This window comes from Camellia sinensis, chromosome 1 (assembly GCF_055761805.1).
Source record: "Camellia sinensis isolate YWXY chromosome 1, ASM5576180v1, whole genome shotgun sequence".
Classification (NCBI taxonomy): domain Eukaryota; kingdom Viridiplantae; phylum Streptophyta; class Magnoliopsida; order Ericales; family Theaceae; genus Camellia; species Camellia sinensis.
In genome coordinates, this window is record NC_138961.1 from 127768311 (window position 1) to 127840399 (window position 72089).

Here is a 72089-nt window from a genome sequence, read left to right on the forward strand (position 1 = left end):
AAACTGAACAATGCTAGAAATGGTGTTTTATTGTGTTAATTGTCTCTAAGTATTTCAAAGCATGCCTAATGTTATTTCCTTTCCTTACCATACTTATGTATGACTATTATGGGCTATATTTCCTCTCTTATGTTTGTCTCATGCTCTTTTATATTACCGAATTACCGAATGTGACTAACTTGTTTAGCAAAAGATCTAATAAACGAGAAATGGAAAGGGGTTAGTAATGGTTGACGTTCACCCTTGTGTTTCAAAATGATTTATGTAATATACATGTGAATGGGATGAATTGTGGTGGGATTAATACCAAATAAGCTAAGCCTTGCGCAAACGGTCTAAGCGAGCCCCTAGCCCCCCTCTCCTTGTGACCACCTGTTGACACCCTATTTTTGTCCGCCCTTAAGACTTGGGCGCTTTACTCCAAGCATCCGATGATGAAAGTTACACTGCGTAATCTTTTGAATTCTCAACAAAGAAATTTGGATTCAAGCTCTAATCCCAAACCTTACACCCCATTTCGGCCAAACTATTTTAGACCTTAAAACCCTCCTTTCACAATATTTTTTTCCAAATGTTTCTACGATGTTCCTCGGCTCGCATTTCATTTAAAATATTGCACTTTTCGGTACATCGAGTAAGGACAAAGTAGAAACAAATGGAAGGGAGGTGAACCCTTTGAAAAACCTTTAAAAACATCTTAGTTATTGGTTTGGAGTTGAGGGAAATAGGAGGGGATGGAAGAAAACTAGTTGGGAAGGAGTTGAGCATCAAACCGTTTAGAAAGAATGAGCAACCTTCAATAAAATAGGCATATCTCTTTGCACAATTACAAATTAAATGTGAGTCTACCGCCATTGGAAAGTAGACTTCCGAGGCTTCAATTTAGACTCAAGAATCACTTAAAACCAAGTCTGGATGAGGGAGATATGCTCGTTTGAAGTCGGGCTTGAAATGCAGACTTTTAGACTCGGCTAGGTCCATTTAGAACCGACTGTGCCTCATTGAGGCCCGGCCAGGCCTCAATGAAAACTTTTCATGGGTTCCTTTTTAGGCCCGGCCGTGTGTTTTAAGGCCCGGCAGGGGCTCAGTGGTGCCAAACAGACAGCTGCTGGGAATTGAACAAATATCTTTGTTTGAAGATATTTTGGACCAAATTGCCTCAAATTCTATAAACAGAGCCTCTTCCTTTAGAATTCAAGGTCCAAAAGCTTTGAAGAGCTAAAAAGACCTCCTTCCATCATCCTTGCTTCCTTTAACCTTCAAACCTTTTTTTAACTATACATACACCATTGGAGCTTGTTCTTGAAACTTTTTGGTAGAATTTCAAACCATATTTCGTTAAACTTAAGGGTGCTTTGGAATCAAGTTTGTTTAACCAATGCTTTCTCTCTTCAAGAGAGGTATAAGCTTTTCACCTTTTTCCTTGCTTTCATTCCCATCTTTTTCTATCTTTTTCTTGTGTTTATACACTGTTTTGGATCCATTCAAAGTGCTGAAACTTGGGGTTAAAGGGTTACCAAAGGTAGAGAGGTTTAACAACCTTTCTTCCACCTTATCCCATAGCTCATACCCGTTGTTTTCCCACTCTTTTCTTTGGTTTACATGCTGTTTTTCAGAGTTTAAAAAGCCTGAAAACCATGGTTTAAAGATCTCAAAAGTGGAGGGGTTAGCCACCTCTCCTTGATTTTGCTTACTAGCTTTATATCTCTTGCTTTTGTCTATCTTTTTATGCTCTTTAAACACACTTTTAGCCACTGTTTTTGGGTTGTTTTGGGACTGTTCTTGGACTGTTTTGGGGGCTGAAACATGTGATTTAAAATTGCAAAAAGTGGAGGGGTTAGCCACCCCTCCTTAGGCTTTGTTCCATAGCTTTTCCTCTACTCTTTTTACTTACTTTCTCTTGCTTTTAGCTACTTTTTTTCAATATTAGGGGTTGTTTTAAGGCTATTTTAATTTATTTAAATAGCTTATGCTTTGATTAGTTTGCTTGTTGTCTCATATGTTCATATACATAACTCATTGCATGTTTGTTCTAGCATTTCTTTAAGTAATTTCCTTCTTTAAGAGCCTCATTTTAATAATTAGCTCGCCACTCCTTTCTTTCATTTGAGAGTTGTTTCAAATAGTTGATGGTTATTCAACACATGAACTAGAGTTTCGCGCTTAATGGCTTAATCTCTACGGAGATTCATTGTCAACGGGGTAATCTCTCTTTCACGTTGAGAATTACTTCCCTTTTGACGTTTTTCTTCTTTTAAAGGACTTAATCATCACTTCGGACAAATGGACTAAAGAATGGAAATGACTAAAAGAATTGGTTTAAAGCAACCAACACACTTAAAGAAAACCAGTCAAATTGCTTGGGCTTGGTTGGACGTTATGCCGAGTCCATCGTGTCAAGGGTTGTCATATGTCAATTCATAATGTTTTGATGAACCTTGAAGCGTCTCTATCTCCCTCTTTGAGCTTACCGCATGATAGGAGGGAGGGGTGGTTATTGATTCATTGCATTCATTAATTTTGTCCACAATCATGCCCTAACACATCAAGGAATCAATTTGCTTATTAATGATTTCGGAAATGACTTTACCCTTCTCTTGAGGCTTTCCATGACAGAGAAGGGTAAGAGGGACAAACAGAGTCCAAAACACTCTATCTGCACTGTTTTCACTTCAGAGCACAAAATAGAATTTTGCGTTTGGTCAGTAGTATGTTTTTGCAGAAGCAGAGGGCAGTGGCTGAAGGTGAAACAGAATGGTTTGGGGAGACAGAGTAGTTTCTGGACGCTACGCATGCAAGCATTGTGCATCCTTGTTTGTTTGATAATTAATTATCAATTATTATTGTTGTAATTAATTATTGATTGTCGTAATTATTAGATGGTTAGTTTATTTTGTTGTAATAAATTAGCTAGTTGGTTAATTATAGCTTAGCAGTTAGTTACTTATTCATTCATTCGAATTTGTAATAATTACCTTAATTCGGACTTTCAGACATTGATTCACACCCTCTTGCACAAGGGCACATATGTAATAAATTGTATGTCTTCCAACACCACGTCTTTCTCCCTTTTACTTATTTGCTTACAATGGTTAGTATAGAACATCATTTTTCAACTTAGCATTCTTATGCTTTACATTCATTGTCTTGCATGCACCCAAGGTTCAGCTCATCATACTAACCGAATGTTTAAATTCATTGCTTGAATACGTGATTCATCACATGTCTTGAATGGAATCATATGCCATGTTCATAGCCGAGCCTATTAAAATTATATAAACATGTGCGTTGCATTTAGTCATATTGCATTGTTTAGGAACATGCATATTTTCTAATTATTTTGCTTTGATTGGCTTGCCTTGGAGTACTAGGTGAGCGTTTATTGTTTTAGCATCTTACATCGAATGTTTATGTTACCATGTCAAAGCATACTTCCATGAGGCTAATTGCTTAAATGATATAATTGTTTGAATGCTCGTGGATGAAGGCTAGTTGCTTGAATTGGGATAGTTTGATTAATGTCCGTTTTAAAGCCCACTTTTTCAAGTGATAAATTCATAAACTCTTTTCAAAATCAAACATGAAATCAAATGTTCCAATTCTTGCAAATTAGTCTATACTTGTGTGCATCACATAGTAATAATAGCTAATAAATCAAAACAAGAGCATATAACGTAAATAAAAATCACATCATGATTAGTAAAGGCCGATCTTTGATCGGGCGAGTGGGGTGCTCAATTCATGACCTTCCCCTTTCGTACCTAAGTTCCTGAGCCGAGACACTTTGGTGATGACGGACTAATGGCCTTTGGAAAAAGTCTCGGGTTTCCTAAATCTTCCAAAAATATTTAGGTGGCGACTCTGTAATCTGGCAAAGCAGTCCATTTTTGGCATTTGATTCAAACATTGATTTTTCAAAAAGATTTGCCGGATTTTGACTCTTTTTGTGTTTTCATTATTTCACATTGCACTTGTGAAATCAGATTCAGAACCACAAGTGGAGTCCGAACTGTAGGGCTATTCACCTTCCAAAAGGAGCGCGAAAAGTCGAGCTACACCACCCTTCACCATCGTCTCCCCCTTTCAACTGCCACGACCAAACACCACGACTTATCTGACTTTGCGAACCAGCCACAGTCCTCACCACTTGTAATCATCGCAACCTTCAATTCACGTCTTCGACTAACATTTGAATCTCTTTTACTGCTCTACCCGAACTTCGCCATGACCTATCTCTTCTACTGTGACCACCGTGAACCACTCCTCTCCGTCGTGCGACCTTCCATCGCAACCTAATCGCCTCTACTACATGACCCAACTACATCCACCATGAACTAGAGAAATATAGAAAGAGAGAGAAGATAAAGAAAAGAATATAAGGATGAGGAGTGGGAGTTTGGGTGGGATAGAAAGGGGGTTGGAAACGGTGCCAATGACAATGGATAGTGTCGCTAGCGAGAGAGGTAGTAGTGGTGGCTTGTTGACATGGGGGTGAATGAGGGGTGGATTAAGAAATTAGGGTTAGGGTGTTGAGGATGTATTGGTCATTTTGGATAAGGATAAGATAAGATTGTAATAAAAAATAAAAAATAAATAAATAAATAAAGAAGAAGAAGAAGATTGTAAGGAGATAAAATGGTATTGCAAGTAGACTTACCCAATTATGTAAAGCACCATCGAAGTTAATCTTAACACAACCCAGCCCAGGAGGTCGCCATCTAGAAATCACATATCATGTGCACTCTACTATAACATGAATAACATAACATTCCATAACAAATACTATAAGTCATAAAAAAAAATTCACCAAAATGATTTGGAACATTTCTCAATACAAATGATTCGTAATAGTTGGATTATCATTCATAATATAACCACAACATATATAACAAAACCACAATAATTTGTAATTTTCAATTTATTTGTGCACACCATAAATTATCATTCAAAACTTTTAAAGGAAATATCATTTTGTCCCCAAAACTATAACTCAAAAATCAATTTAACTCCCATTCTTTTAATAATATCAATTTTATACCTGAACTATTTGATTTTGGATCAATTTTACCACACCGTTTGTTGTCGTTTATAATCAAAAGGAACTTACTAACGTGGCACTGAAATTTTGTTTGAAACTTCATTTTACCACTCACCATCTAAAAAATATCAATTAAACCCTATTTAGGAGTCTAATTGATATTTTGGGTATAGTTTGAGGGTAAAATGAAATTTCAAATAAAATTTGGGTGCCACATCAGCAATTTATATTTGATTATAAGCTACAAAATTGATGCAAAATCGAATAGTTGAAGTATAAAATTCATATTATTAAAAAAACAAAGGTGAAATTGATTTTCGAATGACAATTCAGAGAGTACAATGATATTTTGTGTAACTTTTACCTCAAAGTGACATAACATACCACAAACATTAGTAACTTTAACAATAAAAAAACATAATTTTCCACGATGTGCCCCTTTCAGCAGTGCACATTATAGATTTCTCCAAATATGTAACACATCATTAAAATTAAAAATCAACAATTTATAATTATTGTGTTAATTTGAACTTTAACATATCCTTTTAACTGTTTTTGAATTTGCGATTCTTTTACAATCATTCATCACCAAATGCATATCTCCATTTCATCCATTTAACTAAAGAGGATTTGAATCCTATTTTATTTAGCACATTGTTTCAACCCAAAACGTTTTGGTATGTTTGGTTGTGATCTTTGAATTAATGTGTTGGTTATTGAATCAGTGGTGGTGTGTGGTAGTGCCTATGATGGTAGTGATGGTGGTGGTGGTGGTGATAATGATAGTAGTAATTTTGTGATATTAATAAGATTTTAGTACATAAAAACATTTTTTATTTGAAAGGTAGAAAATATTTTTTGCTCAAATTGATTTATTTTTTGTTGATTACAAATTTTTTTTATTATTATTGATTTTCCTTTTCAATCAAATCAATCACAAAAAATATAAAAAAAACATACAATTTTTACCAAAAAGAACGTAAGTTTTCGATTTCATGGATATGACATTTAAATTCAATATTTCTTCAAGCTAGAACTTTAATATCATATTTTTATTTTTTATTTTTTATGAACAAAAGGAATCTTTATTGATGAAATAGAAACTCGTGCAATACAAGAGTTAAACATCAATAAAGGCGGGTGAAAAAAAGTCATAGCCAAACTCCATGAACCCAACTAGGTTGGCACCGCAAAATCAACACAATCATATGTTAACACACCACTGAGTTTGTGAGAAACCAATCAAAGCAACAAAAGAAAAGAAAACACCAAAAGGGCACTTACACAAACACAACCTTAAGATAGCAGTCACACCTACATCATCCCTTCAAGCAGAGTCTGACTTGTTTTAAATTGTAGACAAAGTCGTGCACTGAGTACTGTAGCTTTCATAGACTACCCTTGGAAGAAAAAACCTCTCTTTTTTTTATAACACATATTATATTAATAAATAACATTATATAAACAACTGAAATGTTTTAGACCTCTAAACCAAGAGCTCTAATAGCTCTAATGTACGTGTGGGTCTCACATGATGAGATGTTTGGCCTTCTGTTTTTATTATTATTATTATTATTATTATTATTATTATTATTATTATTATTATTATTATTATTATTATTATTATTATTATTATTATTATTTATTTATTTATTTATTTATTTTCCAGCTCATTAGGGCTAGTTTAGTGCTCCAAATTTAAAGCTACCAATCACTGTTGTAAGAGCAATGATACAACCCTCTAATTTTGGAGCTCTAATTGAGTTCTAATGATGCGGTACGGAATAAAAAATAAAACCAAGGCTAGAACATTACATCACAATGGAATCCACTCCCATTAGAGCTCATTTGTTAGAGCTCCCAATCATTTTTCTAAAAAGCAACTCTTGATTTCACAATTTTCCCTGAATCAACAAAGTCAGGTTGACCACCAATAAATATAGTATCATTTCTCAACCTCCATATGGAGCACATCAACACAAGAGGTACAATCTTCCAAACACAAAGCTCATTTTTAAGGTTTACCTTGCCCACCACAGCAGAAGCCCCTCCACAGACCCAGGGATTGCCCAACTCAACTCCCACCACTGTAAGATCCCAAACCAAACCCTCCAAATCATTGGACAATGTAATAGAACATGATTGACGGGCTACAACTCCAATCTGTAGAATACAACAGGGTACCAACGTTATGTCTTAAGTCAACCTCTCCAAGCTAGCCACCCAAAAAAATTAAAATTGAGAGGAGCCACATTCTTAGAAAGTAGTTGCAGAGGTTGGAGTTGCCACGGCTCCCCTTCCCTTGTCAAATGACAAAGGCAGCACCATAATAAAAATGGCGGCGCTGAGGTATCTTCTTCCTCAGGAACTGGACCTTGGCAAGTAGCACCTTAACAAGTTTCTTTGGACTTCGCTCATGGCACATCTAGTCCAAGCGGGTTGGATCTGGTTTGATCCTTTGATTGGCCCATTTCTCTTGGGTTTTGACCCTTATCCGTTTAATGATACTTATTCGCCTAATAAAGTTGCCCCCTATGATTAGGGTAACCATTTAAATTCTATCGCTCTACATTTGCCCATGCGCACGTGGAAAGACTGTCCTTTTTCTGCACGTGTATGACATCACCTTGTAGGTCTGGGGTCGCGTCGCTTTGACAAAAAAGTTGCGCCGACTTTTGTAAATAAGACTCGTGATAGTGGTTGGCTCCTTATAAATTGGACTCTTGGGACCCATTTGATCCCCACTTTTCATCCAACTCCTTTTCTCCCTAAGTTTTTCTCTTTCATATCCCCTTTTTTTTTCAGCAAAGCATCCTTTTCTTTTTCAACTACATCCATTGCTAACAGGCCTCTATCCAACAGACTTGTCCCACCCCAGACTGAATTGAGGAGGGCCCCTTGTAAATGCGGAAGCCTTTGTTCCTGTTACACCTATTCTTGAGAAGCCTTTGCTCCCGTTCTCTAAGGTTCCTCTAGAGGAGGAAAACATGGTGAACCTCGCCTCAGTACTATGCTTTCGTGTCGAGCGTGGAGATTTCTCTCATTCTTACATCTATTACTATAATGGTCTCATTGGGTCGATGATATCATCATCAACCCTACTTTTAAATAGTGTTTAATGGCAGTGCAGCTCTTCAATCCTATCATTGTCTCTCGTGACCTCTCTATACGCAAACTTTAGACCAACACTAATGTAATAGTGTCATGCTGGAGTCCTGAGACCCATACCTTTACATACTTAGCATTTACAAGACCAGTTCTGAATCCGTCGTTGACCCTCACCAACTTGTAGTTTCCACTACTATTTGTCTCAGATACTTCATAAGGTCCTTCTCACTTTGGTGCAAACTTAGGAATTGATTTCCCCGTCATGACTGCATTCACTGTGTTCCAGACCAAGTCCCTTTCCTTAAATTCTCTGCTTTGAACTGCCTGGTTGTAGCCATGGACTATAAACTGGTGGTACTTTTCCATAACCCGTAAGGCTTTGTCCCTTCTTTCTTCGGCTGCCTATAGGCCAATTTCTCTTGCATCTGGAACCAAATGTGCTCACATAGCCATTCTTGCTGAGGGCACTACTAGTTCAACTGGTAGTACTACTTCTGATCCATACATGAAAGAGAATGGAGTTGTTTGCATCAGCTTCCTCTTCGACATTTTGTATGCTAGAGTGCTATAGGAATCTGTTCAAACTAAGTTCCCCAACTTTCCCTAGCTTGATCCATTAACTTACTTAGGATTCGTATCAGGGTGTTATTGGTTGCTTCGGTCTACCCATTCCCTTGGGGATAGTAAGGAGTGGACTTATGATGCTTGATATGGTAAGTACCAGTAGCCTTCCCATATTCCAATTCACAAAGGGAGTTCCAATATTAGAAAATATTACTCTTTGTATGCCAAATCTGCATATGATATTTTTTTCAAATGAAATTGATGACTCCCGCTCCATCTACTCTTCTCATTGGTATGATCTCTACCCACTTACTACTGATTTCAGTGGCCGCTAATATCCATCGATAACCCTTGGACTATTATGCAATTGGTCTGATTAGGTCAAACCCCTAAGTATGAAATGGATACAACGTCTTAACATTGTGCAACTCAACTACAGATGCATGCACCAGTTTCCAAATTTCTGGCCAGACTGGCATTTTTTGACATAGATTTTTGAATCTTCTTCCACCGTCGACCAGTAGTAGTTGAGGTGAAGAAAGTGTTCGTACAATCGTTGGTCTCCCTGATGGTCCACTTTATGAGCTTCCCTTAGGGGTGAGCAACGGATATACCGATCCACCCAAACCGACCAAACCGAACCAATCTGCCGCATTTTGGACGGATGCATGATGACGAGCGGACGGTTATGGATTGATTGTTTCCAATCCGCCTAGTTTTGGACGGATGGCAGATTTGGGGATCATTTGGCCACAACCAAACCTCCAAACCGCGAGCACCCCTAGTAATTTGTAAGACTTTGTGTTTTCAATTTGTTTGAATATTCTGTTTGTGTTTTCAATTGAAAAGGAGTTTAAATATTCTGTTGAATATATTCTGTTGAAAAAGAGTTTTCAAGTTGAATATATTTTTTGAAATGAAAAAAATAAATGTATTATTTATTTATATTTTTTTTGTTTTTAAATCTAACACTAAAAATAATAAATAAAAAAGATGATATATGCTGGTTGATTTTTGTTTTCAAAAATAGATATAGATGTAACAATACAGAGGCATACAATCTCTACTATTGCTTTGTTCATGGTTTTGGTGGTTTGAATTGTTTTTATATTTTAAAAATCACATATTGTAATACTTTATGTGGATGAGGCATGCTATGATTGTAATATGTAGATGAGGCATGTAGTGATTGTAATATTCTAAAGTATCAAACTTTCTTTCTTTGGATGATGCAAGCAGTGATTGTAATACTTTTTTAAGTTATTGATTGTAATACTTTTTTTTTTCTTTCAAGAAGTGAACAAGTTGAATTATGTTGAAAATTTATAAAATTTTAAACCGCCAAATCAATTCGCATCCATCCATCAATCCGCTCAATCCACATCCGCCGGATCGGCATACTAATGCGGATTGATTTTCTCTAATCTTACAATCCTTCCGTGGCTACAACCGATCCGCACCCACCCCTAGCTTCCCTTAATACTTTGTTTGCTTCGTCTTTGGACAAACATGTCAGTGGTGCCCCATTTAAACTTCTTCGGTACAACTTCCCTTGGTCAAGGAAGAAGCGGAGCACCTACCTCTTGACTTTGATAACATCCAGGGAGTGTTTAGGGAGTACACTCTTCTCTAGCCAATCAATGTATGGTTGTCTCCATTACTGCTCAGGAAATAGGCTTCTTCTTCCTTTGGATAAGCTTGACAGTTCACACATTGCTTCTGTAAATCGACGCACTCTTTTTCTATTTCTTGCCAGTAATAGCCTTACCTCTGTATGTGTCAGTACAAGATGATATCTCTATTTCCATATGCTTTAGCATAGATCTACTTAATTCTATAAATAACCTCTTACCTACCGACACATCTTGCCAGTAAGTTGTTCAGCCCTCGAAAATACAACCTCCTTTGAAGAGTAGGAAAAGTGTTAGTTCTGCTGGGCTTTTGCCTCTTTTGCATATTCTCAACTACTGCATTATGTCTTCTTCCCACCTTTTAGAATTTCACTCTGTATATCCCTCCGCCATTACTGCAGGTGTTGTTCTTTTCTCGATAACAATGGTTATTCTATCCTTAGGAATATCGACCTTTGCCCCCAATGCAGCTAGGGCATCGGCAAAATTGTTCTGCATTCGAGGTTGTGTTGAATTTGAACATCATCAAATTGAGTCAGCAACTTTTGGACTATGCTTTGGTACGGTGCTAAGAACGGCGCTTTCAGAGCAAAGTCACCAAATGCTTGTTTGATGACTAATTTGGAGTTTTCCCAAGTCTTCAGTTTTCAGAGGCCTTGTTTCTGTATGGCAATTAGCCCTAACATTAGCGCCTCACACTCAACCTCGTTATTTGAACATTCAAAATCAAGTTTGTAGGACAAGTGTATCTCCTTCCCACCTTGGCAAGTTAGCATGATTCTCACACCACCTTTGCCAGCCCCAGATGCCCCGTCAAACTTTAAGTCCCAGTAAGCTTCAGTTTCTGCTACCAAGGCATAAACCTTGCCAGGTAAAACTACCTTAGCGAGTTCATGTTCGCCAGATGGGAACTATACTAGTAGGTCTAGGAGTGCCTAGCTCTTGATGGCTTTTAGGGTGATGCATACAATGTCATATTCTGCTAATGCGAACAGCCATCTTGCCATTCTCCCTGTTACTGCTAGCTTGCTCAGCAAGTACTAGACGGGGTCACTCATGGTCACAACCTGGATCAGGTGTGCCAAAAAATAATGTCGTAGCCTTTGTGCTATGAAAATCAAAGCCAATCAGTGTCTTTCAATTGGAGTGTAGCGTAATTCTACGTCGTTTATTATTCTATTGATGTAGTAGATGGGCTTTTCAGCACCATCAATATTTTGGACAAGTAGGGCGCTAATGAACCTAGGTGGGGAGGTGGGATGCAATAGAAGGAGCTTCCCAGGTTGTGGCACGATCATGGTGTGCGGAGAAGTAAGTGCTTTCTTTATTGCCTCAAAAGCTTGATTGTGTTTTGGGAACCACTCGAACTTATGATTTCCTTTCAACAACACTCTGAAGGGAAAAACGATTTTGGCAAGAGTCGAGATGAACCACCTTAAATAAGACACTTTGCCTGGGAATTTCTTCAGGGCCTTTTGGAAGTAAAGCGGAGGCATTTCCATGATTGACCTTATTTTATCTCTATCTGCCTCCCTCGCTAATGAACCAAGAAATCGCAGAATTTTCCTGCAGAAACTCTGAATGCACACTTGAGAGGATTCATCTTCAAAAATAACTTTTGGCAGTGCTAAAAGACTTTTTCTAAGTCAATGAGGTGTCTATTGGCCTTGCTAGACTTCACCACTAAGCCATCTACATAAACCTCTACTTCGCGATGCAACATGTCATGAAACACTACAATCATTGCTCACTGGTAGGTTGCCCCTGCGTTCTTCAAACTGAAGAACGTCCCTGTATAGAAAAAAAATTCCAAGGGGTGTCCTAAAAGCTGTCTTCTCAGCATCTTCTTTGGCCATCTTGATTTGATTGTGACCGCTAAACACATCCATAAAAGAAAACATTTGGTGTAACCCTGTAGAGTCAACAATGGTTTCTACATAAGGCAAAGGAAACTCATCCTTTGGGTATGCTATATTCAGGTCACAAAACTCGACGTAAATTCTTATCTAGCCATTCTTTTTCTTTACATGCACGATGTTCGCTAGCCATGTCTGGTACAATATGGCTTAATGAACTTGGCATTCTGCAATTTCTCTACTTCTTTGATTTTTTTTCCTTCAAGATCAGAGTGATACTTCCTAGCATGCAACTTTATTGGCTCAAAGTTAGGAAATGTGCCGAGGTGATGCATGACAAGGAATGGGTCAAGTGCTGGCATCTCATCATACGTCCAAGCGAAGACATCACTATAACATTTTAAGAGAGATATCAGTCCCACTTTAGCCGCAAGAACCATCATGCCACTGATGAACACAAGTCTACTCTATTTTAGCGAGTCACTAAGGTTAACCTCACTGAGTATTTCTTGCTGTGGCTTAGGCCCATCTTGTATGTATTAGGCACCTTAACCATCCATTCATCTGTAGCGTCGCCACACTTACTACCCTCGAGGCCATCCTCCATCAGAAATAATAGACTATCTTGCCGCCCTCACAAACTTAAACGATTTTAGCTGAAGGGCTAGAAGACTTGGTGCTCCTTTTGTGTTTGCTACTTGTGGATTCTGCCTCCTCGTCTCGAATGCCCTTCCACCTCGGAAACTTTATCCCAACAACTTTACCAGTCTTAGGGGCTTCTTTAGTCGACAGTTCAATGAAAAATATTGCATCAAAGTACTGTGCCTCCTCTACTCCAAACGGCTTTTCTGAGGCATTTATAGTCACAGTTTTCTTACCAAGCATTGTTTTTACACATTGATGGTAACTTAATGGAACAATCGCATACTAATGTATCCAAGCCTTACCCAATGTCATATGGTAGTTTGTCTCTACCTCAGTTACATGGAACTTTGTTGCGATGCGGCTTTCTCTCATTGCCAAATCTACCATGACGTGCCCTTTAGTAACTTTCTTCTTCCCACCAAAATCTATAACAGTGATAGGCTGACAGACCATCTGAGGTTCTGGAATTCCTGTCTTTGCGAAGGTGTAGGTGGTCATAATGTTGATTGATGCACCTCCATCAAGGAAGGTGCGCTTAAACTCTACATCATTCACATAAGTTGTGACGAACAAAGGGTGATTATGTGGGTATGGATACGCACAGTTGGCCTATGAGAATGTGATAGAGCTATGGTCTTCTTGAACCAGTCAAGGTGCACACTCTTTGGCCTCAATGCTCTAGGTGTGGTATACTTCAGAGATATTCATGAGAGCTTTAGTTCCTTACAACCTAGCTCAATCCCAGTGGCCAAAGAAGTTACGGAGTTTAACAAAGTTTTGTAAGGAGTGTGCATAGTATCCTCTGTGGCCATTATTGCTACAAGTTCTACCTCAAGAAGTTGCCCCACCGCTATCTCGTCTAGCTCATCATAATAAGACGCCATGTGCACTTGATTGCACATAGGCACAAGGTATCCGATCATGCTTACATTATTCCATTTTTTGCTTATGATCAGGATAAAGGTCCTATCTTACATACGATTGCCCTCATCCTTAAATTTCAACTCGTTCGCCGCGACTTGCCTTTTAGAGATATTTTTCAAAGTCCAACAATCCCCCATCTGGTGTGTGATGGCCCGATGGTAAACACAGTAGTCTCGGCTCTCCCTCTCTTTTTTGCTTGGCAAGGTATCAATTAGTGATAAAACAAGTTCTCCATCAACTACCCATTCCTTGACCAAAGATTTAACGTTCTCAATACTGCAAGGGTAAGAAATTTTTTCTTCATAACTCTTCCTTTTTTGAGACGTAGATGTCTCTCCTCGCGAGCGACTCCCTCCCAGCGAGGTTACCGTCGAAACTCTGCTACTGCAGGAGTACCGATGACCTTCACAAGGCCTGGGTAGTGGGCCTGTGCCACTGAGATTTCTGGCCGCCTCAATTAGAGCTAAGAAGGTAGGTAGTCCATGGTTTACTAGGAACAACTTATAGTCGCATAAGGCTTCTTACACACAGATGCTGACTTAGTGGACCTTGTCCTCTAGCTCATGGCAGTCGATTGCCTTGTCCTGGAATCGTTTGACATAATCCAAAATGTCTTCACCCTCTTTCTTAGTATCTTGGCAAAGTGTGAGTGTGGTAACCTTCTCTTAGACTTGGAAGAAGTTGGTGTGGAACTTGTTCATCATCTCTTCCTAATTCTTGATCGAGTTAGGCACTAGGTTCACATACCAACTGTAAGCCCTTTCAGTGAGTGACTTGGAAAACACTCGCAGGCGTAAAGAATGGTTGGTGCCATGGATACCAAGGGTTTCGACGAACCGTACCACAAGCTCCCTCATATTGCCTTGCTTTCTATCAAACTTCACAAATTTAGGTGTTGTATATCTGACCAAATAGGGCATAACCAGAATCTCATGCGGGTATAGAGGCTTAACATCTAGGTCTAGTGACAACGGTAATTGCTTCTTGCTACGCTCTTGTTCGAACATAGCTTAGACATCGGCTATGGTAACAACGTAATTGGGCTGATAAGGGCCAGTTTGTCCTTGAGTAGCTAAACTAGTGGCATCGCCAGAGAGTTTGGCGCCTGGATCAAAGCCTGGTTCTCAGGGCATAACCAGAATCTCATGCGGGTATAGAGGCATAACCAGAAACTCAAGGGCATAACCAGAATCTCATGCGGGTATAGAGGCTTAACATCTAGGTCTAGTGACAACGGTAATTGCTTCTTGCTACACTCTTGTTCGAGCATAGCTTAGACATCGGCTATGGTAACAAAGTAATTGGGCTGATAAGGGCCAGTTTGTCCTTGAGTAACTAAACTAGTGGCATCGCCAGAGAGTTTGGCGCCTGGATCAAAGCCTGGTTCTCAAGGCACTGGTTTACCGCTGGGTTAGGAAATGCTACAGACGGAGGGACTTGCACTAGAGGAGCTTGCACTAGTTTGGCCACCATGCCCAAAATGGCCTCAATGAGGGTCTGTAAGGCGACTAGAATCTCTCTCTATGTGTCTTGCAGAGACTAGACTACTTCAATGACGATGCTGTGGCCATGGTCTTCGACATGTCCTGCTCTTCCATTGGAAGACCCTTGCTACTGAAGCTATTGATGAACCTCATTTTCTGACATTCTTTTCGGTGTTGTATATAAACCACTACGACTATTAACCATCGACAAAGCTGCCTCCCCAGTGGAGTCACTAGAATGTAGGGAGTCCAAAATGAACAGTAATAAGAATATCACTTGAAAAGGCAAAACTATGTTAATGAGTCAATAATTTGGGTTAGTCGGAGAGTGAGTAACCAGGTAAGGGTGGAGCAAATAGTTGAAAAAAAGGAAAATGGCAGTGCAATCAAATGGATAGCGTATCCTCCCAATCCCCAAAATGTCCTCCTTGAACCTTGGGAATTAGGCCCTATTTATAGGCTTTTCCTTGATACCAGAATATACTTGTAGCTTGCTTTGCGTGCTCCTTTTGGATACGATAGCCCTACAGTTCGAACTCCCATGGTTCTGAATCTAATCCCACAAGTGCAATGTGAAATAGATAAACACAAAAGAGTCCAAATCCGGAAAATCTTTTGGAAAATCAATTTTGAATAAAAAATGCCAAAAATAGACTACTTTGCTAGATTACAGAGTCGCCACCTAAATATTTTTGAAAAATTTAGGAAACCCATGACTCGTGCCAAAGGCCACGTGTCCGTCATCACCAAGATTGTCTCGGCTCTGGAACTTAGGTACGAGAGGGGAAGGTCATAAAGTGAGCCTAATCAAAGATCAGCCTCTACTAATCATGATGTGATTTTTATTTACATTATATGCTCTTGTTCCGATTATTAGGTTAATTTACTATGTGATGCACACAAGCATAGACTAATTTTGGAAAAGTTGGAACACTTGATTTCATGTTTGTCTAAAAATTGTTTTTGATACTCGTCACTTGAAAAGGTGAGTTCGTACATTAATCAATTTATCCCAATTTTAGCAATTAGCCTCCATCTACCGGCATTCAAACAGATATCACTTAAGCACTTAGCTTCATGGAATCATGCTTAACATGGCAACAATCACATATATGAAACATGCTAAAGCAATAAAATGCTCATCTACTACTCTAAGGAAAGTCAAACAAAGCAAGCTACAAGTATAGCATGGTGTACAAGTATACAAGTATAGCACCATGGGAGTTCGCAAGGAGCACGAACTGTAGGGCTATCGTATCCATGGGAGTTCGAACTGTAGGGCTATCGTATCCATGGGAGTTCGAACTCCCAAGCAAGCTACAAGAATAGCATGGTGTACAAGTATATTCTGATATCACATTTATGCATTTTTTATAGGCTCAGCTATGAGCATGGTGTATGATCCAATTCAAGACATGTGATATGTCATGTTTTCAAGCAATGAAACTGAAATTGACATTGGTTAGTATGATGAGCCAAACCCAAATGTACATGCAACGAGTGTATGCAAACATGAGAATGTTAAGTAAATATGATGCTCTATGCTACCATCATAAGCAGGTAAATAAAAGGGAAAAAGAAATAGAGGTTGGAAGACATATACCATTATTAGATGTTTTGCCCTCGCACAAGAGGGTCCGAATGAATGTCCGGATGTCCGAATTAAACTAACTATTACAAAACCAAATGAATGAACAAATAACTAGCTAGCTAAGTTATTACAACAAAGGCTAATAATGAGTAATAAACAACTACCTAATGAACCATTACTACAACAACACTAATTACAATGATAACTAATTAATTACACCAATGATTACAATAATGAATTAAATCAATGCATGCACATCAAAGAAGATAGGTTCCAGAAGCCACTTTGTCTGCCTACTTGGGAATCTGCCATGTTTCACCTTCAGCCACTGCCCTCTGTTTCTGTAAAAACACATTGTTTACCAAACATTGGAGCTCGGCCGGCCCTTCATGAGGCCCGACTGGGTCCAAGAACAACTGGACATGCCCTAATTTCATGCAAAACACTATTTTTGTGCTCTAAAGTGAAAACAGTGCAGACAAAGTGTTTCTGAGCTCTGTTTGTCCCTTCTACTCTTCTCTGTCATGGAGAGGTTCAAGAGAAGAACGAAGTTGGTTCCAAAACCATCAATAAGCAGCTTAATCGCTTGATGATTTCGGAGCCAATCAGACAAAATCAATAAATTCTATGAATAACCACTCCTCCCTCCTATCATGAAGTGAACTCAAAGAGGGAGATAGAGACACTTCAAGATTCATTAAAACATCATGAATTAATGTGTGACGAATCTTGACACGATGGATTTGGCATAACATCTGGCCGAACCCAAGCAATCTAACTCATTTTTTTATGTCGGTTTCATTGATTTTAAGTCCGTTTTATTTAGTCCTTTCCATTCTTAATCAATTTGTCCAAGGTGATGGTTAAGTCTACTAAACAAGAAGGAACGTCAAACGAGAAACGATTCTCAGTATGAAAGAGAGCCTATGCCTTGACGATGAATATCCATAGAGATTAAGCCATTGAGCATAGGACTTTTTCCCATGCCTTGAACAACCGCTAATCTTTTGAAATAACTCTCAAACAAAAGAAAAAAAGAAATGAGGGAGGTTGCAGAAATGGTTGCAAGATCAATTATTAGAATGAGACTCTTCAACATGAAAATTAAACCAAAGAAAGCTATCAAAGCATTGGTAACACAACACAACAAGCTAGGCATAAAGACTTACAACACAACAAGCTATATGTTCAAAGCATGCACTAATTAAATAAATTACAACAGCCCTAAAACAACCCCTAATATGCTAAAAACAGTGGCTAAAAACTTATGCTAAGGAGCACAAAAAGGTAGATAATAGCAAAAAGATACTAAACTAGTAAACTAGAATAAGGAGATGTGGCTAAACCCTCCCCCCCACTTTGGGACTTCGAACCATGTTTTTAGCCCTTTTTTGAACTCTGAAAATCAGTTTCAAAGTCAAAGAAAAGAATTGTAAAAAAACAAAGGGTTGAGCTATGAAAGTAGGTACAAGTAAGGGTGTTAATCCTCACCACCTTTAGTAGCTTATTCAAACCCAAGTTTTAACACTTGACATGGATTCAACACATCTCAAGAACGCAAGAAATAGCTAGAGATGAAATGAAATGAAAGCAAGAAACAAAAGTTACAAGCTTATACCTCTTAAATGGAGTAAGCTTTGATTGTTGAGCAAACTCAATCCTAACACACTCTCAAGGTTGAATTATGATTCTCAAGGTTCAACCAAGACCCCAAGGTTAAGGTTTAAGGGTGTGTATGGTGTATAACTAGGACTCAAAGATGGAAAGCTTGCTCAAAGATGGCTTGCACATGAAGAAGGAGCTCTCAAGTGAGTGTATAGGCTCTTCGGAAATTGTTTAGCTCTCAAAACAGAGATATAACCTCGTATTTATAGAATTTGAGCAAAATAGGTCGAAAATATCTTCAAAAATAGATAGCTGGTGGGCTCCTACCCAAAATAGTGTTTATCGCTACCAAGGCACGGCTATGTCCCAATGAGGCACGGTCGGGCCGGGCCCCAAGGTACTCTCCTGTTTCTCTGCTTCTAGCTTAGTTTAGGGTGGCACAATGTTCAAAAAGGGACCTCTGAAGGATAAACAAGGTAAATATGAAGGTGTTGGGACTATTTCAAAGCCCGACCTGGGAGTCCTTTGTTGATCATTCGAATCACACACAATGTAACTTCATCATCAAGCATGCAAGAAAAAGCGCCTGAGTCTTACGGATAGTCAAAAATGGGGTGTCTACAATACTAAGTGGCCAAACAGTGCGGCGACACGTGTTGCAGGATATTCCATCCTAAACCACCAAGCCTTAGTAGACATGTGTTCCTTGACATGTACTATCTTCTTGGCACAAAACCTTAGTTGGTGTCACTATTCTATCCGTTTGGCACGAGCCTCAGCATATACCTTTTTGGTACGAACCTCAGTAGGTGCCCTAGTTGTCGCGACACCTACCTTCTTAGTTCAGTTTCCCAAAACATGTAGTCTCAAGAATTATGACCTGCTATCAGCCATAGTAGTGTTTACCTTAGCGACGACTCCACCTTAGCCACCTAACAACAAACTTCTCAGCTTCACAACGCTCAGGCTACACCTAGGGATATGCCTCGTACAAAGCCCAATGAGGCTTTCTTGGTCCTACCTGTGCAACCAAGGCAAGTCCTTAACCTAGGTATATGGAAAGGGAGTCTTTTACTTTCGAGCTACCCTACTCCCATCTTCATGTGGTCAGTGTGGTATACTGTTATCCTTGATGCGTGCTATCAGCTCTAACTAGTAAGCATTGGAGCTTGCTATCAACACCATGCTATAGGTGCTTTCGGACCTTCTATCAACCCTTAATTATTAGTGCCTTGGTGCTTGCTATCAACGCTAAGTGTCTGTACATTATCTTGTATGGAAGAGGCCTATCGCGAAGGTTGTTGTGCCTTAGAAAGTAGTTGCAGAGGTTAGAGTTGCCACCACTTCGCTTCCCTTGGCAAGTGGCAGCACTAAGGAGGGGTCTGCCTCAGCAACTGGACCTTGGAAAGTAGCACGTCAGCAAGTTTCCTTGGACTTCGCTCATGGCCCATCTAGTCTAAGTGTGTCAAATCTAGTTTGATCCTCTGGTTGACCTATTTCTCTTGGGTTTTGACCCTTTGTCATGACCAAACCCGCCCCTATAGGTTTAGCGTCGTAACCGGCCAGTAATCCTTGGATTACCAAAGACCTCTGTGCAGAATAGCATATAATTAAGGGGCTAGTAGAAGTAGATATATAAAACATACATAGTCCATTGAGCTGTGCAGATATACATGGGACTGATAATTTAAAACTTAATATACACACATGTGACGTCATAATTACATTAGTCGTACGTCACCCTCATATACAGATAAAACAAAAGTAGGACTTAGCCCAGTATACAGGTAACCAGAAACTTGTTCAGATTTAAAAAAACAAAAACAAAAACAAAAACAAATTCTTAAACTTGGTTCACAAAACTCGACCACTTGACTCATTCCAAAACCTCCTCCGGAAGCACAAAGGTTGGCGGCCGACAAAACAGAATCCAAGCAGTCTTCACTGAACCTCCTCTGCATACTTTAATTTAAGTCTCTTATCGTCACACCAAATCCCATCAGCTTTTTGTATTGCGATACTAGCTGCTATTGAACAATTGACTGAACAAACCTGAATCTTGACATTGTTGCTTTCCTTCTTCTCATTGGAATAAAAACATCCTTTATAACTCCGAACTTATTGAATAGAGTGAACAAACCTTTTGGATCCATCTTTTCTGGTATATCATCAACAAAAATGGTAACTAAACCAACACCCATTGATGCACTGTGCTGCTTGCCCACCCATCTTTTTCTTAGCACAGGATTCCACCCTCCATCACCCTCTCTTTTCCTCTCTTTAATATCATATTAGATCACAAATTATTGGAATGTTTAACTAGTTAGGTTCGGAGAGTGTAACCTTATTCATTTATTTCTAAAGACAGACCTCACATCTCATTTATTTTGTAAGCACTGTCTCATTTGCGACTAGGGATGGACATAGGTTTATGATAGATATTTCAACTCAAAAACTGAGTTAGACTAGCATTTTAGGTTTGTTTAATTTTTGAGTTGGACTTGAGATTTAGATTTTTAGCCTACTCTACTAATGAAAAAATTCTGTAATTTTAAATGTATTATTCATGTAAGAGTATTAGAAAATTATTTTTTTATATAAAGTCTTTTAGAGTATTCCAGTCTTCCAAGAATTTTATAGTTTGAAATATTGTTGACTGGCATGACCCAGGAAGCTGAATCAGTTTTATTTGTTGCTATTCTTTAGGATTGCTGAATTAGTTTTATTTCTTAGGATTATGACCATTTTTTCAAGCTATTTTGTAGGCATTTAGTTGTTACGCTCAACATGTTACAGTTTTTTCTGCAATTCGATTTTCATTATGTTGTATAAATAGACAGCTTGTTACTTAATAAAAAAAAATTGCCTTCTGCAGTCTCAAAAATAGCTTCTCTCATTATCCTTAGTTTTTGGTTTCCAAAATATCCATCAAATTGGTATCAGAACAACAATCTTGAGGAACCTGTGAGAGAGCTCAAACATAATTTCTAGGCACTTATCATCTATCACTCCAAAAACCTATCCGGAATGAATTCAAAAAATTCATTCACTGCAATTGTACCTTTAGTGTTTGATGGAACAAATTATCAGATGTGGGCTATCAGAATGGAAGCCTATCTTGATGTTAATGATCTATGGGAAGCTGCTGAAAAAATATATGAAGTTCCACCTCTGCCAGACAATCCAGCTCTTGTATACATCAAAAATCAAAAGGAGAGGAAGCAAAGAAAATCAAAAATAAGAGCAACCTTGTTTGTAGCAGTCTCATCCACCATTTTTACCAGAATAATGACGCTAAAAACAACCAAGGAAATTTGGGATTTTTTGAAGCAAGAATAAGAAGGAAATGAAAGGATAAAAGGGATGCAAGTGTTGAATTTGATCCGAGAATTTGAGATGCAAAAGATAAAAGAATAAAAAACAATCAAGGAATATTCTGACAGACTTTTTGGCATTGTGAACAAGGTAAGACTCCTTGGTACTAATTTTTCTGATTCTAGAATTGTTCAAAAGGTCCTAGTCACAATTCCTGAAAAGTTTGAGGCTACAATTTCATCTTTGGAAAACTCAAAAGATCTGTCAAGCATCACCTTGGCAAAATTGTTGAATGCACTGCAGGCACAAGAACAAAGGAGGCTTATGAGGCAAGAAGGATTTGTGGAGGATGCTTTTCAAGCCAAATCACATAACAACAATGGTGGCAAAAAAAAAAAAAGGCAGAACAAAAACAACAAGCCTGGAGGTTATGCAAGCAACAACAAAAATAGCCAAAACAGCAACACTGAAGTCTTTCCACCTTGCCCTTACTGCAAAAAAACCAATCATTCATAGAATAAGTGTTGGTAGAGGCCAGATGCAAGATGTCACAAGTGTGGTCAGTTAGGGCACATGGAAAGGATATGCAAGACTCAACAACAACAAGGAGAAGCTAAGGCTATTGAGGATCAACCTTAAGAGGAGCAGTTGTTTGTGGTAGCATGCTTGCCACCAACAACTCCACTGAAAGCTGGCTTATAAATAGTGGTTGTACAAACCACTTGACTTATGATCGAGAACTCTTTAGATAGCTTGACAAGACTGCTATTTCTAAAGTTAGAATTGAAAATGAAGCACACATTGCAGTAAAAGGAAAAGGAACAGCAGCAATTGAAGGCCACACAGGTCTAAAATTAATTTATGATGTTTTATATGTTCCTAAAATTAATGAAAACCTTTTGAGTATTATTCAGTTATTGGAAAAAGGCTATAAGTGATGTTTGAAGACAAAAATTGTGTGATTAAAGATACAAAAGGCATAGAGGTGTTTGAAGTTGAAATGAAATGCAAAAGCTTTGCCTTGGATTTGATGAAAGAGGAGCAGGCTGCTGTACATAAAGAAGATAGCAATACAGTTCTTTGGCCGCTCTACTTTTCATAAAGAAGAACAATCTAGTGAAAGGCTTGCCTGAATTAGAGGAGGAGCCTCCTAAATGTACTGCCCGTTAGTATGGGAAGCAAACCAGTCTTCCTTTTCCACAAAACAAGGCTTTGAGGGCTACACAGAGGCTATGATTAATACACACATATGTGGGAGGACCAATGGAAACACCATCATTGAATGGTAGTAAATATTATATTGCTTTCATTGATGATTACTCAAGAATGTGATGGATTTATTTTATGAAGCTTAAATTTGAGGTTGCTGACATATTCGGGAAGTTTAAAGCTTGGGTTGAAACTCAAAGCGGATGCAAAATGCAGGTGATCAGGTCTGATAATGGAATTGAATATAACTTTGAAAAATTTAACAGGTTTTGTGAAGATCCAGGCATCGAACATCAGTTGACAGCCCTTACACTCCTCAACAAAATGGTGTTGTGAAGAGGAAAAATCGAACAATTATGGAGATAACAAGGTGCTTGCTTCATGACAAAGGGCTGCCAAAGAAATGTTGGGCCGAGGCTGTAAATACAACAATTTTTCTGCTAAACAGATTGTCAACAAAAGCTTTGCAGAAAAAGACTCCATTTAAAGCATGGTTTAGCTACAAACCAAAGTTGCTTAATTTGAAGACATTTGGTTGCGTATGTTTCTCTTACATCCCTCAAGTTAAGAGAGACCCTCAAGTTAAGAGAGACAAGTTGGACAAGAAAGCAGAATCTGGAATTTTTGTAGGCTATAGCTCAATTTCAAAGGCCTACATGATCTACTTACCACAAAGCAACAAAGTAATTGTCACCAGGGATGTCCAATTTCTTGAGTTAGATAACTGGAGTTGGGAGAATGGCAAGAAGCTTAAGGTTCAGAAGAAGAATGATGATGTGGATGATGAACCTGTTAGAGGAACCAGATCACTCTCTGACATTTATCAGAGGTGTAATGTTGCTGTAATGGAGCCTGCAAGGTATGAAGAAGCTACAATTGATCAAAAGTGGATATCTGCAATGAAGGAGGAGCTTTAGCAAACATGGGAGTTAGTAAATAGATCTAAACACAAGAAAGCTATAGGAGTCAAGTGGGTTTACAAGACCAAGCTCAATCCTGAAGGTTTTGTAAACAAGTACAAGGCAAGACTTGTTGTCAAGGGATATGCCCAGATGTTTGGGGTAGATTTTTCTGAAACTTTTGCCCCAGTTGCCAGGTTGGATACCATAAGGATGTTGCTAGCTCTTGCTGCACAAAAAGGTTGAGTTATATACCAAATGGATGTCAAGTTAGCTTTTTTGAATGGATACCTGGAGGAAGAAATTTTTGTGGAGCAACCTGAAGGGTTTGTTTTTCAAGGACAAGAGGAGAAGGTATATCGACTGAAAAAATCCCTATATGATTTAAAATAGGCACCAAGGTCCTAGTATAGTAGAATTGATTCACACTTAGTGAACTTAGGCTTTGAAAAAAGTCCAAGTGAATCTACTTTATATATCAAGAAGGTTGATGATGAAATTCTTGTGGTATTTCTGTATGTTGATGATCTACTTGTTACAGGAAGTAGTAAGGAGTTGATTGACAAGTTTAAAGAAGAAATGAAAGATGTCTTTGAAATGACGGACCTTGGGAGGATGACATTCTTCCTTGGTACGTAGGTACATCAAAAGCAAAATGAAATATTTCTATGCCAGCATATATATGCAAAGGAATTCCTCAAGAAATTCAGCATGGAAAAGTGCAAGCCAATTGCGACTCCGATGAATCAAAAAGGGAAGTTTTGCAGAGAAGATGGAGCTAAAAAGGTGGATGAAGGCCTGTACAGGAGCTTAACAATCTATCTAATGTATTTAACTACAACCAGGCCAGATATCATGCATGCAGTGAGTTTGCTATCAATGTATATGCATTTGTGCTAGTGAAATTCATTTTCAAGCAGCAAAAGGAATACTTAGATATGTTAAGGGCACAATTGATTATGGAATAAGGTTCGATCAAGTTAAAAACTTCAGTCTCCATGGTTATTCTAATAGTGATTGGGCTGGATATATATGTTGATGATATGAGAAGCACCTCAGGTTACTGTTTTAGCTTTGGTTCTTGATTTTTTTTCATGGTGTTCTAAGAAGCAAGAAATCATAGCTCAATCCACAGCAAAAGCAGAATATGTGGCTGCTGCTATACTACTGTGAATCAAGCCCTTTGGATTAAGAAACTCATGGCAAATTTGCATATGGGACAACAAGAAGGCACACAAATATTTGTGGACAACCAAGCTGTGATTTCAGTTGCTAATAATCCAGTGTTACACGGCAAAACAAAACACTTCAAGATAAAGTTTTATCTTCTAAAAGAGATACATAGGGAAGGAGAAATGTAACTGATCTACTACAAAACAGAAAATCGAAGTGCTGGTATCCTAACAAACGCACTTCCAAAGATTAGCTATGAATTCTTGAGGCAAAAACTTGGTGTATGCAACTCCAGAGTCAAGGAGGAGTGTTGACTAGAATGACCCATGAAGCTAAATCAGTTTTATTTGTTGCTATTCTTTAGGATTTCTAAATCAGTTTTATTTGTTAGGATTATGACCATTTCTTCATGCTATTTTTTAGGCATTTAGCTATTATGCTCAACATGTATCAGTTTTTTTCTACAATTCAGTTTTCATTATGCTATATAAATTGACAACTTGTTGCTCAATAAAAAAATTGCCTTCTACAGTCTCAAAATTAACTTCTCTCATTATCCTTAGGGGGTGTTTGGGAAGCAACTTTTTTTATTTTTTTGGCAAAAATAGTACTAAAAGACAAAATAGGCTAAAATAGTCAATAAAACAAAATGTCACATCAAATCTATAATCATTTCACTTTTTATCTCACAAACATCACATCCAATAACAAAAAAATTCAACTATCTTCCCAAACACAAAAATTTTAGCACCCTAAAATAGCCTAAAACTAAAACAACAACTTCTCAAACACCCACTTAGTCTTTGGTTTCCTAAATGTCCATCAAATATTATATTATGTTTAATATTTTACCCAATTTTCAGGAAGTAACTTAAGCTAACTTTGTTTCTCTTTTTTGTTGCCCCTTTCCCTTTGCACGGTGACAGTTATTGCTGTTGTTTTTTTCCTTTTTTCTCATTTCTCTTTCATGCAAATGATATGTTATTTTGTGTTTCTATCCGTAAGGCTTCTGTTGTAGATGGAATCAATTTCCTTGCTTCTTAAAATAAAAATTATTTATTTATAAATATCGCATGTTCATAGGGCTAAGCAAGTAGACTTGGAAATTTTACATTGTCTTTAGGACTAGGCATGGGGGAATCTTCTATTTGTGCACCATTACTTTTCTCAACTAATACCAATTTTTTACGTTCGGATATCAACTGCAAAACAGAAAATCAAAAGGATGCTCCAGCCGCCGAAATCGCCTGAGATATATGCCTAATTGCCGAAAGAGAGAACTCAGCTTTGTTGATTTCATTAATCACTTCCAACGCATCTCCTTCCAGATGAATATCGAGAAGACCCAACTCCGCCGCAAATCTTATTGCTCTATCCGCTGCCATGACTTCAATGTATGTTAGATCAACAATCCCCTGAACCTGTTCAGACAACGCTCCAATTACACTACCCAAATGATCTCGAGCAACAACCCCCATACCTGCTGTCATGTCTGCTTTAAAAATAGCACCATTGACGTTAAGTTTATACACTCCCAAACTAGGCATCCGCCAGCGGCAAACCTCCCGAGCAGCAGGTGGCCCATGAACCTGTGATGCATTTCGTGATTCTCTCGAAGATTAGAACACGCTCAGTTCATCACATCGATAGGATTAGAACGCTCCTGGTTTAAACACAAACCGATTCCTAGCCAACCAAATATGCCAAAAGACCATAAAAAATAAGCCAAGATCAACCTCAACGACATTGGTGGATTGAGGTTGAACCCAACTAAGAAAATCCAAACCACGAACCCCCATGCCAAATTGTCTCTATCCCCGCGTCCCAAATCTCGACCGCAAATGAACAATCTCGACATTGTTCGATAGTTGAAATCCGAACTATTGATTTTGTTTGGTAGATGATATTAAGAAATTTTGTGATGTGCATATAGAAGCTCCGTGCTTGGGCTGACCACATCAGCTCAATACTTGGGCCGCGCTGAAGTTGGTAACACACAAAGTCTCTTAATTGATAGTGCAACCCAACTGGGCTAATGCCCACCCCTATTTCTGACTGGGCTTCTCATCATATACAGCATGTAAGAATTTTAATTAGAGTAATGATACAAATAAATAAAAATATACATAAATTATATAGATTGATGTAGCTACATTGGATTTGCCATTTGGGCATTGATTTAGACCCCTTTAAAACACCCACCCCACAACCCCCTCACACACATGGAGGTTGGTGATTGGGTGAGAAGAAAAAAAAAATGAAAAAAAAAGGAAAAGTTGACCAATCAAAACTAAAAGGGGTCAAGGGGGTGACCCCAAAGGGAGTCTCAACCTTTATTCTTGTCATTTTAAAACAAAATAGTGATGAATACCACTATCACATTATTATGGTAAAAAATTATGAATAAAATGTCTATAAAAATACTACTTTCCTTTTAATTAATACATCAAGAATAGTTTACATACAAACAAAAGAAAATAAAGACATACTCCAACATTTAAACTCAATACCTCTGGGAACAAAGGTATAATACCATTGATTTTCAATTATTCCCCAAATAAAAATGAAATTGATAAAAAAAATAATAAAAAAAAGTGTAATTTAACAATTTATTTCCCAACCGAATGTTTATAGGTTTTTAAAAAATAAAATAAAATAAAATAAAATAACCTAGCATTTGTTGCTGAAGTTATTCATCCACCTTGTTTATGTTTTTAATGTGGGAACAACATTTTCTTAGTTTGACTGTTTTAAATTGTAGATATGCTCCGAGGCTTGTTTCTTCCTGTTGTGGTCATTATTGCAATTACATTGTGTCCTTAGATTGATAATAATAAAGAGAGAGAATCAAGCAAAGACTGAAAGATTTTGGATGACAGAGCTCTCAAGTCTGCAAGATATTCTTATGCCGACATAAAGAACATTACCAAGAAAAATAGAGCAAGGTGCCTATGGAACAATGTACAGGGGAAATCTATCCAATGATGTTCATGTCGCAGTCAAAATCCTCAACAATGTCAAGCGAAATGGGGATGAGTTCACCAATGAAGTGGGAACAATAGGTACAATCCACTACATCAATGTTGTACGTTCGGTCGGATATTATGCGGATGGATTTAAAAGAGCTCTTGTTTACGAATTCTTACCAAACCATTCCCTAGAAAAGTTCATATCATCTAAACAAAAAGAATTCACTAGGTTGGGAGAAGCTGCAAGATATTGCTCTTGGCATGGCTAAAGGAATTGACTATCTTCACCGAAAGGTTGCAATCAATGAATACTTCACTTCAACATTAAACCTCACAACATCTTGTTGGACCAGAATTTTAATCCAAAGATCTCTGATTTTGGCCTAACAAAGTTGTGTTCAAAGGAACAAAGTGTTGTATCCATGACTGCTGCAACGGGGCCACAGTCAGCTATATTGCACCCAAAGTGCTCTCTCGAAATTTCAGAAAGGTGTCATGCAAATCAGTGTTAGGATCAAAGACACCCAGAAAATTATCTCACACACACAGAGAACACAATATTTACGTGGTTCGGCCCAATGCCTACATCCACGGACAGAAATGAGAATTATCACTAAAATGGAGCAAAAATACAATTACAGAGGAGGAGATAAAACTCACTCAACTCACAGCTCTCACACTCAATTTCTGATCTCTCTTGGTTCTCACTCTCTCTCTCTGTCCATTTCAACTCTCCCCTCAACCTCTATTTATACACCAATGAGGGAGAGCCTCATTGGTCACCACCTACCTTCTTCCACTCTCTAATGGGGTTGGTAGAGTGGGAGAGCCACTTCCATTGGGTGGAGAAAGTGGGCTCTCCAATAGGAGCTCACATGGGATGAACCAACAAATCACCCCCTCAACTCATGTGAGGTGATCCAGTCCATACACTGCTGCTAATCTTGTCACGCCCAAAAGACCAACAGAATCTTCATCTCCTCACTGAGACATTGCATCCCCTGAAAGCTAGAGATAATACACCAGAGATACAAGAGGAGGAGGGAATCCTACATCCTCAACTCAACTCACACCACTCTCTGATTTGGAGAGAGCCTCTGCTCCTATCTCCCACAAATCTCTTCCACGCTTCCTGTCTCGGATATCTTCACTTGCTATGCTTGAACTTGCGCAACCAAGATATCTTGACACCCCCTGATTGGATGTCCTGCACCCCCTGCTCGGGATACCCTTGCATTACCGTGCAACTCCTTGCATGATGAACACTGGAGCAACTAGAAAACTTCAGAGTTTGACACATCAACATCCTCAATTTTCCTTGCTCGGAGCTTATTTCTGAACAACCAGCCTTTGCTTTCTGCACTTCAGAACAACTTCCCAGCGATCTCATACGCCCGTTGTCTGTGCTGCAATCCCTGATGTTCGGTTCTGTCTCACTTGTACGTCCGTACTGATGTTTGACAATTAGCCCTTCTGCCAAGACAACTTCCATCGGTCTGTACAAGTTATCACTATGCAACTCCGTGCATAGTGCTCGCACCCCCTTATTGGAGTGCATTGCAACGCTCACTTTGCGACTCGAGATTGCATCCCTCCCTTCCATGCATCTTTTGAGAGGTTGCAAAATGTCTCTAACACGGAAGCAAAAGAAACTCTCTTCTTTACTGGCATAGTCTCTACAGATTTGGTTTCTTTGCTCTGAACTTTCTTCAAGATAGGCTTCACTGGCTCAGATCTGTGCACCTTTGAACTGCCTCCTTGCGTTCCCGTGCACCGTTTTCGCCATTCCTGATGAAAGCCTTGCTCAATCATACGCTTTGGTTGCGTATGTTCTCTCTTTGTACCCTTCGACTGGCATTTGACAACACTCATCTTTGTCAAAACTTCTCCTTCCAGTCTGTACAGTTTGTTGCACAATTTGCCTTGCAACATTTCTCTATCACCTCTGCGTACATGAAGAACCCCGCCACTAGATGAGAAACAATTTCCTTTTAGATCTAGCATACTCAGGGAGATTAGATTCCTCCGTACTCCTGGCACATGTCGGACCTCAGATAAAATTACTTTTCTTCCATCCTTAGTAAGGAATCGCACTGTCCCTATGCCGACAACTCTGTTCACTGTGTTGTTGGCCATCCGGATAATGCTACCGCTGACTCTTCGGTAAGTGGAGAAAAGCTTCCTATCCGCACATATGTGGAACGTACACCCTGAATCCAAAATCCAGCCGGGTGTTTTCAACTCTGACGAGACTGTAAGCATCACCTCTTCATCGTCAGAGGAATGCACTGCAACTGCTGTAGTTGAGGGACCTCCGTGTCCCTTAGCCTTCTCTTTGGCTTGTCTGTCCGCCTTCTTCTCTGGGCAATCTCTTATTACGTGATCCTCTTGATCACAGTAAAAACACCTCCTCGTGTTGTCCTGTCTGGACTGTGAACGCCCTCTACTTTTACTTCTTCCTCTACCTCTGCCCCTTTCTCTATCTCTGCCTCTACTTTCTGTGACAAGGGCATGAGACTGCTCTCCGTCCATCTCTTTCTTCCTTGCCTCCTCGTTGAATAAGGCGTCTGTGACCATCCCCATGGTCAGCTTCCCTTCGGGTGCAGAATTACTGAGAGAAACCACCAACGTCTCCCAGCTGTCTGGTAAGGAACTGAGTAATAATAATGCTTGCATCTCATCCTCCAACTCCATTTTGATAGATGCAAGCTGGTTCACAAGGCTGTGGAATTCACTGGTGTGTTCAGCAACAGACACACCATTCTTCAGCTTCAGGTTTATAAGCCTTCTCATTATCAAGGCTTTGTTCCGTGCGGTCTTGGACTGGTACATGCCCTCCAATTTCATCCATAGGGCATAGGCGTCTGTCTCTTGGGCAACATGGTGGAACACACTGTGGTCAATCCACTGTCTGATTTGACCGACAGTCTTCCGGTTATTTTTTATCCAGTCCACATCCTTGTCTCCATCTGGTTTGACCCCCTTTAGCGCTATAGGATCAAACAAATCTCTACAATAAAGGATGTCCTCCATCCGCGGCTTCCATATCGCATAATTAGAAGCGTTCAACCGAATCATCGGCCCTGAAACTGATGTGGATTCCCCCATCATCCAGAAATTAATCTCTGTTTGAAAAAACAGGCTTTGCTGTGAAGTCCGGACTGCTCAAATTAGCCGGAAAATCACTTCGGATTGCCAAAATAAAAACTGCAAATTTTGGAAAACCTTCTTTGCAAAATCTGACCGTACGGATGTGTCCGAAATATTCCAAATAGTTTGAAAACACTATTGGCTCACCCGAATCGGACCTCAAATGGCTTAGATCAAGCCAAAACAATTTTAACGGTTCAGATCGGCAGAATCTGGTGCGCCTGAGAAGCACCAGATTATTTCTCCGGATCGGCTGGCGTCGGGCTGACGTCAGCGGCTCAGTCAGCGGCTCGGTCAGCGGCTGAAGACTCGGCTCGGCTGAAGACTCGGCTGGCGCGCGCGTGTTGATGGCGCGTGTATGGCACGCGCTTCTCCCTCAGTCGTCTTCCTCCTTGAACCGCGCGTGGTGCGCGTGTCTGCGAGTGGTATCACGCGCCGGGTGCCTGAACGGCGCGTGTGGGCGCGTGATGAGAGTGGGATTAACGCGCCAAATTCCAGGGGCGCGTGGGAGCGCGTGCGGCCTCCGTTTGGTGTCTGTTTTATGTTTCTGGACTCCTCTCGTCGAGTCCTTGCTCCTGGTATGCTCAAAATCGGATTTCGAGCAATACGATTTCTGGGCAGTTTCGAAACAATACTCTGTTTTTCCGAAAAACGTACAACTTGGCTCTGATACCACTTTGTTAGGATCAAAGACACCCAGAAAATTATCTCACACACACAGAGAACACAATATTTACGTGGTTCGGCCCAATGCCTACATCCACGGACAGAAATGAGAATTATCACTAAAATGGAGCAAAAATACAATTACAGAGGAGGAGATAAAACTCACTCAACTCACAGCTCTCACACTCAATTTCTGATCTCTCTTGGTTCTCACTCTCTCTCTCTGTCCATTTCAACTCTCCCCTCAACCTCTATTTATACACCAATGAGGGAGAGCCTCATTGGTCACCACCTACCTTCTTCCACTCTCTAATGGGGTTGGTAGAGTGGGAGAGCCACTTCCATTGGGTGGAGAAAGTGGGCTCTCCAATAGGAGCTCACATGGGATGAACCAACAATCAGATGTCTACAGTTTTAGAATGCTACTGCTAGAAATGGTTGGAGTGAGGAACAATAAGGTAACACAAAACACAAGTGCAGTGTACTTCCCTGAATGGGTTTACAACCGTTTGGATCATGGAGAAGATCTAGAAATCTAGATTGACGAAGATAGAGATGCACTGATTGTTAAAAAAAAAAAAAAAAAAAAAACTAACTATTATCAGACTGTCGTGTGTACATTGGTATCCTGCGGACCAACCATTGATGAAAGTTGTGGTGCAAATGTTGGTAGGAGATGCACGTAGTCTGACCATGCCTTACAATCCATTTGACTCTACAAATCCAATGACGACAAGGGGAAAAATGAGTGGAAGACCATTAAACAGCGAGTTAGAAGTTATTTTTGAATCTGATTTGTTGTCTTTTTGATGCCAGAAGCTGCATAACATCAATGGTCGTTCTGTAGTGAATATTTGCTTTGTTTTGGTAGGTCTACAATAGATATGGAGAACTTTGAATTATTTATAAAAGATGGGTGTAATGTACAATTAATATAAGAAATAAATAAAACTCCAATGTCATGTGTGGAGCTTTGTTTTCTTATAGTTTGTTGAATGCTAATTAATTCAGAAATGCTCTCATGGCCTCTCAATAGCATTAAAAACAACAGCCAGCAATATATGGTTCATCACTTGGCTACTTAAAAATTAGGTATGTGTTCTTTTTTTAATTTTTATGGGAATTAGGCATGTGTCCTTAGGTAGTTAAACATTCCAAATTGTGCTATATCCAAACTTCGTTTAATTTTTTTTCATTGAAATTTTATTTTGAAGGATAGAATATTGGAATCGCAACTATGAACTTACGTCCTTTTACAAGTTGGGGCTTCTTATTTTTGGTTGCCACCATTTGGGGGGAAGTAAAAACCTAAAGTGTTCCCATATTTTTTTCTTTCAATGAGTGGCAAAACTTTCTTGAACAAACGACAGGAATGCTTCATGATCTAAACCCCACAAGTAATAATCTATCCCCAGCAGGCCACACAAGAAAACAAAACGAATTCAGTTAATAGACAAGCTACCCATAAGCCTTATGGCCTTGTTTCATTTTGGGAGATATAAAAGGCTAGATTGGAAATTAAATACTGTGGACTCCACATATTTTGTATTTGTAATTTTTTTTGAAAGAGGATATATAATATACAATTGGATTGTATATTTTCCAAAATGGGTGGATATGCAATACCCACTCCCCCTATTATATCATATCCCATCAGATGGGATAAAAACTAAAAATACAATTTTACCCTTTTACAATGGAAAATCTGATTGTGTATATATGAACTTTACCATGAGAAATTTAATTGTGTATGACCGAAAAAATTATATTTATGAATTTTATTTTTAAATTTTTACAGCTGAATTTTTTATATAAACAATATATATTTATATAAACAAAAACGTTATTTCCGTTTTGAGATTCAAAGTTTTAATTTAATTTTTTTAATTTTAAATATAAAAAATATATTTATAATTATACTAATTTAAAAGGTTTTGAATTTTCAAAGTTCTAATTGAAAAAATATTTACCAATTTAAGAATTAAATAAATAAGTGGGCCAAATAAACTATGATATGTATTTTATTTTATTTTTTAAAATTTGCCAATTAAACTATAATATGTATTTTTTATTTGTAAGAATTTATAATACACAATTAAATTTAGAAAAATAATTTTAAAAATGTTAAAACTTAATTGATTCTAAATTATTTTTCTTAAATATTTTAAACAAATTTATATTATTATTTAATTTTTTTTATTATGTTATTGCTTAATTGATTATTTTTATTTAATATATATTGGTAAATGATTGGATGTAATGGACATACATATATATTGTCTGTTGATAGGAATAGGGACAAAATAGACATTAATATATGTTACTTGCTTATATCCCATAATTCTTTTTGCCAAACAAACATAGATAAAAAAAAAATATCCAGTACTATATCCTGAACTCAACAACCATGAGCATGTGACATATTATCCAATCCATATATCATATTCATTGCGTATAAGGTATATTATATCCTTCATTTTACATTTTGACAATCAAACAAGGCCTATATTCCTATACTTAGGCATACACATTCGAAATGAGACCCATCAAGTTAAGTAATCCAATGCCACTCAAAAGCACACCTGGAACCGTTCAATCAAAGTCACTTGATTTGTTTGGCAGAGTATGTTGATTGAAAACTAGTGAGAGCTAAAACACAGAATTTGATATACGAGCTATATTACATGGATTCGGATATGAGCGTCGGGTGCTGGTATGTATCTAGATGTCGAAGTCACCAAACCATAAATTTAAGGACACACAGACTCAGCAAAAAAATTTGTTATATTTTTATATTTTTAATCAAGTATATGAGATAAAATAGTACTATATGTAACTTATAGTGTCAAAAAGACATTTAAAAAAAATATAAGGAGTATATATATTAATAGTGTTATATGCAATTATATAAGAAGTATCCATTAAAAAATATCTGACCCTTGTCCGAGTGTCGAATGTCCAACATGGGTATTTGATTTATTTTGAACAGTCCGTGTAACATAGTATACGAGAGTGTCAACATTGCCCCTGAATAAATATTGTTTGGTGCAATGTACTTAACGTGCACTTACATCTATTGTTAAGGAATCCATACAAGCGCCTGATAGAATGGGCAATTGTGCAGGGTCTATGTCATTTCCATGATTCTCAGTCGGCATCGCCTGTGAATATATAAAAGGTTTGGGAGGCATCTGAAGGAATTCAATACTTCCTTGGAGGATCTCTACGACTTTGTTCATGGCAGGCCGGTTGCTAGGCTTCATTTGTATGCACCATAAAGCTACTACCATCATCTTCTTTACCATCCCCCTCTCCTCCTCCGTCGTCTCTTCCATTTCTATATGCTTTCCATCTGATAATTGGTCATAAACCCAGGAAGGGAAAAAAATTTGGCTTGAATTAGCTGATGCATTCCAATTCCGTCTCTTGCCTGCTATTTCCATCAACAACATTCCGAAACTATAAATATCAGCTTTATATGAAACACCTCCAATATTTTTGTAAAACAACTCTGGGGCCATGTAACCCATGGTTCCTCTTGCTGTAGTGAGAGGTACAATACTATCATCTGTTGGATACAATTTCGCAAGCCCAAAGTCAGAAACTTTTGGAGTGAAATTCTCATCAAGGAGAATGTTGTGAGGCTTTATATCAAAGTGTAGGATCTGCATATCACAACCTCGATGCAAATAATCAATCCCACGTGCCACTCCAAGAGAGATTTCATACATTTGCTTACAACTTAAGGAAGATTTTTCTTTCCCATAAAAGATGTACTTCTCGAGAGACCCATTAGGCATGAAGTCATAAACAAGAGCACGCTTAGATCTCTCGGCACAAAATCCAATTAGCTGAACCACATTGACATGATGAATCCTTCCTATGGTGGCAACTTCATTGATGAATTCTTGCCCATCAGCTTTAGGCTTACTCAACATCTTAACTGCCACAAGAGTGCCACTTCGAAGCTTTCCTTTATATACAGAACCATAGCCTCCTTCCCCTAACTTGTCCCTAAAACCTTCAGTCATTTTCTTGATATCTGAGTATGAGTACCTAATAGGCAAGAGATTATTTTGACTTCGTAGGAAACCTTCAATGCTATCAAACATTGATAAATGCCTTCTCCTAAACTTATAGATTAAAAATCCAAACACACATGGCCCACATAAAATCCTTGTTGCTAGGATGAATATTGCTCCTGTGTAGGTAGACAAAGAAGAAGTAATAAGATAATGTTCTTTTATCCTTCCATTATTGCAAGAAATTATGTTCAAGTTTTCTTTGATACTGCTGCATTTCATTTTATACTATCTTCTTTTGTATTAAGGGACATTTCCTTTGTATTACAAGATAACGTTTCCAGTGTTCACTAAATAGAACAAATACTAAATCTAACATGTCATAACTACGAATACTAAATATAGCAAGTCGTACCTAAGACAATCAGCCAGGGCAAGAATGAAGCTGCAAGAAAAATGAACAAGAAATTCAGAAATGTGACTAAGGCAGTTAAAAAGAAGAAAAAAAATAAAAAGGTGATAACAAGAGCAAGTAAACATAGCAAAGCATTCAATAAGTTATATCAATCATTCTATCAAGTGATTGAAGGCATCTTTAGATAGCAATGACAAATGCAACTATTTTCCAATCACTTTGAACATCTTATGTCGGAACCACTAGCATGACAATGAGACAAATATAAGAAGTTTTTGTTTTGTCAAACAAATATTTGAATAGAATTTTTGACAAAACATGGGCGAATCACATTCAATGGCAAAGAAAACACATTCCAGGAGGGAGTTATGCCAATATTTAGAGAGTAGAACTTGGCCAGATATGAATTTAAGACCCTTCGTAAAATGTTTTCTCTACCACTTATGGACCTATTTGTACATCTTTTCTAAGTTAAAAGTTGATCCAAAAAACAGAAAATAAAACCATCCATTCTCTTTCTTCCAGGTAATCAGCTTTTTTCGTTTATTTAAATTATTTATACCTCATAAGCTATGAGTAAAAGTGCTAGCACATAAATTTCAACCAAATTTATAATAAATTTCAAATTGAATGGGATGATAAGACTCTAAAATTTAAATACTTTACAAGTAAATGACATGTGGAGTCTACCAAGAAGACGACATGTTCAATCAAATGACCACACATACAGAGCCTACGGTAAAAAAGCTATGGGATACCACATCTAAAAATGACCAGTGTGATCAATGAAATATACGATGATGTCTAGTAACTTCAATATTTGTAACGACCCCAACATGCATATCATTATTGCATTTATATTATTATGTGAAATTTGAGTGTTTAAATGTGTGCGCTATGAGCTTAATTTGTTTATATCTGTCTGAGTTATGGAATATCTATTAGAATACTTGTTTCGAATTAGAAATTGAAGGCCTAAATGAATTCAAAAACCAAAATCGACAAGTTGAATAGGATAATTTGAATATTTAGAGCCTTTTTGGAAGTTTAATTCAAATTTAATTAAAATTAAAATTAATTAGGCAAAATCAATTAGAATTAAGTGGGATTAATTAGTCTTAAGCTTACTTAATCAACATAAGCTAATCTTTGATATATATATATATATATATGTTATAAGAGAATAGAATTTAGTTCATTATAATCAATACAGTGCTCAAATTTTAGAGTGAGAAGAAGAGAGCTAGTTCTAGAGTGAGTGAGGAGGAATTGTGAAGAGAATTGTAGGAGAGCTCAAGATTTGTGTTAGAATTCTTCAAATTCAAGCTCTAGGTATGTATTTAACCTCTAATTCTTGTACTTAACTCAACTAAGAAGTGTATTCATGATAAGAATTAAGATTATAAAAGGAATTTGAAGGAATTAGCTTAAAGATAATGAAAACTGGCTTAGAATGGTCATGCATGCATATTTCCACCGTGTTTTACTATTATGAGCATGAGTTTTGATATTCTTGTTGAGTTTGGGAGTTGAATTTTACATGCATCAAAGAATTACAAGTTTTAAATGTTTAATTTCATGTTTTGAAAGTTTCGGAAAGAGTTTGAAAACAATTCCATACATGCAACAAGTATTTGAGTTCAAATTTGTTAAATTCATGGAGTTTTGAATCTATAGTTTCAAATTGGTTCTATAACCATGTTTTTCAGAGTGTTTTCTTGTGTTTGGACCAGCCATGCAAACCTATGACTTATAGACTTATGTTTTGAAACTCGAAATTCTATTTTGAAAACCCAGAATTCGACCTCATTGCTCGAGCGATGAAGTTACCACTCGAGCACACTTTGTGATTATCCAGTAGTTTTGCAGAATTTTGCAGACCGCTCGAGCAACCAAGAGTCTGCTCGAGTGAACTCAGTTTTCATTACACTTGGCTCAAGTGACCATCGAGCCTAGATTTCAGGCATCCAGAACTTTTGCAGGCTGACCACACTGCTCGGGCCTGTTTTCAGCACCTTTTTTAATACACTTTCATTTGCATATTTTCACTTCCATGTCCTTTTAAGCATTCATAGGCTTTGTTTACGTTTCATTAAAGAAGGAACAAGCTAGAAACCCATTTACGAAATTGAATTAAGATAGAATGCTTGTTTGAATATTGTGCTTCAATGTGTATTTGTTATGTGTTTTGTGTTGGTTGGTCACCCAAAGCCTAATGTTTGTTCAAGTCCATTGTGAGTAATATCTCTATAAAGATATGTTCAAATGTATTTGACTTGTTCAAGAATGAAATTTTGAGATCTTATTTTGTTTATCTATGAATGAATGTCCTTTTGGAAAATGTATTCATGGCATCCTTTAGTGAGGCCCTTGCTTGAGAGACACAATACAAAAAAATAAAATTCCTAACTATCTTCTTATACAACAATCAAATTATCAGAGCTATTAATTGAAATATATTGTTGACATCATTAAAAATTATTATTTGACTTAATGGTTGTTTAAGGGATTATTTGTTGTGCAATTAGAAATTTTAAGATGCATGATGTAATTTCTAAAACTATAGGGGCAATTAATATTTTAAGCTGTATTTATAATGTATCCTAAATTTTTATGTATCTCATAGTAAGTATATGTGGGTGTTTGGGAAGTGGGTTTTTATATAGGTTTTTTTAGATGTAGGATATTATTGGATAAAATTTTTTTAGTGTTTGAGGAGATAGTTGGATTTTTTTATGATTGTATGTGATGTTTGTGAGAGAAAAAGTGAAATGATAATGGGGTTGGATGTGATATTTTGTTTGGATGTGTTTTTTTTTTATTCTGTAAAAAGTTTGTCTTTTTGTGTAAAAAATCAAAAAAAAACCCAGCACACAAACTTCCCAAACACCACCATATGTATCTTTAAAGAAAAAATTGCAAATCGGCAATACAGTAAGAAAATAATTACATTATAGATGAAAACCGTTTTTTTTAGTAACTTTGGCACACATAAAGGACTTGCATCATGCGAACAAAATCGTTTGGCACACAAAATCGTTTAAGTTTTCACACAAAATTGTTTAAGTTTTCACAAACATACATAAATTAATCCATAAAAAATTGAGAAATCACGATTTATATATATTTGTGAGAATTTATGCGATTTTGTGAGATAACTTATGTATATTTGTGAGAACGTCACTTCATTCAAGTATACATATATTGCATGCCAAAATTAATAGGACATCACTACTTTCCACGTCCTTCTTGGCGTTCAGATTATTTGAAAATATATATATATATATATATATTAGACAACAGAAAATAAAGATAGAACTATAAATAAATAACAAAGCCCCCTTCCACCCCCCCTAAGAATGGGGACGAGGTGGGGCGGGGCGGGGGCAGGGATCACCCTCCCCGTCCCCGATCCCCGAAGGCACAAAAGTCCCCGTCCCCGTCCCCGATCCCCGGCGGGGAACCAATCACCCTCCCCGGCCCCGCCCCCTAATGGGGATCGGGGATCCCCAACCCCGAAAAATCCCCGTACAAAAACAGCGTCCACAACAAACAACAACCACCCCAACAAATCAACAACCACAACATTACAACAGCTGAACCAAAAAAAAAAAAAATGATGAGCCAAAAACAACAAATGAACAAACAACAACCCAACACAACAACAGATGTATATATATAACTTAAAAAAAAAAAAATTATTCATCAACAAGAGAGAGAGAGAGAGAGAGAGCTTCTGCAGCTTCAGCTTCAAAAAAATTTGTTCATCAACGAGAGAGAGAGATTGGTAGCTTCAGATCGAACCACGATCCAAATCGGTAGCTTCAGATCGAACCACGGTCTGTCCAAATCGAACCAACCACAATCCTGGTCCTGTGTACGGATGAAAGATGGTGAAGAAGAAGAAATGATCGAACCACAATCTAAGTGAAAAAAAGTTTCAGATCGAACCACGATCCCGTGAGTGAGGGAGAGAGAGACGATGGCGATGTGATCCGTGGAGGAGGAGGATCCCGTGAGTGAAGGAGAGAGAGACGATGGCGATGTGATCCGTGGAGGAGAAGGAGGAGGAGGGAGGAGGGGAGTGGTGGGAGTATTAGTGGAGGAGGAGGTGGAGGTGAGAGATGGTGAAGAAGGAAGAGAGACCAGAGACGGTGGAGAGGAAGAGAGATGTGAGGAATGGAGAGAGAGAGTAGATCTACATCAATGAATGAGAGAAAGAGTAGATGGAGATGAGAATAAAAAAAGTATATATACCTAAATGAATAAAAGATAGGGATGACTCATCAGGGATATATAATATATATAATATATATATCATTCGGGGGAACAAACGGGGCGGGGCTCGGGGCCGGGGGCGGGGCGGGCCGGGACTGAAATATGTATCCCCGTCCCCGGCCCGAATATCATCGAGGATTTTTTTTTTTATCACCATCCCCGGCCCGTCGGGGATATTTTTCGGGGAATAACAGTTATATTCGGGATCGGGGGGTCGGGTCCCCATCGGGTCGGTTTCAGATTGCCATCCCTAACACCCCCCCCCCAAAAAAAAAAAAAACAACGTAGATATATAAATAAATAAAAAAAAATACTGGAGGCATCAAAGAAATTCTAACATAGGGAAAAAAATATATTAAAACATGAATAATTAAAATTTTAAAATCATAAATCATGGATACTTATTATTTTTAAAATAATTAGTTGCATGGACTAACCTATATATATATTTTTTAATCTACTTTATACATTTAAAATTTATCATTATTAGTATAAGTTTTTTAGCTCCAAAGTAACATGTTTCGGTTTATAGATTTTTTTTTTTTATGGACTCCAAAACAATGGATTAACCTATATATATATATCCATTTTATAAATTTAAAATTTATAATTTGTAGTATGAGATTTTTAGCTCCAAAATAATATGTTTTGGTTTATAGATTTACTTTTTTATTGATCTCAAACATCAATAAGAGTAATTCTAACAATTTTGATAATATTGATTAGAACAATACAAGTTTCTATAAATATTGTATCACATTGCAAATATAGTAACATAATTTAAGGAACAAACCTTAATGATATTAATTTAAGGAACAAATTAAGAATTTAAACTAAAGAGAAAAACAATAATTTTTAACCAATCATTATCGTTTGGAAACTTGGCTATTTTAGTTGGCTTTTTGACTTTTTGGTTATTTTAGCATGACTAAAAAAGTTATATTTAGAATGATAGTCGGCTTTTTTGTATAGTTGATTTGACGATTGTGAGAGAAAAAGTGCAATGATTATTGTTTGAATGTGACATTTTGTCTTATTGGTTATTTTAGCATATTTTATCTTTATTGGCTATTTTAACCTAAACCACCTTTCTAAAAAAAAAAAAAAAAACCTAAACCTAACTTCCCAAACAAGGAGACAATGATATTTGAGATTCTTGATAATTTAAAATTTTAAAAATTTGAGAAAAAAGGGTTGGGAGTTTCAATCTCAAAGGCCTAACAATGTTTTTGCTTAGGGCCAGGCTTCTCTCCAGTCCAAGATTGGACTGGAGCGTGCTGTTGGGCTCGTGGAAGCCCACCACGGGTCTTGTTTTGATAATCCGAACCGTTCAATGTGTAGAACTCGTTGAGTACTTTAACTCTATAAAAAATCACGTTGATTAGATATTGATAACTACTTGATCGAATCAGATTCCTGTCAATGGTAAATATAATTTTCAAAATAAATTGATACAAAAATCTAATCCAATCAAGTAGCTGTCGATATCCAATCAACGTGATTTTTTACAAGGATAAAGTACTCGACGAGTTCTACACATTGAACGGTTTGGATTATCGCAATAGGACCTATGATGGGACCCACAAGCCTAACAGTACCGTCATGTCCACTTTATGGACTAGAGGCAAGCCTGACCCTTTTGCTTATATAGTAGTATAAATTTTTTGTTATTAAAATGTTTAGAATTGTAGAATCGAACCATACTTGTTATATAGATTTAACCATTCGATTACTGTTTCAATTTTCAAAGAATCCTAGGGACCGATTCGATGATTTACTTTAAAACTGGACCAATCTGATTCATGAACACCCCTATCACAAATAAGTTGTACCAAACAATAGTCTTGCAAACAATTGAGAGGATTAAAAATCAAAGAAAGAATACTCACTTGAGATGAAGCTCCACAACTTGCCTGCAATTTTTGGCAAAAAAATTATGTTAGTCAACCAAAATTTGCAAAAACTAGTGAGAATTAAAGATGTCAAGCAGACCACATCCTTATTTAATTTTCACAACATTATCTTTTCAATCATTAAAATGAAATAACGTGCACTATCAGCCTTCTTGCTCTATCCTGATGGCATCTCCATCAATTTGCATTAAAAGAATTTATAGCTACTAATTCAGATAACTACTAAAATAGTCAAGCTGACATTTGTAAATTAGCACTTATTGTTCAACAAGTGAAAAGGTAAAAGAATTTATAGCTACTAATTCAGATAACTACTAAAATAGTCAAGCTGACATTTGTAAATTAGCACTTATTGTTCAACAAGTGAAAAAGTTCAATATTGCATTGTGATAGGGTCAACCCTCAGTTTTTAAAGCTACAAGCGAAGCTTTAATATGGGGCTTTTTATACATTCACATAAAAAAATAAAAAAATAAATAAAGTTGGCTTCCATACACTACAAGAAACTGCACTTTTAGCAACCACTTTCCGCGATCAATATAAAGTTAGCAGGTAAAAGTTAACTTTTGACGACCAAATATTAATTAGTCGCGAATAATTATTATTTTTGACGACCAAATATGAGTTGGTCGCAGAAAGTCATATTTTGGCGACTAAAAAATGAGTTGGTCGCAGAAAGTGGTATGGTTTTGGCGACTAACTACAAATTTGGTCGCGGAAGGTCATATTTTGGCAACCAAAAAATAAGTTGGTCGTGGAAGATTAAAAATAAGTTGGTTGTGGAATTGGCAACCAAAAGTTTGGTCGCCAAATATTTATTTTTAGCGACAAAAAATATTTTAGTCGCCGTATATTAAGTTTCGGCTACTAAAATTATTTAGTCGCCGAATGAAAAATAAAAAATTATTTTTTATCTTTGGCGACCAAAATTTTGGTCACCAAAAACTTATTTTCAGCAACCAAATAAAAAATATTTTTATTGTTTAAAAATAAAATAAAATCTGTATTTGTGCTTTTCAACTAGGCAAAGACTAATCCAATCAAATGATTTAGGATTGAAATCATTCAGGCAGTTGGATTATTGGAAACATGAAAAAAAATTCGCACCAAAACATAAATTTTGAAATTGAAATTTCAAACTTAAAAGTCTTCATAAACAGAGTGCGAGACTCCACTTCCTCTATCAATCCCAAAACAAAAGACTTCTTCCAAAGAATTGGCAAAACTAAGCTACTAATCTATGGCTATCTCAGGCAAAATCACCACCACCACCAATCCATCTCCAACTCTCCATCCTCCTTACTTACAGGTCCTCTCTTTCTCTCTCTCTCTCTCTCTCCCTACTTTTAGTTCTTGTGGATCTACAGTTAAAACATTTTTTAAATTTTTGTTGTTGTTGTTTGATGCAGATGATAAGCGAAGCAATATCGTCATTGAAGGATCGCACAGGTTCAAGCCAGCCAGCGATCACGAAATTCATGGAAGAAAAGTACAGCTCTCTACTTCCCCCAAATTTCAAGAAAATGTTGTCGATTCAATTGAAGAAGTTTGTGAAATCGGAGAAACTTGTCAAAATCAAAAACTCGTATGAGGTGTCTGCATCCGAGAACGTGAAATTGGTTGCTACTGCTGCTGCTGCTTCTATCAAAGAATTCGAGAAACCAGACAAAGCAATTGTGAAGAACAGAGAGAAGACGAAGAGGCTAAGCCAAGTCAAAACTCCAGAGGCTCTGAAGAAGAAGAAGAAAGTTTTGACCCCTGCAAAGAGGAACTCATCCAAGTCGGTCAAGGTTAGGGCTTGATAACGATGATGTTTAATGGTGATTTCAAGTAATACATATGTAGTAGGAATATGGAATGTAATAATAGTAATCCGACTGTTAGATCTACGTTTCTTCTAATTTGCTTGTAAGTCTAACTTTCTGCATATATATTGTGTTTAATCTGAGCTCAAAAGTACCTCAAATATATATATATATATATATATATATTTCATGAAATTTTCTATTCAGGCATACAAAAAATTAGTCGACTGGAATACCATGGAATACCATGTTTATTGGATATGCTGACTGGATATGTTTATTGGAATATGTTTATTGGAATACGTTTTATATGTTTGTTGGAATATGTTTATTGAAAAATTAGTCGACTGGATATGTTTATTGGAATACCATGTTTATATTTCATGACATGTTTATTGGATAGAATGGAATACCATGGAATACCCTTTCTTCCTTTTCTGCTTAATATTGGATTGAAGTTTTATAAACAAAAACTGATTGTTCTCAAAAACAAAAAACAAAAAAAAAAAAAAAAAAAAGAGATTTGGCGACTAAAAAATTAGTCGGCAAATTCTACACTTTTGCGACTAAAATAATTGGTCGTTAATTTCTTATTTTTTGGCGACTAAATTGTTAGTCGGCGATTCCTCGACATTTGGTGACTCATCTGTTTGGTCGTGAAATGTGACAATTGGCGACTAAGATATATGGTCGGCAAAATATCACTTTTCGCGACCAAAATGTTTTAGCGACAAAATGGATTAGTCGCAGTAATGATATATTTAGCGACCAACAATTTAGTCGGCAAATCCAACTTTTCCCGACCAACCAAAATTTTGGTCGCGAATTACTTTTGCCGACCCTCAATTGGCGACCAAAGTAGCGACCAAAAAAATTGGTCGCGGATGATTTTTGCCGACTAAAAATGGGCTTTTAGCGACTAATTTTTTGGTCGACAAAAGTGTTAATTCTTGTAGCGATATATAACTACTAAAATTGTTAGTAAAATTCAATTTATAATAAGAAGAAGAAAGAAAAGGAAAAAAAGGGGGGGGGGGGGGTATACCAAAAAACCTAAAACTATAATACCAGATAAAACCGAACAAATTGTAGCGAAATATCACTTACACATTACTCTCCTCGTATTTTTACTTACAAAATTACTATCTAAATTTGCATAATCTAGGATGCGATTATATTTTTATTTGAGACGTAATAAGTAAAATAGCAAAATAAAAAAATTAGACCTAGTATAAGACTTTGAACAAAACTTTATCAATTTCTTTTTTTTTTTTTATTTATAATTTTTCGCTGTTTGGCTCAAAAAAAAAAATTAGAAAATACTCTCAAATAATTTACATGAAAAAAGACTTTGAACAAAAACTTTATTAAGTCAAAATTTTCTTAAATTGTATCCTCAAAAAAGGTCCAAAATTTCAAAAATCAACTCAATGAACAAAATAACAGTAAGCATCCATTGATGCATTTTATCAAACAGTTGACAGACAAGGAAAATGGGAGTAAAGCTCACACCTTCCACATGAACTGCAATGAGAGAAACTATGCATCACAAACAAACGCAACAAGCTATACCAATTTCCAACATCAAAAACTTTATCTATGTCCAAACCCTCTTGTCGTATAAAATTTCAAAAAACCAGTAGTGGTTTTCTTGGACACTCACCACAATAGTGTGCTCCTAAAGAAATGCCAGTGAAATTTATGTACATTCATTTCAAATCAAAAATCAAAAGACTTGTACCATCTAAAAAAAAATCAAAAGACTTATTAAAAATTTGTCATCAACACATCATTCCAATGTATAAAATTCCTGTTTGCAAATCAATTTCCGGTGTAAAATATTTCTTGGTAATTTTGTTTTACATTTTGTACATCCTAAACATTAAGTATAAAATATATTTTTCATCAAAACAAAAGGGATCAGAAAATTTTACTCACTTAGAAAGGAAGGCTGAAAAGAGCAGACACTGGAGCAAGCGGCAACGACATTCACGGCATCGCCGAAGCAAGATGCCCGTTTTTTGCAACCTTTACAGGTTTTGAACTCCCACGAAACCTCAAACCCATATTCCAACGCCTTGTTAACATCCGAGAGTGAAAAACTCGATGCAATTTCAGTTCCAATCAGCAATGGTGAGGAAGAAACAGCAATGGTCTGGACAGTGCAGGAATCGGCAATATACCAAACACTCACTTGTCCAGCCACAACGTAAGAAAAGCCTTTCAGTGACGAGGAATCGATTCCATTGTCGCAATAAGAAGTTGTGTTAATGTAATAAGGAGATTTCACTGGATTTTCACAATTCAAGAACACTAGTAAGGATATACCAGTCGAAGTATAGGGATCTCCGGAAGTCAAGTTGGAAGGGGTTAAAGAATGATTAGGGAAAGAGGAACAAACGTTGGTGTTGTTGTTGTTGTTGGTTTGTATGCCGATATCGATGAGGCGGATTGTGGAGTTGTCGTAGTTGATGGAATGAACGTAGTATTTTGCGGAGGATAAGGATAGGATTGTGCGATTGTTGTCGCAGGACAGAGTGAAGTTGTTGTTAACTCCTCCGCAGATTTGTGTGTCGGATTGCAATTGGAAGGGGAAGGTGATGTTATGGATGTCTCCGCATGAACTGCCGATGAGCTGCTGGTTTTGATTTCTGCCATGGCAAGTTGAGAAGAACAGGAGGAGAAGTACAACAACAAGGGCTCTGTAACACATAGAAGCCTTCTCTTCTGCACCAATTTTCTCCTCTGTAAGATATGTTGAATTAAATGATGTATCCCTTGGGAATACGTTGTCCCCGTCAGCTGTAAATAAGCTAGACTCTTTTTGTTAGATCAACTTGATTATGAACACTATTATAAGTGGTCATGATATTATTATATTATTATAATTTTGTAGTCATCAATTGTGTTGTTTTGATTGAAAGTCTCATAAGTCAGAAGCTCAGAGCTTGATAGTCAAAAACAATGAGCTTCAAATTAATTATCACATTCTAAAGTTTGAAAAAGAAAATCTGCTCTTAATTGAAGGATGTAGTAATTAAAATAGAATGTTATAATTAGTATTTCATCAATTATTTTAGATATTTTATTTTTTTAAATTCCCACTTATAAGTTGTAAAATACTTTCAAAAATCTCTCTTTACAAATAATACTAAAATTATTTTTGTAAAAATATTTCACTCATTCAAATACATACCCTCATACCCCTCACATCTCAAAAATCTTCTTCTGCATGTGGCGGTCATTTTAGTGGGTATAAAACAGCCGCCAAGGTTTTGCAAAGTGAGTTTTATTGGCCAACTATTTTTAAAGATGCCCATCAATTGTGTACAATTTGTTTGCGTTGTCAGCAAATAGGTTCAATGTCTCATCGTGATATGATGCTAATGTTCCCTATTTTAGTGGTAGAGATTTTTGATGTATGAGGTATTGATTTCATGGCCTATTCCCGTCATTTTACCACTCGAATGGTGTGATTAAAGGCGATGTTCACATATAGGTGAACTGTTCCAGCACAACAACTCAATCCATATACTTAGTCAGGGAAGTGACAAACAAAAAATACTCACGACACGAAATATCAATACAAAAACTTCTCTACACAAACATAACTCGAGTTAGATCCATATTTAAATTTTCATAACTCACAAATATAATAGAGCGAATAAAAATATAACTAAATAGATTTGTATCCAACAATCTTAACTAAACAGCTTTGCATTGGAGTTGAGAAGAAACATAAATGTGAGGGTCCTATTAAAGTAAAGTCAAATAATTTTGGTCAAAGATAGGATGATGGGTATGAAGCCTCATCAGTCAACCCTCAATTAGTCAAAAACAGTAAGCTTCGAATTAATTATCATATTCTAGATTTTAGAAAATAAAAATTAAAAATATATTTTAATTGAAGGATGTAATAATTAAAATATATATATATATATATATATATAAAATAGAGATACTCTATTATATTATTTAATAGTAAGTATAACAATCTTTTTCTTAAATTAAAATAATTATAAATTTATATTTATATTTTATAATTATTAGATATATAATGAAATAAATTTGTAGACATAGTCCTACCCAAAAAAAAATTAATAATAATACTTGTTATACACATAGAATAAAGAGGATCAAAAGTCAATTAAAAACTACTAGTTGATGATGTATCTGTTCTGTATGGATATTTTGCCATCACGTTCACATGGGATGCCAATAGATAGGTAGGGACCAACCAACCCACTGTGTATTGATGAGTTGAATAGGCTGATGGCTGAGAGGAAGGAATAAAGGACAATGGCCAAACCACCAAACATTGAAACATCTATATACAGAGAGAGAGAGAGAGAGATGAAACTCCAAAGATAGTAACCAAGGGAGCATGGTGATCTTCCTGATTCTCTTCTTGGTCCTGAAACTCTCAGCAGGACAAGATGAGTGCACCCCAACAACATGCTCAGACCACGGTCCAACCATCCGATTCCCATTCCGTCTAAACAACCGCCAGCCTCAACACTGTGGCTATCCCGGCTTCGATCTTTCTTGCTCCCAAAACAACGACACGGTCCTTGACCTCCCATTTTCTGTCAAAGTTTTCATCAACCACATAAATTACACATCTCAATCCATTCACATCGCAGACCCAGATGGTTGTTTTCCTAGCCAGCTTCGACACCTCAACTTGTCTTCCTCTCCATTCCAATTCTCCAATTTCGTCAATGATTTCAGCTTATTCAGTTGCCCTGCAAAAGGGCAACAATTCCAATACAAGACCTGCATTCCCGGGGAACCGGGTCGTGAAGTTATTGCTGTTTACAATGATTTTTTCATCTTCAATCTTGGACTTATCTACTACTACCCCTTATTATCTTGCAGAAAGTTGTATAATATTTCGTCTGTTCCTTCTGAGGTATTTGATCGAACATCCGATCTGCAATTGAAATGGTCGAAACAGATATGTGGCAACTGTGAAGCAGAAGGCAAGTATTGTAGATTGAAGATCAGTAACAGCACGGGACATGAAAATTTTGAATGCTTTGGCTTCCTCAAACCACCAAAGGAAGGTAGGTACCTTTTTCTTTGGTTTCCCTAGTTTAATTTCGTATTCAATTAGGCCTTCCAGTATCTTCTTTTGCATTCATTTCAGTAGGTTTGGACCTATATTTTAGAATTTTTTATTTGTTTTGGTGGTTTGATTTGGTTTTCGAGGTGAAGAACTTACAGGAGAAACAAAGCTAATGTTTTTAATGTAAGCAATGAGTTTATTAAAAGGTTACTTAGGTTGGTTTTATATTTGTTGACAGCGTTACTTATGCAGAAGTTGTTAAAATCGGAATCTTAAATTAGATTATTGAAAATGTTTATGGAATCGGATCGTAAAATCAGATTGAGAGTCATAAGATTCTATCAAAAAAAGACAAATTACGTAATAATTTAATTTCAATAAATATTTCTTTAAAAAGTATATAGAAAATAAACATATATTCTACTTAAAAAAAAGTGAAGATATTGTGAAAAATATAATACTCCATATAAATGTAAATATAATATTATATAATAGAAAACTCAATAGTAAAAGTTTTGCATTTCTCCAAAAGGGAAGGTGAAGAAGAAGAATTCTATAACAAAATACTGTGCAATCTACAATAATGCATAACAAATTAAGAAAAAGTATTATTGTTCCAAAAAAAAAAATTATTTAACTAAATTGGATATGAAAATAAATTAAAAACTCAAAAAAGCGGTTTAACTAAATGATAAGATTTGTCGTTAGCATCCTTAGTGGAGTAGGTTCGAGTCACGAAAATAGTCTCTCCTAAAATTGGGGGTAAAGTTGCATTCATGTTGCCCTCCTTATGCCTCACTAAAGCTAAATTTATCTTTCCCACTAATTAGTTTTCTTAAATTATTACAATATTTAAATGTTTATTTCTTACATTATTTTTCTTAGTCTATTTGATTCAATACTACTTAATTTTTTGAATTCATTTTGACCACATAAATTGGTATTTAGACAAAATATAAAAATTACAATAAAATAGGCCATATAATACAAAACAAGTTTACAAATTGGATCGGATAAGGTCAAATTTGGCTTAGGATTCCACAATCCTGTAAGATTCAATTACTAGGATCAAAAGATCCTACCTGTAAAGGATTTTTTACACAATCCAGATCGATTCATAAAATCGTAGGATCGTAAGATCCATACTGGGATTCTTTGGGCAGAAAATAATTTTTTTGAAAATATTTTTTGTATTTTTTGACATTCGATATAATAGAAAATGAAAACTCAAGAGAAAATATTTTTCATGGTTAGTGCAAAGTAAGTTTATTTGGATAGAAAATATTTTTTATTTTTAAAAAGCAAAAACATTTTCCGAACTAAACTCTTACCAACATCACCACACTACTACCATCACTCTCACATCTACCACCACACCATTGCCACGGCCACCATCACCACGCCACTACCTCCACCACCACCAACACCACCACATATAGAAAAATGTTTTCTCCATAAAATATTTTCTGTAGAAAATATATCCGTCCAAACAAACAGAGCACTAAGGTAGTTTTGTATCTCTCTATTATTAAATTTTGAAGCTTGTATTTTTTCTGATCAAAATGAAATAAAATAAAATATTATGGCCCTCTACAGTTGGGTTGACAAAAGAAATTGTTAAGAGATCTTAAAATATCAAGTGAAAAGATAATATGATATATTGTGGGAATTCCAAATGCTTGAGAAGCTAACAAGTCTTCTCTATATTTTACAGGTGAATTGAAAAGGCGACTAGTGATTGCAGGTAAAACTCTCCACCTGCCTTTCCATATTTGCAGTGAAGATGGAATTTTCCTTCCTAATTTGGTTGTTATAAATTGCAGGTGCGGTTGTAGGCTCTTTTCTTCTTCTTGTAGTTGTCATTGCATTGTATTGTGTCCACAGAGCAAAGAAAATAAAGAGAGAGGACCAATTAAAGATTGACAGCTTTTTGGAGGATTACAGGGCTCTCAAGCCATCAAGATATTCTTATGCAGACATCAAAAAAATTACAAATCAATTCATAGACAAAGTAGGTCAAGGAGGTTATGGAACAGTGTACAAGGGACAGCTTTCCAATGATGTTTATGTTGCAGTGAAAATCCTCAACAGTTCAAAGGGAAAGGGGGAAGATTTCATCAACGAAGTGGGAATAATAGGTAGAATCCACCACATCAATGTGGTTCGCCTGGTTGGATATTGTGCTGATGGGTTTAGAAGAGCTCTTATTTATGAATTCTTACCAAATGATTCACTGCAAAAGTTCATGTCATCCGATCACGAGAAAGGTTTACTTGGTTGGAAGAAGTTGCAAGATATTGCTATAGGCATAGCCAAAGGAATTGAATATCTTCACCAAGGGTGTGATCAACGAATCCTTCACTTCGATATTAAACCCCATAATGTCTTGTTGGACCACAACTTAAATCCGAAGATCTCAGATTTTGGTCAAGCAAAGTTGTGCTCAAAGGAACAAAGTATTGTATCCATGACTACTGCTAGGGGAACCATTGGCTATATCGCACCTGAAGTATTCTCCAGGAACTTTGGGAATGTGTCATACAAATCAGATATCTATAGCTTTGGGATGTTGTTGCTTGAAATGGTAGGAGAGAAAAAGGATTTTAATGTAACAGTGCAGAACACCAACCAAGTGTACTTTCCTGAATGGATTTACAATCGTTTGCATCGTGGGGAGGAGCTGGGAATCCAGCTGAGGGATGATGCGGATGCCAAGATTGCAAAGAAGTTAGCGATTGTGGGACTTTGGTGCATTCAGTGGTACCCGATAGATCGACCCTCCATGAATGTTGTGGTTAAAATGCTAGAAGGTGATGAGGACACTCTGATCATGCCCGCCAATCCATTTTCTTCCACAAATCCAACAGCAACTAGTGCAGCTGTGGATGTAAGGCCTGTAAATAGTGAGTTAGAAATTATTGTTGAATCTGAAATTAGTATTGAATCTGAATAACAAAGCTAAACTATGTCAGTTTTATTATAGTTTCATCGGAGTAGAAATCTCTCCATTGTCATCGATCAATGACTGGTCCTTTTTTATGCATAAATATAGTATTTGATTAACACATTTGGAAGGTTATGGCATAGTCAGTTAACAAAGAGCTAGTTCATTTAATCTGGTTTTTATCATAGCTAGGAAGCACTTCATATCATTATGCAGCAACTACATGAATTAATTAAGATTGTTCAAGGTCAATTTTTTTAGGGTGACTTGGCTCTCAGCTTGCAACCATAAGATTCTACTTTTCTATATTAACAATTACTGCTAGATTGGCCACTTAACAATTCCTTTTCCTTCTTTCTTTTCTTGCTTCATTTCAACATCAAATGCTCAACATCAAATGCAATAATCTCCAACAAGTCATTTTAAATCATTACAATTTTCTTAAAACGCAAGCTCTGAAATGTATGTTTGCATTAAATCCCCATTATGTAATTCAAACCATATGGTATTATCAAAATTTCTATCTTATTGCTTACAATCTAAAATGAGTAAATTACACATACCTCCCCCGAGCTCCATTGTATTATAGAATTTAAAAAGAAACAAGGATTCATCATCTTACTGTTTCCTGCAGCTCCATTGTTTTAATAGTCAATGCCCATTTGGCAATAAATCTTGTTATCTTTTCCGCAAGTGATCAGGAAATAGCCTTTCCAAAATTGAGATAAGGTTGCGTTCATCTTGCCCTCTCTAAACCTTGCTTTAATAGGAGTTTTGTGTACTGTCGCTTCTTTTTTCTTTGCCAAGTGATCAGGAGGAACTTTGAATTAGTGGGTAGGCGAACAAAGTCAACTCACAGAACAAGATCAGTAATGAACAACGCATAGTACCATGTTTGAGGCTCTTGATCATTTTAGGGGGAATGACTGCAAAGCCAAAGTATGATTTTTTTTTTTTTTTCTTTTTCTTTTTCATGTGGCCTGTGCATTTATCTAAGATACAAAAGATGGAGAACCAAAAAAATAAAATTAGAACTTAGGAGAGTTTTAGCAAACTGGACAAGTAGGATTCAAAGCAAAGCCATTCATCAATGCAATCTGCATGGAAGTAATGCTGGCATTCAGGTATGCTCCTGAGAGTTTCCATGGTCCTGTATTCAGACAAGCATATTGGGCAAGTGTTGAAATCAGGCTTGGGTAGAGCAAAGGTGAATTCGGCCATGGAACTGTGTCTCCTGTCGTAGGACTTGACGACCCTGCCACAAATGAAACATAACACCCCGACTGTCAACATCAGTGCCGACTCAAGCCTATGGCAAATGAAGCAATGGCTTTAGGCCTCAATTGCAAAAAGGCCCCAAAATTTTCTTATATTATCATAAGTTAAATATAATTCAATTGTTTCTCATAAAGCCTACTTTATTGAAGGCCTCCACAAAACCAACATAAGAAAAAGAAAAAAAAGATATACTCCCATGTGCATAATACAAGTTTTAAAATTTTGGTAAAAAACATCCATCAATTTTGTATATGTTTGTCATATGCACACTTTTTTTTCTTTCTTTCTTCCTTTTTTTTTTTTTTTTTTATAAATAAAGGTTCACATTGAAAAGGGTTTCATAAATTTTAAAAAGTTTATAATATATAATTTTAAGAAAACTCACTTTAAAAGAGGCTCCTATCAATTTAAAATATGATCTACAAACTATTCTTAGTTTTCGCTTTAAATTTATAAGTTTTATTTATTTGATAGCTTTCGACACTTTTAATTTCTATTTCTTTTTCTTTTTTTTTCATAGCTAAATATTCTAAATAATTTTCAAATTTTAGTCATAAGAATGGAAGAGACATATGAATTTTACATGATATGTAATTTACTAAAAATAATAAATATTATTTATATTTAAATTCAAAATATAAAAAATCTCTCAATAAAATTTTATTTTAAGCTTCGTGAAGGCTAAACCGGCCTTGGTCAACATCAATGCTGGTACTCCTGCTCCTACGGTTATGGCATAGCAAGAGCTCCTCGGCAATCCTGAAATTTTGTGTCATTTAGAATTTTGTTAATATTCAATTAACCATATATCCCTAAATAACATGGAGAGGTAATTGGTGCTTCGGTCTAATAATAAAATGGGAGCTATTGTGGAGCCCACCTAAGAATTCAAAACTTATCAACTATTGAACTAAACATAGCTTATTATTTTGAAGATTAAAGTTTAAATCTTATCATATACAAGACTCTCTTTTTTAAGTTGTTTTTAATTTATCAAATACAAAAGTATATATGATTTTTTTTTTTCTTTTAATTTAAGATATAATACTCAGTCCCACTAATTCTGACTAATCTGTTTTATAATTGCTTGATATTTTATGAGCTCCAAAACCTTAATCAATCAAAATGAGAAATGACATTCCATCTTGAAACGAGTTTTTTTTTTTCTTTACTTTTTTTTTATGTTTAATTTTTATAAATATAAACAAATAATAGTATTTATATTTAGGACACTTGGTCCATAAATCTAAATTTAAAGGGCAAATTACTTGGAAGTCCTCTTTAAAAGAGGATAAATCTATTTAGTCATATAACCTTTTGAATACTCTCAAAAGTCCACTATGTATTTTTCTTTTTCATTCTTCTCTACCTCTTTCTTTTCATGATTTCCAATGACCGGCGACCATGCCTTCTTCTCTTTCTCTTTCTAATATATAGTCATCGGTGACCAATGACCATCATTGCTTGGGGTTCACCGGTAACCACCGACCATCGACTCCTTACTTCACCTTCACTGACAACGAAAAAGACGCGTTTCCTGTGAAGAAGATGAGTAGATCTACATCAGATCTGAGTAGATCTATATGAGATCCGACTAAATCTAAACCAAAAATAGTTGTCGGAATATAATATTCTCTCTATATCTGTTTCTCGTCTTCGATTTCTCAATTTTTCTACCTTTTCTCTGCTATACACTTCTATTTTCCTATTTTAATGGGAAAAAAATTTCAAATTCTAAGCAAGTTCTTTTTAAGTTTTAGTTACAGGCGATGAAAACTCTAAAATTTTATAGATTCAATTTTTTTGGCGTCGTACTTTAAAACTGTAAAATTTTACAGTTCATAACATTCTTTAAAATTGTAAAATTTTACAATTGCATAACATATTTTCCAGTTTAATTAATAAGGATAAATGCTTAATAGAATCATACTTTGAAACTGTAACATTTTACAGTTTCAAAACTTACTTTTCAGTTTGATCAATATTGGAGATTATTTTCTTAAATCCTACAAAAATTAAAAAATAATGTATACTTTTTCTTCTTTTTTTTTTAGTTTATCAATATTTAGCACATTTTGCTATATTTTTTCACTATAATTTCTCCATTTATTTTTTTCCCTTGAAATATTTTGGATATTCCGGTGAGTCTCCGATGATATTTTTGACATTTAATGAACATTCTAGACATTCCGGTGACTTCAAGCAACGTTCAGAACACTCTAACAATACTCTGGCGAACTTCCAACAATACTCCGGTGACTTCTCGATGATGTTGAATATTCCGGCGAGTTTTCGGTGGCCGTTTGACGGAAATCTAGCGGTGGTGGGATATAATAACGTTTTTAAAGTTATTAAAAAAAGAGAGAGAGAGAGAGAGAGATTTTTTTGGTAAAAGTTAAAAATATGTAGGACTAAGGCCTCGTTTGGGAAGTAATAGTTTTAGCTTAAAAACCAAAAAATTACTAAAAAAATCAAAAAGTCTATAACTTATACCAAAAATTCAAAATTTTTATTTTCTCTCCAATTTTTGTACATCTTTTCGTAAAAAAGTAAAAAGTCATTCAAAACATACAAGTTTTTTTTTTTACTTTATTCCAAGTCGTTCCAAAGATACAAGTCATTCCAAATAGCCTGTTCCCAAACGAAGCTTGGTGTAAGTATTTTGTTTTGGGATTAAATAGATTTTAAATTTTATATATGAGACTTACTAAAATTTTATATATGAGACTTACTAAAATATTAAGTGTCCCAAATTTAAATTTTCTTTGTCAAATTCCACATTCTAAAATATTAAGGTCTCTCAAAATGATTTATATATATCTATTCTATTATTAAAAGGGAACAACAATTTTGGTGTCATGAAGCCACTCCTAAAAAACTTTTCTCAATTTTTCCTAAAATGACCTTAACTTCTTACAATTACATCAGTATTAATTCGAGGTAAAATGATAAATTAAAACACAAATTCCACTTCTCACTTCCCACTCTCCACGTCTGAAGCAGTTACAACATCTTCCTTGAATTGCATTTTGCATTTGATTTCACTGAAAAGCACTGTACAACTTCACTGTATTTTTCATACAAAAATTCAGAAACTTCCCTGTATCTTCACTGTATTTTGCATGCTTTTTGAACTTCCGCACCGAGTCAATGCTTTCCAATTACTGCATCACACAAAAAGAACTACATACCTACATACGGTAAGCAATGAGCATAAAAAAACAGTGCTTCTATTCTTTTTTTTTTCTCCCCAGTTTGCTTTCCAATTACTGCATCACACAAAAAAATAATGGTTTGTTTGTTTTTTTGTTTGCACTATTGCAATTTTTCTATGTTTGTTATTTAAAATAAAATTCTATGCTCTTAAAAAAATCATATAAAATGAGTTTCTTGAATTTTTTTTTTATATTTTTTGTGTAATCATACTTTCCTGTTTGGTTCAATTTTTTTCCCAAAATTGTGAATCATAAAATGTTTGCAATTGCTTACACTTATACTTAAACAGTTTGGATTTTTCTTCTTTTTGTTTTTTCGTTCCCCAGTTTTGTATATTTATGTTTGGTATTTTTCCTTTTTTTTTATTTTATTTCTCCTATTCACTTTTTTTTGTTTGGCCCAGGTGTGGAGTTAATATTTGTTTTTTTTTTTAGTAGTAAAAATTGTAATTGTAAATTGACAGATGGTGGGTAGGCTTATCAACCATAATTGTGAACTTTTTTATTTTATTTTATTTTATTTTATTTGTGTAATGCTATTAATTTTTTTGCAAGTTGCTTTATGATTTTGTGTTGTTTAGAATAAACAACTTCTCGAGTGATTCTTTTTATCGACAATTATCTACTTTGACTGTAAGTATTCTGTATGAGTGTTAGATTTATAATCACAACAATTATTTTGTGTAGTATTTTTTTTCTTGTAATACTATTAATTATACTTTCTATAAAAATTTATAGAAAATGAAATGTTTCATTGTGTTATCCGGTTAAAAAAAAATTATTATTATTATTTTTTTGTTTATATCAACATTTGTGTTTATGTGTTTATAATTGCTGTGATTTTATTTTAAAATTGTTAGTTTTCTTTATGTACATCAACACATCCAGAGCATCAACACAACCATTGGGCTATGCCCCTGTAATTCATTTAACTACTGAGTTACAGAGCAATAAAGCAATTCAGCAATGGAAGAACATTTGATATTAAAAAAAAAAAAATAGAACTCCGTCTAAGAAAGCTAAAAGAATTATTAGACTTCGAATTCTCTCACACAAATCAGAGAGAAAGAAACTAATGGCGCTAAAATAGAGAACACCCATATTTTCAATTCCTGTATGCATATATATATAGTGGTCAATTTTTGCACTCATGTTCGAAATCTATCAGCTTGTCATTCCTATGTTTCACCTTTAGTTAACATTAGTAAATATTGTATTTTTTTAAAGATTTGTACATATTTTAATGTACATATATTTTATTTATCAAATACATTAATATTAAATGTTACATTGTACATAATTACTCATATGATTTGTACGAGCACGAAATAATCTTCTCGTATAATCCTGTTGATCAAGTTTGCACTCCTCTAAACGTCGTCGCTTTACTTCCTGAAAATACAAACGTGAGCTAGCCAGCGGGTGTGTGCCGGATACCTCTCCGATGCCTAAGTCAGCGAATAGACAATAGACAAAAAGCTTAGTGTATTCGAGAGTAAGAATTGTGATACCTGTACATAGGTCCTGCTGTGAGCTTTTATAGATTCTGCCTGGCACAATCCTAGTAGGATTCTAACTCTCCTTATAAGATTCCTCCTAGGAGTCTTAAACCCAAGGATAAATCTTATCCTGATAACTCCTTACTCACTGTTTATCAAAATGAGATAACTGTAACTTTTACTCCGGTTGGCGCAAAGCATAGCCATGCTCACTCAGCTCGGTGCTGAACAAGCCAATTTCAGCCAACTATGTCTCTGGAGTTGCCTCTGCCGAGCTATCTTCAGCTCAGTTTAACTCAAGCGGGTACCTTAGCCGCGACCGCTAGACCAGACTCTGATAACCAAGCCATGACCGAGCTACCATGACCAAAGCTTCTGAAATAATTACTTTGGTCCATGGCTCGGCCCATGACTACACCTATCTCGGCTCAATCATACGGGCTTACTTATCTTGGTCCAATTTATACATAAATTACCCTCTCAATTGCCCCTTAATTCCATCTTATGAAGCAGGATTGAGATTATGAACTTCTGACCGAGCTAGCGTTTTTAACCGAGCTGGAATCTGTTTCGGTTTCCTGATCTTGCGTCAGTCGCACGACCCGATGTTTCAGAAAAGCCTGTTACCACGTCCCTAATTAGACACATGTCACACACCGATAGCTGGCTTGTATTATGCCAGCCGTTTTCACATTTACCCAAATTTTTTTAAAAAAGGCCCGCCGTTTTGCCTCTCATATAAATACCATCCCTTTATTTCGAACAGTCACCCTTTTGCTGTTCATCTTCGTTCTTCAGAGAATTTCTGCATTCTAAGCTCCATACCCACGCCTCCATCCTCGTTGGCCTTCTTGCTGGTTGGTTTTTGTTTTCATGCCTTTACACTCATAAGTCGCTAATGCCTCTTTCTGTTGTTCCTTTTTATCTATTTCTTCATTTTTGGTATTTAATCTCCATATATGTGTGTTTATATACACTAGAGTGTTAAGAAAATACCATAAACCCAAAACCTTACACTCAAGCTCAAAAGCACACCAACTGGATTAAAAAAAACATGATGTTTAATCCGGAGTCGTGCTGTAACCGAACTAGGTATTTGTTTAGGAAACTTTTAGACGTGAACACGACCGAACTAAGAAATCGGTTATAACCTTTCATACAAACCTCCAACCGAGCTAGAGGCCTTGAGTTGGCCCTTCTTTATGACTGAACTGAGAGCTCCCCGTCACCTAGATGTAGCCAAGCTAAGCTTTTACTAGTCTTCTGTAAATTGACTATTTACTTAGCCCGGTCCAGTTGTCTGGGCATGACACTTCTTATTTCCCCTTTGCAGGCTTGACTAGGTTGGTCAGGCACACCTTTGCACCTTGCCCCTAGGCGGCTTTGCTCAACCGACCCGACCAAAGCCTTTGTCGCGCCGAGCTAGGCAACTTGTGAACTTCATTTACAACTTTTAAGTTAATCATGGGTAAATATCGATTCTTAGTTGACTCCCCTGGGGCCATAGCCGAGTTCCGAAAGGACTACCAAATTCCCGATGACGTCCACCTCTCTTAGGCCGAACTAGATACCACGCCCTGGGAAAAACCGAGCTTTGTTCCTTTCACCGTGATATTGATTGTTGAAGCCAGCCTTCGGTTTCCCGTTCAACCTCTAATATGTGAATTCCTTAGGCAAACAAGGCTCTGCCCGACCCAACTCTCCACAAATACTTATAGGATAATAAATGGCATCACCGAGCTAAACCGCCGGCTCGGCCTCAACCTCGGGTTGGCCGAGCTATTCCACCAATCTTCGCTCGGCCAAAATGATGACAGTTGGGTGTATTATTTAAGGGTAAGAAGAGACCGAAAGAAAATTATCAAAAAATACACCGGATAAAGACATAAATGACGACGACTTCTTCTGGGTTTCTGGCAATTTTGAGACCAGGAAGCGCAGATACTGGGCTACAATATTAACTGGAATAAAGGGACTACTGGTATGAATACCTTGGTTTAGTTTTTTGTTTTTTCTTTGCTGTTTCAGGTTATAATTTTTCACCGTGCTAACCGTTGCCTTTCTCTTTGTGCAACTTGAACCAGCTAAAATCACAATACCAATATGCCAACCAAGACGCTCTTCGTGCCGCGCTCCGATACCGTCATCGAGGTTGGGCTGAGCTGCTTAACTTCGAACCGACCTACCGATACAGTGGAAGGAGGAAGACTAGAGTCACCGACTTCCTTCTAGAGCCTTTCCAGAGCCAGATCCCACTCTTTCCCAAATCAACCTAATCCTCCTAACTGAAGAACAAGAAATAGCGAAAAAGAGGGCAGTGCGAGCACTTATTACCAAGCAAACCTCCGGTGAAGTGCAAATCGGGCTGGAGATGTCAGGACAATGTCATGAAACCATGGTTGCCCTTCCAACTGCCAAGGCATCCACATCTCGATCGAGCAAACGTGCACGCACTGCATCGTTTGAATCGCAACGTCTGGTCGATGAGGAAGACACCACGCTCCCTGAGGCGACGCTGCCGAGCCCAGAGCCTAAGCACTTCGACTGAGCAAGCCCTTCGGAATGGACGCCATCAATGTCTTACAAGAACCAAGCTACATCTACCACGGATTCGGTGGTTACTAATAAGGACCATACCCTTGCCATCAATCTGTCAAAGAGTATCTGTCTACCGCAAGACATGGAGCACCACGACCATTTGACCGAGCTGAAGGCCTTCCGCTCGGCAACGAAATTGATGGTGCTTGTAAGTTCTTTCCTATGCTTATTTCCATTTGTAACTGTCTATTTGCTCAGTTTTAACATAATCACTACCTCTCATTTCTGTAGGCCTTGTAAAAAAACCATGTCGCCCATAAGCGCGTACTGAAGCTTCGCAAGACAGCACGATCAGCCGTGGTAGACGCCAACACTAAGTTAGCCGAGCTAAATGAGGCCAAGCAGAGGATTGCTGAGCTCCAATCCGAAAATGCACGGCTTACCGAATTGGTCAATGTAGTAGATGTTGACAAGTAAAAGGCGCTGGCCAAAAAAAAAGATCGCTACTTGCGCGAACTGGCCATGCTCGAAAAGAAGAAATATGCTGAGATCGCCGAGCTAAAAAAGAAGATGAAGGACGCTAAAGATCGTGGCTATAAAGAAGGGGAGGCCACCTATGTCTTGCAGTGTGAAGCTACGAAAAACATATTTTTCAAATGCGGATGGAAGGCAGCTGCAACGAAGCTCGGTCATGGTCAAGAAACCGAGGTCTTCCAGAACCCTCCCCCTCACTTCATTCCAAGTTACATGGCAGACTACGCCAATGCCATTCAACAAAAGTTGCTCCAAGAGGGGGAGGAGGAGGAAGAATCTCCAGAGCCAAGCAATGCCCCACCTGTTACCAATGATCACAGTCTCTAGACTGCTCAGTCAGCTCGGGTGGAGCCACCGGTGCCAAGTACGGTTGAGGGTCCCCCAATGACCTACCTACCTAAGGAAGAACCTACTGAAACCGGCCTACCGAGTGGCGAAGCTCGGGTTGATCTAGATGCTGATTTGGATGATCTTTTCGCTTGATTTTGTTTTTTCTTTTGGTATTATAACCGGGCTCAAGCCCCTCCCTTTGTAATGAGCGTTTTGAAATGGAATGAAATCTGTCATTTTCCCAACTATTTGTTCGGTTATTGTATTTCAAAATTTTCAATGTTTTGCATCATTCTGACTCCATATCTAGCCAAACTAATTAGCTTGGCCTTACCTGATCCTGCCAACCTTTTTTGCCCGAGTTACGTATCTCGGCTGAAGAATCCAAAAAACCTGTTGGTCAAACCTGCCAACCTGCTTTGGCCGAGATAGTTATCCCGGTCCAAGGGCTTGGTATAATGTTGGTCATACCTGCCAACTGTCTTCAGTCTAGATCTTTATCTCGGCTGAAGAGAGCTAAATGTTGGTCAAACCTGCTAACCTTCTTCAGCCTAGATCCTTATCTCGGTTGAAGAAGAGAAAATGTTGGTCATACCTGCCAGCCTTCTTCAGCCTAGATCGTTATCTCGGCTGAAGAAGAGAAAAATGTTGGTCATACCTGCCAACCTTTTTCAGCCTAGATCCTTATCTCGGCTGAAGAAGAGAAAAATATTGGTCATACCTGCGAATCTTCTTCAGCCTAGATCCTTATCTCAGCTGGAGAGAGCTAACTATTGGTCAAACCTGCCAACCTTCTTCAGCCTAGATCCTTATCTCGGCTGAAGAGAGCTAAATGTTAGTCAAACCTGCCAACATTCTTCAGCCTAGATCCTTATCTTGGCTGAAAAAGAGAACTAAATGTTGGCCAATCCTGTCAAACTTCTTGATTGCCCTTTACTGGCAATGACTAAGAACAACTTTTACAATAGAAAAAATTATGCTGAAAAAACTGCTTCTTTTATTTGAAAAAGGAAAAATTACAAGTATTTTAAGGAAAAGCTAAAAATAAAATAGTCTGAGATTGGCAGTGTTCCACAGCCTAGGAATAGCCTTGCTATCTCTATCTTCCAAATGATATGCCCATTTTCTTGCTAAACTGACCACTTTGTATGGTCCTTCCCAGTTAGGTCCTAACTTGCCATCTCCAGGTACCAAAGTGTTGCCCATTACTTTGCGCAGTACCCAATCTCCAATCTTGAATTGCCTCGGATGCACTGTTTTGTTATATTTTCTAGATAACTCCTGCTGATATGAGGCAGTGTGAACTAGTGCTCTTTCCCTTCTCTCTTCTGCAAGGTTGAGTTCCAAGGTTATGGCTTCTTCATTCAAATTTGGGTCAAAATTTTCACTTCTAATAGTGAGGAGGCCTACTTCCAGTGGGATTACTGCCTCTATGCCATAGGCCAAGGAAAAAGGTGTTTCTCCAGTTGACCGCCGAGGTGTGGTACGGTAAGCCCATACAACATGAGGAAGTTCCTCTGCCCACTTGCCTTTTGCTCTCTCCAACATTTTCTTCAAACCATCTAAGATAACTTTGTTCGAAGCTTCTGCCTGGCCATTCGCCTGAGGGTATGCTGGTGTAGAGTTGTAGAATTCTATCTTGTATTCCTCGCAAAAGCCCCTAAAAATTTTGCCATCGAACTGAGTACCATTGTCAGATATTAGAGCCTTGGGTATGCTGAATCGAGTTATGATGTTCTGCCAGACGACCTTCTTAACGTCTTTCTCCTTTATTGATGCGAGTGCTTCTACCTCCACCCACTTTGTAAAGTAGTGTATTGCTGCAAGAAAGAACTTTCTGTTGCCAGGTGCAGTTGGAAGTGGTCCCACTATGTCCAGGCCCCACATTGCGAAAGGCCACGGGCTAGTTAATGGTAGAAGCTCTCTGGCTGGTTGATGTATTTGGTGTGCGAACTTCTGACATTTCTTGCACCTTTTGACATATTTTTCTGAATCTGCTTGCATGTATGGCCACCAATATCCTTGTAAAATTGCTTTGTAAGCCAATGATCTTCCCCCTTGGTGGCTTTCGTAAACGCCTTCATGTATCTCGAACAAAAATGCCTCGACCTTGCTGGGATGGACACATTTCAGGTAAGGTCCTGTGAAAGATTTTTTGTACAATGCCAGTGATGGAGAGAGCCAAAATCATTGTGATTTTGCTCTAATTTTGTTGGCCTCTTTCTTTTCTTCAGGCAAGATGTCATCTTTTAAAAATATTATAATGGGATCCATCCAGGATGGGCCTAGTTCGGCACAACATGTCTCAGCTGCTTCGGGTTCCTCAATACTTGGTCTAGGTAGGAAGTCGATCAATAATGGGTGTGGGATAGATGTATCTGCCATTGAAGCAAAACCTGCCAACTCGTCTGCTCTACTATTTTCTTCTCGGCCGATTTGTTTTATCCGGAGTACTTCAAACTTCATGATCTCCTTTCTGACTAACTCTTGGTACTTAGCCATCCTCTCATCTTTTGCCTCGTAGCTGCCTGAAATCTGGTTTACTACCAATTGGGAGTCACTGTAAACCATCAGCTCGGCGGCCTTCATAAAGAGTGCTGATTTTAAGCCTGCTAATAGTGCTTCACACTCCGCCTCATTGTTGGATGTTGGGAAGCCGAGATTGACTGTCTGTTCAATTGTTAGGCCATCTGGTGAGATGAAGACTATGCCAAGTCCTGCACCGTGCCTATTGGATGCTCCATCCACGAAGAGTTTCCACATCTCTCCGACGAATAGCTTCCAGCAAGTAAAGGGATCGGATGATATCTTGGGATCATGGGTGTTACTAGTGTTTTCTTCCAAGTCCATGTCTGCTGTTGGGATTTGATCTTCACTGTCTGACTGCCTTAAGTCTTTACTGTTTGATGAGTCCCTACTGGGGATAGCATGGTCTGTTCCTTCCTTCTGGTCCTCAAGCCTGTACGACTTGCCATGTAGCTAGGCATCTTGTATTGGGGGTTGTGCAGTTCCTGCGGCACTTTCCCCCCTTACTTTGGTTGCGTTGGTCAAATCGATCGGGCAGATGTGGTGACTTCCTGGTGTGAACTCAGCCACAAAGTCTGCTAAAGCTTGGGCTTTTATTGCAGTTTTGGATTGAAACTTGATAACAAATTGCCCCAACTCCACTGCCCATTTCAAGATTCGTCTAGAAAAATCTGCCCTCTCAAACAAGGCTTTTAATGGGAAAGCTGTTAGGACGATCACGATGTGGGCATGAAAATAGTGTGACAACTTTCTTGAGGCCATCATCAAAGCTAACGCCAGTTTTTCTAATGGTAGGTACCTTGTTTCAGCACCCAGCAAGGTCTTGCTGACATAAAAGATAGGCAGGTGTTGGATTTCTTTCGCTCTGACCAACACTGCACTGACTGCATGCTATGAAACTGCTAAGTACAAAAAGAGCTCTTCTCCTAGTACCGGGGTTACTAACAACAGAGGAGAGGTCATGTAGTCTTTCAAGCTTTCTGGGGCGCGGTCACATTCATCATCCCATTCAAATTTGGCCTTCAGTGCTTGGAAGAATGGTCGACATCTGTCTGACGACCGACTTATGAACCGGTTGAGCGTAGTTGCTAGGCCAGTGAGATGTTGTACCTATTTGACTGTGTTGGGCCTCTCAAGATCTTGGATTACTTTGATCTGAGAGGGATCAGCTTCTATACCCCGGTTGGTCACTTGAAAGCCTAGGAATTTGCCTGATCCTACGCCGAATGCACACTTAGATGCGTTTAGACGCAACTTATGGGACTTTAAAATTTGAAACATTTCATCTAGGTCCCTAAGGTGGTCCTTCTCATCCTTGCTTTTGATCACCATGTCATCTATGTAAGCCTCCATCGTTTTGCCTAACAATGGTTCAAACATTTTTGTGACCATCCGTTGGAATGTAACCCCTACGTTCTTTAGGCCAAAGGGCATGACCTTGTAACAGTATAGTCCTCTGGGCATTGTATATGACGTGACCTCGTGGTCAGGCTCATGCATAGCGATCTGATGGTAACCCCGATACGCATCAAGGAAGCTAAGTTGGTTATGCCCTGCTATTAGGTCCACCAGTTGGTCTATCCGTGGTAGGGGAAACTGTCTTTTGGGCATGCTTTGCTGACTGTTTTGCAGTCCACACAAACGCGCCACTTGCCATTCTTCTTTGACACTACTACAGTGTTGGAGATCCACTTGGGATAGTGTACTTCTCTAATGGCTCCTGCCTCCAGCAAGTTTCCTACTTCTTCTGCCACTATCTCTGCATGGTGGAGCGCCAATCGGCGAGTTCGCTGAATAATTGGCCTGGCAGTTGGGTGAACATTAAGTTGATGGCAGATGAAATTTGGGTCAATGCCAGGCATGTCGTATGGTGTCCAGGCAAACACTTCGATATTAGAGGTTAAGAATTCCATGACCTCTATTCTCTCAGTGCTGGACAAAGACGAGCCGAGCAAAAAGAACTTTTCTGGGTTCTTTTTATCTATCCTTATCTCAACCAAGTCTTCCACTGCCTTCTGTTCTGCTGTTTTGTCGACATCTGCAAATAGTTCGTTGCTCTCTTGGCTCCTCCACCATCTGTACAAACCCTTTCGCAGCAGGCTGCCATTTACCAAGACGAAGCACTGCTTCGATATGATTTGGTCTTCTAAGACTTCTTTAATCATGACGGTTTCATTAGGGAACCGTAATGCCTGATGGTAGGTTGACACCACCAATCGCATGGCATGCAGCCATGCCCTTCCCAAGATTATGTTGTAAGCGGAAGGGACCTTCAATACCCAGAATTCCACTTGTTTTGTCATGGTTCCTGCCTTGACTAGGAGGATTATCTTGCCCACTGGCCATTCTGGCATTGAGTTGAAACCGACGAGGGGAGATGTCGTAGGTGCCAAGTCCTTGTCCTCCAATTTCAGTTGTTTGAAGGTCCCGTAGTACATTATCTCGCATGAGCTTCCTTGGTCAATCAGAATCCGTTTGATGTCGAAATTCTTGACGCGCAAAGTGACCACCAGTACGTCATTGTAAGGGCAATGTAGCCTTGCTAGATCCCTGTCTGAAAAGGATATGACGTTCGTAGCCTCTGTTCTGCCCTTTTTGACGGTAGGTTATGCACTTAATACCTCTCTCAAGTGCTCAGCCTTTTTGATCATCCCTCTGAGCTCACATACCCGCTCAGGTTCGACGATCCCATGTATAACGTTGATATGCCTTGGGGTGGACCGTCGACCGGCATCCCGCTTGGTTTGTTGAGATCCTGGGGAGCTGGCTGTGTTCCCCCTTCTATATACTGGTCCAGGTGTCCAGCAGCCACTAACTTCTCCAGATGTTGCCTCAATGGTGTGCAATTTTTAGTGCGGTGCCCCTTCTCATCATGGAAGGTGCAATGGTACCTCTCATCATAACCTCTTTGTGCTTCTCCCAACATGGCTGGCCGCCAAACGAAGGGTTCATCGCATATCTCGCTTAGAATCTGGTAGATATGCTTATTGAATACTGTGGTAATGGCAGTGCGGACTCTTAATTTCCTTGTTTGGGGGTCCTCTCTGTTCGCTCGCCTACCTCGCCCATTCTTGCTTGGTTATTCTACCGCGTTGATTTTTGCTACAATCTTTTTATCTGGCATTGTTGTTGTGCCAGATTTCGCTTTAGCAGGGGCGCTATCTTCCTCTATCCGGATATGTTGATGCACTCTCTCCATTAGGGCCTCCATCGTAAGGGGTGGCATCATTGTCATTGAGTCCCTCAACTTATTACCGACTGGTAAACTCCGTTTGTATTGTGCGATGGTGAGATTTGTAGGGCAATCTCCAATCAGGTTGAAAGTCTCCCAATATCGATTGTTGTAAGACCTCAATGTCTCCTTTTCGCCCATGTCAAAGGAGAGTAGCTGGTCAATCTCCACTGGCGTCTTGGTATTCGTTCTGAATCTAGTCACAAACACTTCTGACAACTGTGCCCATGAGGCTATGCTGCCTTCTGGCAGTCTTTCGAACCAGGTTAGACCTAGGTCGCCAAGGCTTGATGGAAATAGGATACCATTAGAGCCTCTTTCCGCCGGTATACAACCATTACCTAGCAAAAGTGGCTTAAGTGCATGTAGGGGTCTGACTTCCCCTTATAAGTGGTGAATTTGGGCTAGTGGAAGCCTGAGGGTAGTGGTACATTCTCAATTGCCGAAACGAACGACGAGCTTTGTAACTTTGCTAATACTTTATCTGCTGGTTTGTAAGCAAGGCGCGGCATTGGCATCCCTACCTCGACACTCCCATGCGTCCTAGGGGCCAACCGCTGTAGGGATGAAACTCTGCGAGGGTCGCGAGCCCTGGTGTCCTCCTTCCATCGGGCCCTCTCTTCAAGCACTGTTCACAGGTCCGTTGACCTAGGCAACTCCGTGTGCCTAGATGTCGTTTGGTGAGTGTGCGAGGGCCAATAGCTGCTTCCTTCTGTATACAACATTTCAGTCCTCGTTCTCTCAAACCTGGAGTAATGAGTCCTGGAAGTCTTTGATTGAGTGTCGTCTGTTCTAAGGCTCCTACTTTCTGCTCGCAATGGCGTGACATGTCTGCCACGATCTTCCGAGTGGTAAGAGGGCGTGTTGCCTTCGCGCCCCATTGTTGGCACTCTTTTTTCCTTTATCTGGCGCTTCATTGTCTCCATGTCTGCCGTCATCCTCCTTATTAACTCGTCTTGCTCCCTCACGCGATCTTCCAGAACTTGAGGATCCAACCTCCACCTCTGTCTTTCAGCACTTTGAGAGCGACGGGGACTAGTGCCCCGTCTCTCCCGTGTGTCCCTCCAAGAGTTCCATCGCTGGGGTTCTAATTCTGCCATGGGTGGGATAGAAGGTAAACCTTCGCGTCTCCCACCCCCTCCGGGGTTTGCCCATCAATAACAGATTGCGGCAAGTCTTTATTGTGCGCCATTGATTTCAACTAGAGAGGAAAACTCGATCAAAAGATTTTGTTCTTTGTGCAATTCCCACAGACGGTGCCAATTGTACGAGCACGAAATAATCTTCTCGTATAACCCTGTTGATCAAGTTTGCACTCCTCCAAACGTCGTCGCTTTACTTCCTGAAAACAAAAACGTGAGCTAGCCGGCAGATGTGTGCCGGATACCTCTTTGATGCCTAAGTCAGCGAATAGACAATAGACAAAAAGCTCAGTGTATTTGAGAGTAAGAATTGTGATACCTGTACATAGGTCTTGCTATGAGCTTTTATAGATTCTGCCTGGCACAATCCTAGTAGGATTCTAACTCTCCTTATAAGAGTCCTCCTAGGAGTCTCAAACCCAAGGATAAATCTTATCCTGATAACTCCTTACTCACTGTTTATCAAAATGAGATAACTATAACTTTTACTCCGGTTGGCGCAAAGCATAGCTGTGCTCACTCAGCTCGGTGCTGAACAGGCCAATTTCAGCCAACTGGGTCTCTGGAGTTGCCTCTGCCGAGCTATCTTCAACTCGGTTTAACTCATGCGGGTACCTTAGCCGCGACCGCTAGACCAGACTCTGATAGCCAAGCCATGACCGAGCTACCATGACCAAAGCTTCTGAAATAATTACTTTGGTCCATGGCTTGGCCCATGACTACACCTATGTCAGCTCAATCCCACAGGCTTACTTATCTCGGCCCAATTTATGCATAAATTACCCTCTCTTTAAATGTATATTATTAGAAAAAATAATATAAAATTTATATTATAATTCTAAAAGAAATTGCACACGTATTGCATGTGTCCGGCCGCTAGTATATATATACGCACAATAATGATTAAAACTCACTTTTTTTATGATTTCTATAAAAAAGGATTTCAAACATTATATATATATATATATCATATACACTTTCTTACCCCTCATTTTCCAAGTCTCTCTCTCTCTCTCTCTCCTTATCCCTCTATGTCTCTCTCTCTCTCTAGGGTTTTCATCTCTTCACACAATGATTTCTCTCTCCTTCTCTAAGACCACTGTCGTCGGAGATCAAAAAGTCATGGCTGCCGGAGATGTAGAAGCTGGTTCGACCCTCTCCACCTGATGTCACACCACACTGACGTGCCACTGGTCTGGCTAGCCTATGCGATCGCCGCCGCTGTGGGCCGCCGCATCGTCGTCACCTTCTGAAGCTGTTCGTGACAGAGAGACTCTCCGGCGCTTTGAGGTAGTCGGTGAATCCAACTCAGGCGCTGCCTACATCAGTTGTTGTGTTGGAGACCGACTCTCCCTCTCACAGTCCTACTCCATCTTTGCTCCACCACCCTCCACCGCGAGATCCAAATCTAGATCTAGATCGAGAACCACGACGATGTCGAAATCATGGTCGTTGACCTAGTCCCGGAGTCCATGGTCAGATTGAATAGTGATTTCTCTCTCTCACTTTTATCTCTCTCTCTCTCTCTATTTGAAGGTGCTACAAGAGATTTCAGAGATTATTTATTTGGCATTGAATGGTGATTTAGAGCATTAAAATTTACTATTTGCATGTCTATATGATTGTTGAATCATTTTGTATATAAACCAACACATTTTTTTTTCTTAGAAATTGTTTTTCTTCAGATTTCTTCATAGATGCACCTAAAAATAAAAATAACAAAATGACTAAAATATTTTTTTGGTCTAGCTACATGTTTGGTCTAGATTCGTGTTTGGCCTGGACTTTCATATCTTGTTCTTGGATTTCTCATAATCTTCTTCTTCTTTTTTGATGAGTCATAAACAAGTGGCTAGAAATTCAAAGCACTAAGAACAGAGAATTGAGAAGAGAGGAGAAAAAAAGTGGATAGAGAGAGCAAAAATTAAACAGATAAGGAAAATATGTTTAGTAAACAGATAGGAAATTGAATTCAAAGCACTTTCACATGATATATTGAATATGTTGATTCTTTGTTGTTGTTGTTTGTTGATAACAAAAGAAATTGCAACAGATAGGGAGAGAGAATAAATATTTGAACAGATAGGGGGAAAAATTGAACAGATAATCAAATTTGGTTAGACATTTGACAGATAAAGGGAAAAAAATTAAATAGATAGTTAAAAAATTTGAACAGATAATAAATTTGGATAGATAGAATTTTATTTGGATTAAATATTTAAACTGACGAGGGAAATTTGAATTGAAAATATTAAAAAAAAATTAAACAGATAGGGTAAAAATTGAATAGATAGGAAAAAAATTGAACATATAGGAAAATATTTTGAACAGATAGGAAAAAAAAATTGGATAGATAGTCAGCAAAAGTCAACAGATGAATTAAGAGATAAAATTGGAAACAAAGTGTCTTTCAAAATAAACAAAAGGATTTCTCACCAAACTATTTCACAAAATATGGATCTCTCATCAATAAAAAAATATCCAGTAGACCTAATACCTTACACAATTGTTAGAGTGGATTTTTCAACAATTTCCTTTTATATTTTTCATTTACTATTTATACTTGTAAAAAAATTGAAAATTATAATAAAACACTCATTAGTATCTACTTTTTATTTTTTTTTAAATTATAAATAGCTTACAAAATTTATTAAAATTTTATAACCACCAAAAAAAAATTTGATTTCACTTATTTAAGATTAAAAGAAAAAAAAATAGATGTCACTCGCTACTCATTACTACCACCACCTCCGACCACTATCGCCGGAGACCTTCTCTAGCAACCACCTCACATTGGTAACTGCCACATCTTGTTGAAAAAACACCTTCAGTCATCACCTTTGTTGATCAGCCACCACCTTCGATCACCATCTTCAGTAATCAACAACCATCTCAAACCATTTTTTTTAATTGTCAGCAATCACCTTTAGCCACTAACAATCAATTTCTATTGGTACTAACCACCTCCAATGGACTACAACTACTTTTGGTTACTATCTTCGACTATCAACAACCACCTACTGCTAATCATGTCACTTGTTTTTAAAAATACATATATACCAAACATATTTTTGTGGGATCTCTTGGACGGGGTGTCCAAGTGCGCTCGACAGTTCAAACCCTCGGGTCTGGTTTCACGAGTACAATGTGAAATAGAATAAGAGTTCAAATCTGACAAATCTATAGAAAATCCACTAATCACAAGAAATGCCGAAAATGAACTGCATCGCCATACTTAGAGTTGTTACCTAATCTTTTGAGAAAACTAGAAAACCCATGACTCGTGCCAAAGACCACTATCATTCACAACCAAAGAGTCTCAACTCCAGAACTTAGGTATGAAGGGAGAATGTCATGAATTGTGCATCCCCGCTCACTAGATCAAAGATCTGCCTTTACTAATTCTAAATATAAGATTCATTATCAATATATGTCCATATTTCAATTATTAATACTAAAATTACTATGTGAAGCAAGAAAGTATAGACTAAATCACTTACTTTGAAATGCTTTGATCTCATGC

General features: G+C 37.6%; 2 protein-coding genes and 1 pseudogene across 2 annotated transcripts; 2 read left to right on the plus strand and 1 right to left on the minus strand.

The window, feature by feature from the left end:
- Positions 1-24127: 24127 nt before the first annotated feature.
- LOC145819917 (rust resistance kinase Lr10-like) lies at positions 24128-28878 on the plus strand (annotated as a pseudogene).
- A 5847-nt stretch (positions 28879-34725) lies between these two features.
- LOC145797261 (LEAF RUST 10 DISEASE-RESISTANCE LOCUS RECEPTOR-LIKE PROTEIN KINASE-like 2.3) lies at positions 34726-47117 on the minus strand. Its single transcript, XM_082883976.1, has 4 exons — positions 46199-47117; positions 42432-42455; positions 36265-36294; positions 34726-36028 (listed from the first exon to the last, which is right to left on the minus strand). Exons 1-4 carry the CDS (start codon positions 46971-46973, stop codon positions 34884-34886), a joined length of 1974 nt encoding a protein of 657 aa, XP_082740102.1. The 5' UTR covers positions 46974-47117; the 3' UTR covers positions 34726-34883.
- A 1369-nt stretch (positions 47118-48486) lies between these two features.
- On the plus strand, positions 48487-52395 carry LOC114263305 (rust resistance kinase Lr10). Its single transcript, XM_028203806.2, has 3 exons — positions 48487-49326; positions 51043-51072; positions 51152-52395. Exons 1-3 carry the CDS (start codon positions 48645-48647, stop codon positions 52279-52281), a joined length of 1842 nt encoding a protein of 613 aa, XP_028059607.2. The 5' UTR covers positions 48487-48644; the 3' UTR covers positions 52282-52395.
- The last annotated feature ends 19694 nt before the right edge of the window (positions 52396-72089 follow it).

Coding starts and splice junctions, on each gene's coding strand:
- LOC145797261 (XM_082883976.1), bottom strand. CDS start 46,973: ATGTGTTACAGAGCCCTTGTTGTTGTACTTCTCCTCCTGTTCTTCTCA. Junction 36,295..42,431: donor GTTGTGGAGCTTCATCTCAA/GTGAGTATTCTT, acceptor TTTTTCTTGCAG/CTTCATTCTTGCCCTGGCTG. Junction 36,029..36,264: donor GCCCTGGCTGATTGTCTTAG/GTACGACTTGCT, acceptor CTACCTACACAG/GAGCAATATTCATCCTAGCA.
- LOC114263305 (XM_028203806.2), top strand. CDS start 48,645: ATGGTGATCTTCCTGATTCTCTTCTTGGTCCTGAAACTCTCAGCAGGA. Junction 49,327..51,042: donor CCTCAAACCACCAAAGGAAG/GTAGGTACCTTT, acceptor TATATTTTACAG/GTGAATTGAAAAGGCGACTA. Junction 51,073..51,151: donor AAGGCGACTAGTGATTGCAG/GTAAAACTCTCC, acceptor TATAAATTGCAG/GTGCGGTTGTAGGCTCTTTT.